Source organism: Schistocerca americana, chromosome X (assembly GCF_021461395.2).
Source record: "Schistocerca americana isolate TAMUIC-IGC-003095 chromosome X, iqSchAmer2.1, whole genome shotgun sequence".
Lineage (NCBI taxonomy): Eukaryota > Metazoa > Arthropoda > Insecta > Orthoptera > Acrididae > Schistocerca > Schistocerca americana.
In genome coordinates, this window is record NC_060130.1 from 59,935,368 (window position 1) to 60,007,456 (window position 72,089).

The following is a 72,089-nucleotide window of genomic DNA, read 5'->3' on the forward strand; positions in this document are numbered from 1 at the left end:
TTCTTCGACATTATGACTTTCACAGTACTCCTGCTAGGGGCTCCTCCAGTTTACCAAAGTATTTCGCCTGTTGAAGAGGCATTTGGCTACCTTAAGAGAGTCATAGTTACTCCTGTCAGTTGCTCCCCGTTTTACCAAAGTCACAATCTCAATCTTATTCTGGCCAGTTCACCTGAAGCGATACGCTATTATCAGTCAACCTAAAGAATATCACAGTACTCCTGTCGGGAGCTTCTCTAGTTTGCCGATGTATTTCACCTATTGACGAGGCATTTGGCTACCTTAAGAGAGTCATAGTTACTCCTGCCAGTGTCTCTCCGTTAAACCACAGTCACATCTACAATATTCCTCTGCCCCTATCACCAGACGCGATACGCCATTATTTGTCGACATTATGACCTTCACAGTACTCCTGGTAGGGGCTCCTCCAGTTTACCAAAGTATTTCGCCTGTTGAAGAGGCATTTGGCTACCCTAAGAGAGTCATAGTTACTCCTGTCAGTTGCTCCCCGTTTTACCAAAGTCACATTCTCAAATTTATTCTGGCCAGTTCACCTGAAGCGATACGCTATTATCAGTCAACCTAAAGAATATCACAGTACTCCTGCCGGGAGCTGCTCGAGTTTGCCGATGTATTTCGCCTGTTGACGAGGCATTTGGATACCTTAAGAGAGTCATAGTTACCACTTGCTGTTGCTCCCCATTTTACAACAGGCACATCTACAAGCTTTCTCTGGCCAATTCTCCTGAAGCGATACGCTAATATCTGTTGACATAAAGACTTTCTTAGTACTCCTGCCGGGAGCTTCTCGACTTTGCCGATGTATTTCGCCTATTGACGAGGCGTTTGGCTACCTTAACAGAGTCATAGTTACTCCTGCCAGTGTCTCTCCGTTAAACCACAGTCACATCTACCATTTTCCTCTGCCCCTTTCACCAGACGCGATACGATATTATTCTTCGACATTATGACTTTCACAGTTCTCCTGCTAGGGGCTCCTCCTGTTTACCAATGTATTTCGCCTGTTGACGAGGCATTTGGCTACCTTAAGAGAGTCATAGTTACTCCTGTCAGTTGCTCCCCGCTTTACCAAAGTCATATTCTCAATCTTATTCTGGCCAGTTCACCTGAAGCGATACGCTATTATCAGTCAACCTAAAGAATATCACAGTACTCCTGCCGGGAGCTTCTCGAGTTTGCCGATGTATTTCGCCTGTTGACGAGGCATTTGGATACCTTAAGAGAGTCATAGTTACCACTTGCTGTTGCTCCCCATTTTACAACAGGCACATCTACAAGCTTACTCTGGCCAATTCTCCTGAAGCGATACGCTAATATCTGTTGACATAAAGACTTTCACAGTACTCCTGCCGGGAGCTTCTCGACATTGCCGATGTATTTCGCCTATTGACGAGGCATTTGGCTACCTTAAGAGAGTCATAGTTACTCCTGCCAGTGTCTCTCCGTTAAACCACAGTCACATCTACCATTTTCCTCTGCCCCTTTCACCAGACGCGATACGATATTATTCTTCGACATTATGACTTTCACAGTACTCCTGCTAGGGGCTCCTCCAGTTTACCAAAGTATTTCGCCTGTTGAAGAGGCATTTGGCTACCTTAAGAGAGTCATAGTTACTCCTGTCAGTTGCTCCCCGTTTTACCAAAGTCACAATCTCAATCTTATTCTGGCCAGTTCACCTGAAGCGATACGCTATTATCAGTCAGCCTAAAGAATATCACAGTACTCCTGTCGGGAGCTTCTCTAGTTTGCCGATGTATTTCGCCTATTGACGAGGCATTTGGCTACCTTAAGAGAGTCATAGTTACTCCTGCCAGTGTCTCTCCGTTAAACCACAGTCACATCTACAATATTCCTCTGCCCCTATCACCAGACGCGATACGCCATTATTTGTCGACATTATGACTTTCACAGTACTCCTGCTAGGGGCTCCTCCAGTTTACCAAAGTATTTCGCCTGTTGAAGAGGCATTTGGCTACCTTAAGAGAGTCATAGTTACTCCTGTCAGTTGCTCCCCGTTTTACCAAAGTCACATTCTCAATCTTATTCTGGCCAGTTCACCTGAAGCGATACGCTATTATCAGTCAACCTAAAGAATATCACAGTACTCCTGCCGGGAGCTTCTCGAGTTTGCCGATGTATTTCGCCTGTTGACGAGGCATTTGGATACCTTAAGAGAGTCATAGTTACCACTTGCTGTTGCTCCCCATTTTACAACAGGCACATCTACAAGCTTTCTCTGGCCAATTCTCCTGAAGCGATACGCTAATATCTGTTGACATAAAGACTTTCTTAGTACTCCTGCCGGGAGCTTCTCGACTTTGCCGATGTATTTCGCCTATTGACGAGGCGTTTGGCTACCTTAACAGAGTCATAGTTGCTCCTGCCAGTGTCTCTCCGTTAAACCACAGTCACATCTACCATTTTCCTCTGCCCCTTTCACCAGACGCGATACGATATTATTCTTCGACATTATGACTTTCACAGTACTCCTACTAGGGGCTCCTCCAGTTTACCAAAGTATTTCGCCTGTTGAAGAGGCATTTGGCTACCTTAAGAGAGTCATAGTTACTCCTGTCAGTTGCTCCCCGTTTTACCAAAGTCATATTCTCAATCTTATTCTGGCCAGTTCACCTGAAGCGATACGCTATTATCAGTCAACCTAAAGAATATCACAGTACTCCTGCCGGGAGCTCCTCGAGTTTGCCGATGTATTTCGCCTGTTGACGAGGCATTTGGATACCTTAAGAGAGTCATAGTTACCACTTGCTGTTGCTCCCCATTTTACAACAGGCACATCTACAAGCTTACTCTGGCCAATTCTCCTGAAGCGATACGCTAATATCTGTTGACATAAAGACTTTCACAGTACTCCTGCCGGGAGCTTCTCGACATTGCCGATGTATTTCGCCTATTGACGAGGCATTTGGCTACCTTAAGAGAGTCATAGTTACTCCTGCCAGTGTCTCTCCGTTAAACCACAGTCACATCTACCATTTTCCTCTGCCCCTTACACCAGACGCGATACGATATTATTCTTCGACATTATGACTTTCACAGTACTCCTGCTAGGGGCTCCTCCAGTTTACCAAAGTATTTCGCCTGTTGAAGAGGCATTTGGCTACCTTAAGAGAGTCATAGTTACTCCTGTCAGTTGCTCCCCGTTTTACCAAAGTCACATTCTCAATCTTATTCTGGCCAGTTCACCTGAAGCGATACGCTATTATCAGTCAACCTAAAGAATATCACAGTACTCCTGCCGGGAGCTTCTCTAGTTTGCCGATGTATTTCGCCTATTGACGAGGCATTTGGCTACCTTAAGAGAGTCATAGTTACTCCTGCCAGTGTCTCTCCGTTAAACCACAGTCACATCTACAATATTCCTCTGCCCCTATCACCAGACGCGATACGCCATTATTTGTCGACATTATGACTTTCACAGTACTCCTGCTAGGGGCTCCTCCAGTTTACCAAAGTATTTCGCCTGTTGAAGAGGCATTTGGCTACCTTAAGAGATTCATAGTTACTCCTGTCGGTTGCTCCCCGTTTTACCAAAGTCACATTTTGAATCTTGTTCTGGCCAGTTCACCTGAAGCGATACGCTATTATCAGTCAACCTAAAGAATATCACAGTACTCCTGCCGGGAGCTTCTCGAGTTTGCCGATGTATTTCGCCTGTTGACGAGGCATTTGGATACCTTAAGAGAGTCATAGTTACCACTTGCTGTTGCTCCCCATTTTACAACAGGCACATCTACAAGCTTACTCTGGCCAATTCTCCTGAAGCGATACGCTAATATCTGTTGACATAAAGACTTTCACAGTACTCCTGCCGGGAACTTCTCGACATTGCCGATGTATTTCGCCTATTGACGAGGCATTTGGCTACCTTAAGAGAGTCATAGTTACTCCTGCCAGTGTCTCTCCGTTAAACCACAGTCACATCTACCATTTTCCTCTGCCCCTTTCACCAGACGCGATACGATATTATTCTTCGACATTATGACTTTCACAGTACTCCTGCTAGGGGCTCCTCCAGTTTACCAAAGTATTTCGCCTGTTGAAGAGGCATTTGGCTACCTTAAGAGAGTCATAGTTACTCCTGTCAGTTGCTCCCCGTTTTACCAAAGTCACAATCTCAATCTTATTCTGGCCAGTTCACCTGAAGCGATACGCTATTATCAGTCAACCTAAAGAATATCACAGTACTCCTGTCGGGAGCTTCTCTAGTTTGCCGATGTATTTCACCTATTGACGAGGCATTTGGCTACCTTAAGAGAGTCATAGTTACTCCTGCCAGTGTCTCTCCGTTAAACCACAGTCACATCTACAATATTCCTCTGCCCCTATCACCAGACGCGATACGCCATTATTTGTCGACATTATGACCTTCACAGTACTCCTGGTAGGGGCTCCTCCAGTTTACCAAAGTATTTCGCCTGTTGAAGAGGCATTTGGCTACCTTAAGAGAGTCATAGTTACTCCTGTCAGTTGCTCCCCGTTTTACCAAAGTCACATTCTCAAATTTATTCTGGCCAGTTCACCTGAAGCGATACGCTATTATCAGTCAACCTAAAGAATATCACAGTACTCCTGCCGGGAGCTGCTCGAGTTTGCCGATGTATTTCGCCTGTTGACGAGGCATTTGGATACCTTAAGAGAGTCATAGTTACCACTTGCTGTTGCTCCCCATTTTACAACAGGCACATCTACAAGCTTTCTCTGGCCAATTCTCCTGAAGCGATACGCTAATATCTGTTGACATAAAGACTTTCTTAGTACTCCTGCCGGGAGCTTCTCGACTTTGCCGATGTATTTCGCCTATTGACGAGGCGTTTGGCTACCTTAACAGAGTCATAGTTACTCCTGCCAGTGTCTCTCCGTTAAACCACAGTCACATCTACCATTTTCCTCTGCCCCTTTCACCAGACGCGATACGATATTATTCTTCGACATTATGACTTTCACAGTTCTCCTGCTAGGGGCTCCTCCTGTTTACCAATGTATTTCGCCTGTTGACGAGGCATTTGGCTACCTTAAGAGATTCATAGTTACTCCTGTCAGTTGCTCCCCGTTTTACCAAAGTCACATTTTCAATCTTATTCTGGCCAGTTCACCTGAACCGATACGCCATTATCAGTCAACCTAAAGTATATCACTGTACTCCTGCCGGGAGCTTCGCGAGTTTGCAGATGTATTTCGCCTGTTGACGAGGCATTTGCATACCTTAAGAGAGTCATAGTTACTCCTTGCTGTTGCTCCCCATTTTACAACAGGGACATCTACAAGCTTACTCTGGCCAGTTCTCCTGAAGCGATACGCTAATATCTGTTGACATAAAGACTTTCACAGTACTCCTGCCGGGAGCTTCTCGACTTTACCGATGTGTTTCGCCTATTGACGAGGCATTTGGCTACCTTAAGAGAGTCATAGTTACTCCTGCCAGTGTCTCTCCGTTAAACCACAGTCACATCTACCATTTTCCTCTGCCCCTTTCACCAGACGCGATACGATATTATTCTTCGACATTATGACTTTCACAGTACTCCTACTAGGGGCTCCTCCAGTTTACCAAAGTATTTCGCCTGTTGAAGAGGCATTTGGCTACCTTAAGAGAGTCATAGTTACTCCTGTCAGTTGCTCCCCGTTTTACCAAAGTCATATTCTCAATCTTATTCTGGCCAGTTCACCTGAAGCGATACGCTATTATCAGTCAACCTAAAGAATATCACAGTACTCCTGCCGGGAGCTTCTCGAGTTTGCCGATGTATTTCGCCTGTTGACGAGGCATTTGGATACCTTAAGAGAGTCATAGTTACCACTTGCTGTTGCTCCCCATTTTACAACAGGCACATCTACAAGCTTACTCTGGCCAATTCTCCTGAAGCGATACGCTAATATCTGTTGACATAAAGACTTTCACAGTACTCCTGCCGGGAGCTTCTCGACATTGCCGATGTATTTCGCCTATTGACGAGGCATTTGGCTACCTTAAGAGAGTCATAGTTACTCCTGCCAGTGTCTCTCCGTTAAACCACAGTCACATCTACCATTTTCCTCTGCCCCTTTCACCAGACGCGATACGATATTATTCTTCGACATTATGACTTTCACAGTACTCCTGCTAGGGGCTCCTCCAGTTTACCAAAGTATTTCGCCTGTTGAAGAGGCATTTGGCTACCTTAAGAGAGTCATAGTTACTCCTGTCAGTTGCTCCCCGTTTTACCAAAGTCACATTCTCAATCTTATTCTGGCCAGTTCACCTGAAGCGATACGCTATTATCAGTCAACCTAAAGAATATCACAGTACTCCTGCCGGGAGCTTCTCTAGTTTGCCGATGTATTTCGCCTATTGACGAGGCATTTGGCTACCTTAAGAGAGTCATAGTTACTCCTGCCAGTGTCTCTCCGTTAAACCACAGTCACATCTACAATATTCCTCTGCCCCTATCACCAGACGCGATACGCCATTATTTGTCGACATTATGACTTTCACAGTACTCCTGCTAGGGGCTCCTCCAGTTTACCAAAGTATTTCGCCTGTTGAAGAGGCATTTGGCTACCTTAAGAGAGTCATAGTTACTCCTGTCAGTTGCTCCCCGTTTTACCAAAGTCACATTCTCAATCTTATTCTGGCCAGTTCACCTGAAGCGATACGCTATTATCAGTCAACCTAAAGAATATCACAGTACTCCTGCCGGGAGCTTCTCGAGTTTGCCGATGTATTTCGCCTGTTGACGAGGCATTTGGATACCTTAAGAGAGTCATAGTTACCACTTGCTGTTGCTCCCCATTTTACAACAGGCACATCTACAAGCTTTCTCTGGCCAATTCTCCTGAAGCGATACGCTAATATCTGTTGACATAAAGACTTTCTTAGTACTCCTGCCGGGAGCTTCTCGACTTTGCCGATGTATTTCGCCTATTGACGAGGCGTTTGGCTACCTTAACAGAGTCATAGTTGCTCCTGCCAGTGTCTCTCCGTTAAACCACAGTCACATCTACCATTTTCCTCTGCCCCTTTCACCAGACGCGATACGATATTATTCTTCGACATTATGACTTTCACAGTTCTCCTGCTAGGGGCTCCTCCTGTTTACCAATGTATTTCGCCTGTTGACGAGGCATTTGGCTACCTTAAGAGATTCATAGTTACTCCTGTCAGTTGCTCCCCGTTTTACCAATGTCACATTTTGAATCTTGTTCTTTCCAGTTCACCTGAAGCGATACGCTAATATCAGTCAACCTAAAGAATATCACAGTACTCCTGCCGGGAGCTTCTCGAGTTTGCCGATGTATTTCGCCTGTTGACGAGGCATTTGGATACCTTAAGAGAGTCATAGTTACCACTTGCTGTTGCTCCCCATTTTACAACAGGCACATCTACAAGCTTACTCTGGCCAATTCTCCTGAAGCGATACGCTAATATCTGTTGACATAAAGACTTTCACAGTACTCCTGCCGGGAGCTTCTCGACATTGCCGATGTATTTCGCCTATTGACGAGGCATTTGGCTACCTTAAGAGAGTCATAGTTACTCCTGCCAGTGTCTCTCCGTTAAACCACAGTCACATCTACCATTTTCCTCTGCCCCTTTCACCAGACGCGATACGATATTATTCTTCGACATTATGACTTTCACAGTACTCCTGCTAGGGGCTATTATAGTTTACCAAAGTATTTCGCCTGTTGAAGAGGCATTTGGCTACCTTAAGAGAGTCATAGTTACTCCTGTCAGTTGCTCCCCGTTTTACCAAAGTCACAATCTCAATCTTATTCTGGCCAGTTCACCTGAAGCGATACGCTATTATCAGTCAGCCTAAAGAATATCACAGTACTCCTGTCGGGAGCTTCTCTAGTTTGCCGATGTATTTCGCCTATTGACGAGGCATTTGGCTACCTTAAGAGAGTCATAGTTACTCCTGCCAGTGTCTCTCCGTTAAACCACAGTCACATCTACAATATTCCTCTGCCCCTATCACCAGACGCGATACGCCATTATTTGTCGACATTATGACTTTCACAGTACTCCTGCTAGGGGCTCCTCCAGTTTACCAAAGTATTTCGCCTGTTGAAGAGGCATTTGGCTACCTTAAGAGAGTCATAGTTACTCCTGTCAGTTGCTCCCCGTTTTACCAAAGTCACATTCTCAATCTTATTCTGGCCAGTTCACCTGAAGCGATACGCTATTATCAGTCAACCTAAAGAATATCACAGTACTCCTGCCGGGAGCTTCTCGAGTTTGCCGATGTATTTCGCCTGTTGACGAGGCATTTGGATACCTTAAGAGAGTCATAGTTACCACTTGCTGTTGCTCCCCATTTTACAACAGGCACATCTACAAGCTTTCTCTGGCCAATTCTCCTGAAGCGATACGCTAATATCTGTTGACATAAAGACTTTCTTAGTACTCCTGCCGGGAGCTTCTCGACTTTGCCGATGTATTTCGCCTATTGACGAGGCGTTTGGCTACCTTAACAGAGTCATAGTTGCTCCTGCCAGTGTCTCTCCGTTAAACCACAGTCACATCTACCATTTTCCTCTGCCCCTTTCACCAGACGCGATACGATATTATTCTTCGACATTATGACTTTCACAGTACTCCTACTAGGGGCTCCTCCAGTTTACCAAAGTATTTCGCCTGTTGAAGAGGCATTTGGCTACCTTAAGAGAGACATAGTTACTCCTGTCAGTTGCTCCCCGTTTTACCAAAGTCATATTCTCAATCTTATTCTGGCCAGTTCACCTGAAGCGATACGCTATTATCAGTCAACCTAAAGAATATCACAGTACTCCTGCCGGGAGCTTCTCGAGTTTGCCGATGTATTTCGCCTGTTGACGAGGCATTTGGATACCTTAAGAGAGTCATAGTTACCACTTGCTGTTGCTCCCCATTTTACAACAGGCACATCTACAAGCTTACTCTGGCCAATTCTCCTGAAGCGATACGCTAATATCTGTTGACATAAAGACTTTCACAGTACTCCTGCCGGGAGCTTCTCGACATTGCCGATGTATTTCGCCTATTGACGAGGCATTTGGCTACCTTAAGAGAGTCATAGTTACTCCTGCCAGTGTCTCTCCGTTAAACCACAGTCACATCTACCATTTTCCTCTGCCCCTTTCACCAGACGCGATACGATATTATTCTTCGACATTATGACTTTCACAGTACTCCTGCTAGGGGCTCCTCCAGTTTACCAAAGTATTTCGCCTGTTGAAGAGGCATTTGGCTACCTTAAGAGAGTCATAGTTACTCCTGTCAGTTGCTCCCCGTTTTACCAAAGTCACAATCTCAATCTTATTCTGGCCAGTTCACCTGAAGCGATACGCTATTATCAGTCAGCCTAAAGAATATCACAGTACTCCTGTCGGGAGCTTCTCTAGTTTGCCGATGTATTTCGCCTATTGACGAGGCATTTGGCTACCTTAAGAGAGTCATAGTTACTCCTGCCAGTGTCTCTCCGTTAAACCACAGTCACATCTACAATATTCCTCTGCCCCTATCACCAGACGCGATACGCCATTATTTGTCGACATTATGACTTTCACAGTACTCCTGCTAGGGGCTCCTCCAGTTTACCAAAGTATTTCGCCTGTTGAAGAGGCATTTGGCTACCTTAAGAGAGTCATAGTTACTCCTGTCAGTTGCTCCCCGTTTTACCAAAGTCACATTCTCAATCTTATTCTGGCCAGTTCACCTGAAGCGATACGCTATTATCAGTCAACCTAAAGAATATCACAGTACTCCTGCCGGGAGCTTCTCGAGTTTGCCGATGTATTTCGCCTGTTGACGAGGCATTTGGATACCTTAAGAGAGTCATAGTTACCACTTGCTGTTGCTCCCCATTTTACAACAGGCACATCTACAAGCTTTCTCTGGCCAATTCTCCTGAAGCGATACGCTAATATCTGTTGACATGAAGACTTTCTTAGTACTCCTGCCGGGAGCTTCTCGACTTTGCCGATGTATTTCGCCTATTGACGAGGCGTTTGGCTACCTTAACAGAGTCATAGTTGCTCCTGCCAGTGTCTCTCCGTTAAACCACAGTCACATCTACCATTTTCCTCTGCCCCTTTCACCAGACGCGATACGATATTATTCTTCGACATTATGACTTTCACAGTTCTCCTGCTAGGGGCTCCTCCTGTTTACCAATGTATTTCGCCTGTTGACGAGGCATTTGGCTACCTTAAGAGATTCATAGTTACTCCTGTCAGTTGCTCCCCGTTTTACCAAAGTCACATTTTGAATCTTGTTCTGGCCAGTTCACCTGAAGCGATACGCTATTATCAGTCAACCTAAAGAATATCACAGTACTCCTGCCGGGAGCTTCTCGAGTTTGCCGATGTATTTCGCCTGTTGACGAGGCATTTGGATACCTTAAGAGAGTCATAGTTACCACTTGCTGTTGCTCCCCATTTTACAACAGGCACATCTACAAGCTTACTCTGGCCAATTCTCCTGAAGCGATACGCTAATATCTGTTGACATAAAGACTTTCACAGTACTCCTGCCGGGAGCTTCTCGACATTGCCGATGTATTTCGCCTATTGACGAGGCATTTGGCTACCTTAAGAGAGTCATAGTTACTCCTGCCAGTGTCTCTCCGTTAAACCACAGTCACATCTACCATTTTCCTCTGCCCCTTTCACCAGACGCGATACGATATTATTCTTCGACATTATGACTTTCACAGTACTCCTGCTAGGGGCTCCTCCAGTTTACCAAAGTATTTCGCCTGTTGAAGAGGCATTTGGCTACCTTAAGAGAGTCATAGTTACTCCTGTCAGTTGCTCCCCGTTTTACCAAAGTCACAATCTCAATCTTATTCTGGCCAGTTCACCTGAAGCGATACGCTATTATCAGTCAGCCTAAAGAATATCACAGTACTCCTGTCGGGAGCTTCTCTAGTTTGCCGATGTATTTCGCCTATTGACGAGGCATTTGGCTACCTTAAGAGAGTCATAGTTACTCCTGCCAGTGTCTCTCCGTTAAACCACAGTCACATCTACAATATTCCTCTGCCCCTATCACCAGACGCGATACGCCATTATTTGTCGACATTATGACTTTCACAGTACTCCTGCTAGGGGCTCCTCCAGTTTACCAAAGTATTTCGCCTGTTGAAGAGGCATTTGGCTACCTTAAGAGAGTCATAGTTACTCCTGTCAGTTGCTCCCCGTTTTACCAAAGTCACATTCTCAATCTTATTCTGGCCAGTTCACCTGAAGCGATACGCTATTATCAGTCAACCTAAAGAATATCACAGTACTCCTGCCGGGAGCTTCTCGAGTTTGCCGATGTATTTCGCCTGTTGACGAGGCATTTGGATACCTTAAGAGAGTCATAGTTACCACTTGCTGTTGCTCCCCATTTTACAACAGGCACATCTACAAGCTTTCTCTGGCCAATTCTCCTGAAGCGATACGCTAATATCTGTTGACATAAAGACTTTCTTAGTACTCCTGCCGGGAGCTTCTCGACTTTGCCGATGTATTTCGCCTATTGACGAGGCGTTTGGCTACCTTAACAGAGTCATAGTTGCTCCTGCCAGTGTCTCTCCGTTAAACCACAGTCACATCTACCATTTTCCTCTGCCCCTTTCACCAGACGCGATACGATATTATTCTTCGACATTATGACTTTCACAGTTCTCCTGCTAGGGGCTCCTCCTGTTTACCAATGTATTTCGCCTGTTGACGAGGCATTTGGCTACCTTAAGAGATTCATAGTTACTCCTGTCAGTTGCTCCCCGTTTTACCAAAGTCACATTTTCAATCTTGTTCTGGCCAGTTCACCTGAAGCGATACGCTATTATCAGTCAACCTAAAGAATATCACAGTACTCCTGCCGGGAGCTTCTCGAGTTTGCCGATGTATTTCGCCTGTTGACGAGGCATTTGGATACCTTAAGAGAGTCATAGTTACCACTTGCTGTTGCTCCCCATTTTACAACAGGCACATCTACAAGCTTACTCTGGCCAATTCTCCTGAAGCGATACGCTAATATCTGTTGACATAAAGACTTTCACAGTACTCCTGCCGGGAGCTTCTCGACATTGCCGATGTATTTCGCCTATTGACGAGGCATTTGGCTACCTTAAGAGAGTCATAGTTACTCCTGCCAGTGTCTCTCCGTTAAACCACAGTCACATCTACCATTTTCCTCTGCCCCTTTCACCAGACGCGATACGATATTATTCTTCGACATTATGACTTTCACAGTACTCCTGCTAGGGGCTCCTCCAGTTTACCAAAGTATTTCGCCTGTTGAAGAGGCATTTGGCTACCTTAAGAGAGTCATAGTTACTCCTGTCAGTTGCTCCCCGTTTTACCAAAGTCACAATCTCAATCTTATTCTGGCCAGTTCACCTGAAGCGATACGCTATCATCAGTCAGCCTAAAGAATATCACAGTACTCCTGCCGGGAGCTTCTCGACATTGCCGATGTATTTCGCCTATTGACGAGGCATTTGGCTACCTTAAGAGAGTCATAGTTACTCCTGCCAGTGTCTCTCCGTTAAACCACAGTCACATCTACCATTTTCCTCTGCCCCTTTCACCAGACGCGATACGATATTATTCTTCGACATTATGACTTTCACAGTACTCCTGCTAGGGGCTCCTCCAGTTTACCAAAGTATTTCGCCTGTTGAAGAGGCATTTGGCTACCTTAAGAGAGTCATAGTTACTCCTGTCAGTTGCTCCCCGTTTTACCAAAGTCACAATCTCAATCTTATTCTGGCCAGTTCACCTGAAGCGATACGCTATTATCAGTCAGCCTAAAGAATATCACAGTACTCCTGTCGGGAGCTTCTCTAGTTTGCCGATGTATTTCGCCTATTGACGAGGCATTTGGCTACCTTAAGAGAGTCATAGTTACTCCTGCCAGTGTCTCTCCGTTAAACCACAGTCACATCTACAATATTCCTCTGCCCCTATCACCAGACGCGATACGCCATTATTTGTCGACATTATGACTTTCACAGTACTCCTGCTAGGGGCTCCTCCAGTTTACCAAAGTATTTCGCCTGTTGAAGAGGCATTTGGCTACCTTAAGAGAGTCATAGTTACTCCTGTCAGTTGCTCCCCGTTTTACCAAAGTCACATTCTCAATCTTATTCTGGCCAGTTCACCTGAAGCGATACGCTATTATCAGTCAACCTAAAGAATATCACAGTACTCCTGCCGGGAGCTTCTCGAGTTTGCCGATGTATTTCGCCTGTTGACGAGGCATTTGGATACCTTAAGAGAGTCATAGTTACCACTTGCTGTTGCTCCCCATTTTACAACAGGCACATCTACAAGCTTTCTCTGGCCAATTCTCCTGAAGCGATACGCTAATATCTGTTGACATGAAGACTTTCTTAGTACTCCTGCCGGGAGCTTCTCGACTTTGCCGATGTATTTCGCCTATTGACGAGGCGTTTGGCTACCTTAACAGAGTCATAGTTGCTCCTGCCAGTGTCTCTCCGTTAAACCACAGTCACATCTACCATTTTCCTCTGCCCCTTTCACCAGACGCGATACGATATTATTCTTCGACATTATGACTTTCACAGTTCTCCTGCTAGGGGCTCCTCCTGTTTACCAATGTATTTCGCCTGTTGACGAGGCATTTGGCTACCTTAAGAGATTCATAGTTACTCCTGTCAGTTGCTCCCCGTTTTACCAAAGTCACATTTTGAATCTTGTTCTGGCCAGTTCACCTGAAGCGATACGCTATTATCAGTCAACCTAAAGAATATCACAGTACTCCTGCCGGGAGCTTCTCGAGTTTGCCGATGTATTTCGCCTGTTGACGAGGCATTTGGATACCTTAAGAGAGTCATAGTTACCACTTGCTGTTGCTCCCCATTTTACAACAGGCACATCTACAAGCTTACTCTGGCCAATTCTCCTGAAGCGATACGCTAATATCTGTTGACATAAAGACTTTCACAGTACTCCTGCCGGGAGCTTCTCGACATTGCCGATGTATTTCGCCTATTGACGAGGCATTTGGCTACCTTAAGAGAGTCATAGTTACTCCTGCCAGTGTCTCTCCGTTAAACCACAGTCACATCTACCATTTTCCTCTGCCCCTTTCACCAGACGCGATACGATATTATTCTTCGACATTATGACTTTCACAGTACTCCTGCTAGGGGCTCCTCCAGTTTACCAAAGTATTTCGCCTGTTGAAGAGGCATTTGGCTACCTTAAGAGAGTCATAGTTACTCCTGTCAGTTGCTCCCCGTTTTACCAAAGTCACAATCTCAATCTTATTCTGGCCAGTTCACCTGAAGCGATACGCTATTATCAGTCAGCCTAAAGAATATCACAGTACTCCTGTCGGGAGCTTCTCTAGTTTGCCGATGTATTTCGCCTATTGACGAGGCATTTGGCTACCTTAAGAGAGTCATAGTTACTCCTGCCAGTGTCTCTCCGTTAAACCACAGTCACATCTACAATATTCCTCTGCCCCTATCACCAGACGCGATACGCCATTATTTGTCGACATTATGACTTTCACAGTACTCCTGCTAGGGGCTCCTCCAGTTTACCAAAGTATTTCGCCTGTTGAAGAGGCATTTGGCTACCTTAAGAGAGTCATAGTTACTCCTGTCAGTTGCTCCCCGTTTTACCAAAGTCACATTCTCAATCTTATTCTGGCCAGTTCACCTGAAGCGATACGCTATTATCAGTCAACCTAAAGAATATCACAGTACTCCTGCCGGGAGCTTCTCGAGTTTGCCGATGTATTTCGCCTGTTGACGAGGCATTTGGATACCTTAAGAGAGTCATAGTTACCACTTGCTGTTGCTCCCCATTTTACAACAGGCACATCTACAAGCTTTCTCTGGCCAATTCTCCTGAAGCGATACGCTAATATCTGTTGACATAAAGACTTTCTTAGTACTCCTGCCGGGAGCTTCTCGACTTTGCCGATGTATTTCGCCTATTGACGAGGCGTTTGGCTACCTTAACAGAGTCATAGTTGCTCCTGCCAGTGTCTCTCCGTTAAACCACAGTCACATCTACCATTTTCCTCTGCCCCTTTCACCAGACGCGATACGATATTATTCTTCGACATTATGACTTTCACAGTTCTCCTGCTAGGGGCTCCTCCTGTTTACCAATGTATTTCGCCTGTTGACGAGGCATTTGGCTACCTTAAGAGATTCATAGTTACTCCTGTCAGTTGCTCCCCGTTTTACCAAAGTCACATTTTCAATCTTGTTCTGGCCAGTTCACCTGAAGCGATACGCTATTATCAGTCAACCTAAAGAATATCACAGTACTCCTGCCGGGAGCTTCTCGAGTTTGCCGATGTATTTCGCCTGTTGACGAGGCATTTGGATACCTTAAGAGAGTCATAGTTACCACTTGCTGTTGCTCCCCATTTTACAACAGGCACATCTACAAGCTTACTCTGGCCAATTCTCCTGAAGCGATACGCTAATATCTGTTGACATAAAGACTTTCACAGTACTCCTGCCGGGAGCTTCTCGACATTGCCGATGTATTTCGCCTATTGACGAGGCATTTGGCTACCTTAAGAGAGTCATAGTTACTCCTGCCAGTGTCTCTCCGTTAAACCACAGTCACATCTACCATTTTCCTCTGCCCCTTTCACCAGACGCGATACGATATTATTCTTCGACATTATGACTTTCACAGTACTCCTGCTAGGGGCTCCTCCAGTTTACCAAAGTATTTCGCCTGTTGAAGAGGCATTTGGCTACCTTAAGAGAGTCATAGTTACTCCTGTCAGTTGCTCCCCGTTTTACCAAAGTCACAATCTCAATCTTATTCTGGCCAGTTCACCTGAAGCGATACGCTATTATCAGTCAGCCTAAAGAATATCACAGTACTCCTGTCGGGAGCTTCTCTAGTTTGCCGATGTATTTCGCCTATTGACGAGGCATTTGGCTACCTTAAGAGAGTCATAGTTACTCCTGCCAGTGTCTCTCCGTTAAACCACAGTCACATCTACAATATTCCTCTGCCCCTATCACCAGACGCGATACGCCATTATTTGTCGACATTATGACTTTCACAGTACTCCTGCTAGGGGCTCCTCCAGTTTACCAAAGTATTTCGCCTGTTGAAGAGGCATTTGGCTACCTTAAGAGAGTCATAGTTACTCCTGTCAGTTGCTCCCCGTTTTACCAAAGTCACATTCTCAATCTTATTCTGGCCAGTTCACCTGAAGCGATACGCTATTATCAGTCAACCTAAAGAATATCACAGTACTCCTGCCGGGAGCTTCTCGAGTTTGCCGATGTATTTCGCCTGTTGACGAGGCATTTGGATACCTTAAGAGAGTCATAGTTACCACTTGCTGTTGCTCCCCATTTTACAACAGGCACATCTACAAGCTTTCTCTGGCCAATTCTCCTGAAGCGATACGCTAATATCTGTTGACATAAAGACTTTCTTAGTACTCCTGCCGGGAGCTTCTCGACTTTGCCGATGTATTTCGCCTATTGACGAGGCGTTTGGCTACCTTAACAGAGTCATAGTTGCTCCTGCCAGTGTCTCTCCGTTAAACCACAGTCACATCTACCATTTTCCTCTGCCCCTTTCACCAGACGCGATACGATATTATTCTTCGACATTATGACTTTCACAGTTCTCCTACTAGGGGCTCCTCCTGTTTACCAATGTATTTCGCCTGTTGACGAGGCATTTGGCTACCTTAAGAGATTCATAGTTACTCCTGTCAGTTGCTCCCCGTTTTACCAAAGTCACATTTTCAATCTTGTTCTGGCCAGTTCACCTGAAGCGATACGCTATTATCAGTCAACCTAAAGAATATCACAGTACTCCTGCCGGGAGCTTCTCGAGTTTGCCGATGTATTTCGCCTGTTGACGAGGCATTTGGATACCTTAAGAGAGTCATAGTTACCACTTGCTGTTGCTCCCCATTTTACAACAGGCACATCTACAAGCTTACTCTGGCCAATTCTCCTGAAGCGATACGCTAATATCTGTTGACATAAAGACTTTCACAGTACTCCTGCCGGGAGCTTCTCGACATTGCCGATGTATTTCGCCTATTGACGAGGCATTTGGCTACCTTAAGAGAGTCATAGTTACTCCTGCCAGTGTCTCTCCGTTAAACCACAGTCACATCTACCATTTTCCTCTGCCCCTTTCACCAGACGCGATACGATATTATTCTTCGACATTATGACTTTCACAGTACTCCTGCTAGGGGCTCCTCCAGTTTACCAAAGTATTTCGCCTGTTGAAGAGGCATTTGGCTACCTTAAGAGAGTCATAGTTACTCCTGTCAGTTGCTCCCCGTTTTACCAAAGTCACAATCTCAATCTTATTCTGGCCAGTTCACCTGAAGCGATACGCTATTATCAGTCAACCTAAAGAATATCACAGTACTCCTGTCGGGAGCTTCTCTAGTTTGCCGATGTATTTCGCCTATTGACGAGGCATTTGGCTACCTTAAGAGAGTCATAGTTACTCCTGCCAGTGTCTCTCCGTTAAACCACAGTCACATCTACAATATTCCTCTGCCCCTATCACCAGACGCGATACGCCATTATTTGTCGACATTATGACTTTCACAGTACTCCTGCTAGGGGCTCCTCCAGTTTACCAAAGTATTTCGCCTGTTGAAGAGGCATTTGGCTACCTTAAGAGAGTCATAGTTACTCCTGTCAGTTGCTCCCCGTTTTACCAAAGTCACAATCTCAATCTTATTCTGGCCAGTTCACCTGAAGCGATACGCTATTATCAGTCAACCTAAAGAATATCACAGTACTCCTGCCGGGAGCTTCTCGAGTTTGCCGATGTATTTCGCCTGTTGACGAGGCATTTGGATACCTTAAGAGAGTCATAGTTACCACTTGCTGTTGCTCCCCATTTTACAACAGGCACATCTACAAGCTTTCTCTGGCCAATTCTCCTGAAGCGATACGCTAATATCTGTTGACATAAAGACTTTCTTAGTACTCCTGCCGGGAGCTTCTCGACTTTGCCGATGTATTTCGCCTATTGACGAGGCTTTTGGCTACCTTAACAGAGTCATAGTTGCTCCTGCCAGTGTCTCTCCGTTAAACCACAGTCACATCTACCATTTTCCTCTGCCCCTTTCACCAGACGCGATACGATATTATTCTTCGACATTATGACTTTCACAGTTCTCCTGCTAGGGGCTCCTCCTGTTTACCAATGTATTTCGCCTGTTGACGAGGCATTTGGCTACCTTAAGAGATTCATAGTTACTCCTGTCAGTTGCTCCCCGTTTTACCAAAGTCACATTTTCAATCTTATTCTGGCCAGTTCACCTGAACCGATACGCCATTATCAGTCAACCTAAAGTATATCACTGTACTCCTGCCGGGAGCTTCGCGAGTTTGCCGATGTATTTCGCCTGTTGACGAGGCATTTGCATACCTTAAGAGAGTCATAGTTACTCCTTGCTGTTGCTCCCCATTTTACAACAGGGACATCTACAAGCTTACTCTGGCCAGTTCTCCTGAAGCGATACGCTAATATCTGTTGACATAAAGACTTTCACAGTACTCCTGCCGGGAGCTTCTCGACTTTACCGATGTATTTCGCCTATTGACGAGGCATTTGGCTACCTTAAGAGAGTCATAGTTACTCCTGCCAGTGTCTCTCCGTTAAACCACAGTCACATCTACCATTGTCCTCTGCCCCTTTCACCAGACGCGATACGATATTATTCTTCGACATTATGACTTTCACAGTACTCCTACTAGGGGCTCCTCCAGTTTACCAAAGTATTTCGCCTGTTGAAGAGGCATTTGGCTACCTTAAGAGAGTCATAGTTACTCCTGTCAGTTGCTCCCCGTTTTACCAAAGTCATATTCTCAATCTTATTCTGGCCAGTTCACCTGAAGCGATACGCAATTATCAGTCAACCTAAAGAATATCACAGTACTCCTGCCGGGAGCTTCTCGAGTTTGCCGATGTATTTCGCCTGTTGACGAGGCATTTGGATACCTTAAGAGAGTCATAGTTACCACTTGCTGTTGCTCCCCATTTTACAACAGGCACATCTACAAGCTTACTCTGGCCAATTCTCCTGAAGCGATACGCTAATATCTGTTGACATAAAGACTTTCACAGTACTCCTGCCGGGAGCTTCTCGACATTGCCGATGTATTTCGCCTATTGACGAGGCATTTGGCTACCTTAAGAGAGTCATAGTTACTCCTGCCAGTGTCTCTCCGTTAAACCACAGTCACATCTACCATTTTCCTCTGCCCCTTTCACCAGACGCGATACGATATTATTCTTCGACATTATGACTTTCACAGTACTCCTGCTAGGGGCTCCTCCAGTTTACCAAAGTATTTCGCCTGTTGAAGAGGCATTTGGCTACCTTAAGAGAGTCATAGTTACTCCTGTCAGTTGCTCCCCGTTTTACCAAAGTCACAATCTCAATCTTATTCTGGCCAGTTCACCTGAAGCGATACGCTATTATCAGTCAACCTAAAGAATATCACAGTACTCCTGTCGGGAGCTTCTCTAGTTTGCCGATGTATTTCGCCTATTGACGAGGCATTTGGCTACCTTAAGAGAGTCATAGTTACTCCTGCCAGTGTCTCTCCGTTAAACCACAGTCACATCTACAATATTCCTCTGCCCCTATCACCAGACGCGATACGCCATTATTTGTCGACATTATGACTTTCACAGTACTCCTGCTAGGGGCTCCTCCAGTTTACCAAAGTATTTCGCCTGTTGAAGAGGCATTTGGCTACCTTAAGAGAGTCATAGTTACTCCTGTCAGTTGCTCCCCGTTTTACCAAAGTCACATTCTCAATCTTATTCTGGCCAGTTCACCTGAAGCGATACGCTATTATCAGTCAACCTAAAGAATATCACAGTACTCCTGCCGGGAGCTTCTCGAGTTTGCCGATGTATTTCGCCTGTTGACGAGGCATTTGGATACCTTAAGAGAGTCATAGTTACCACTTGCTGTTGCTCCCCATTTTACAACAGGCACATCTACAAGCTTTCTCTGGCCAATTCTCCTGAAGCGATACGCTAATATCTGTTGACATAAAGACTTTCTTAGTACTCCTGCCGGGAGCTTCTCGACTTTGCCGATGTATTTCGCCTATTGACGAGGCTTTTGGCTACCTTAACAGAGTCATAGTTGCTCCTGCCAGTGTCTCTCCGTTAAACCACAGTCACATCTACCATTTTCCTCTGCCCCTTTCACCAGACGCGATACGATATTATTCTTCGATATTATGACTTTCACAGTTCTCCTGCTAGGGGCTCCTCCTGTTTACCAATGTATTTCGCCTGTTGACGAGGCATTTGGCTACCTTAAGAGATTCATAGTTACTCCTGTCAGTTGCTCCCCGTTTTACCAAAGTCACATTTTCAATCTTATTCTGGCCAGTTCACCTGAACCGATACGCCATTATCAGTCAACCTAAAGTATATCACTGTACTCCTGCCGGGAGCTTCGCGAGTTTGCCGATGTATTTCGCCTGTTGACGAGGCATTTGCATACCTTAAGAGAGTCATAGTTACTCCTTGCTGTTGCTCCCCATTTTACAACAGGGACATCTACAAGCTTACTCTGGCCAGTTCTCCTGAAGCGATACGCTAATATCTGTTGACATAAAGACTTTCACAGTACTCCTGCCGGGAGCTTCTCGACTTTACCGATGTATTTCGCCTATTGACGAGGCATTTGGCTACCTTAAGAGAGTCATAGTTACTCCTGCCAGTGTCTCTCCGTTAAACCACAGTCACATCTACCATTGTCCTCTGCCCCTTTCACCAGACGCGATACGATATTATTCTTCGACATTATGACTTTCACAGTACTCCTACTAGGGGCTCCTCCAGTTTACCAAAGTATTTCGCCTGTTGAAGAGGCATTTGGCTACCTTAAGAGAGTCATAGTTACTCCTGTCAGTTGCTCCCCGTTTTACCAAAGTCATATTCTCAATCTTATTCTGGCCAGTTCACCTGAAGCGATACGCTATTATCAGTCAACCTAAAGAATATCACAGTACTCCTGCCGGGAGCTTCTCGAGTTTGCCGATGTATTTCGCCTGTTGACGAGGCATTTGGATACCTTAAGAGAGTCATAGTTACCACTTGCTGTTGCTCCCCATTTTACAACAGGCACATCTACAAGCTTACTCTGGCCAATTCTCCTGAAGCGATACGCTAATATCTGTTGACATAAAGACTTTCACAGTACTCCTGCCGGGAGCTTCTCGACATTGCCGATGTATTTCGCCTATTGACGAGGCATTTGGCTACCTTAAGAGAGTCATAGTTACTCCTGCCAGTGTCTCTCCGTTAAACCACAGTCACATCTACCATTTTCCTCTGCCCCTTTCACCAGACGCGATACGATATTATTCTTCGACATTATGACTTTCACAGTACTCCTGCTAGGGGCTCCTCCAGTTTACCAAAGTATTTCGCCTGTTGAAGAGGCATTTGGCTACCTTAAGAGAGTCATAGTTACTCCTGTCAGTTGCTCCCCGTTTTACCAAAGTCACATTCTCAATCTTATTCTGGCCAGTTCACCTGAAGCGATACGCTATTATCAGTCAACCTAAAGAATATCACAGTACTCCTGCCGGGAGCTTCTCTAGTTTGCTGATGTATTTCGCCTATTGACGAGGCATTTGGCTACCTTAAGAGAGTCATAGTTACTCCTGCCAGTGTCTCTCCGTTAAACCACAGTCACATCTACAATATTCCTCTGCCCCTATCGCCAGACGCGATACGCCATTATTTGTCGACATTATGACTTTCACAGTACTCCTGCTAGGGGCTCCTCCAGTTTACCAAAGTATTTCGCCTGTTGAAGAGGCATTTGGCTACCTTAAGAGAGTCATAGTTACTCCTGTCAGTTGCTCCCCGTTTTACCAAAGTCACATTCTCAATCTTATTCTGGCCAGTTCACCTGAAGCGATACGCTATTATCAGTCAACCTAAAGAATATCACAGTACTCCTGCCGGGAGCTTCTCGAGTTTGCCGATGTATTTCGCCTGTTGACGAGGCATTTGGATACCTTAAGAGAGTCATAGTTACCACTTGCTGTTGCTCCCCATTTTACAACAGGCACATCTACAAGCTTTCTCTGGCCAATTCTCCTGAAGCGATACGCTAATATCTGTTGACATAAAGACTTTCTTAGTACTCCTGCCGGGAGCTTCTCGACTTTGCCGATGTATTTCGCCTATTGACGAGGCGTTTGGCTACCTTAACAGAGTCATAGTTGCTCCTGCCAGTGTCTCTCCGTTAAACCACAGTCACATCTACCATTTTCCTCTGCCCCTTTCACCAGACGCGATACGATATTATTCTTCGACATTATGACTTTCACAGTTCTCCTGCTAGGGGCTCCTCCTGTTTACCAATGTATTTCGCCTGTTGACGAGGCATTTGGCTACCTTAAGAGATTCATAGTTACTCCTGTCAGTTGCTCCCCGTTTTACCAAAGTCACATTTTCAATCTTATTCTGGCCAGTTCACCTGAACCGATACGCCATTATCAGTCAACCTAAAGTATATCACTGTACTCCTGCCGGGAGCTTCGCGAGTTTGCCGATGTATTTCGCCTGTTGACGAGGCATTTGCATACCCTAAGAGAGTCATAGTTACTCCTTGCTGTTGCTCCCCATTTTACAACAGGCACATCTACAAGCTTTCTCTGGCCAATTCTCCTGAAGCGATACGCTAATATCTGTTGACATAAAGACTTTCTTAGTACTCCTGCCGGGAGCTTCTCGACTTTGCCGATGTATTTCGCCTATTGACGAGGCGTTTGGCTACCTTAACAGAGTCATAGTTACTCCTGCCAGTGTCTCTCCGTTAAACCACAGTCACATCTACCATTTTCCTCTGCCCCTTTCACCAGACGCGATACGATATTATTCTTCGACATTATGACTTTCACAGTTCTCCTGCTAGGGGCTCCTCCTGTTTACCAATGTATTTCGCCTGTTGACGAGGCATTTGGCTACCTTAAGAGATTCATAGTTACTCCTGTCAGTTGCTCCCCGTTTTACCAAAGTCACATTTTCAATCTTATTCTGGCCAGTTCACCTGAACCGATACGCCATTATCAGTCAACCTAAAGTATATCACTGTACTCCTGCCGGGAGCTTCGCGAGTTTGCCGATGTATTTCGCCTGTTGACGAGGCATTTGCATACCTTAAGAGAGTCATAGTTACTCCTTGCTGTTGCTCCCCATTTTACAACAGGGACATCTACAAGCTTACTCTGGCCAGTTCTCCTGAAGCGATACGCTAATATCTGTTGACATAAAGACTTTCACAGTACTCCTGCCGGGAGCTTCTCGAGTTTACCGATGTATTTCGCCTATTGACGAGGCATTTGGCTACCTTAAGAGAGTCATAGTTACTCCTGCCAGTGTCTCTCCGTTATACCACAGTCACATCTACCATTTTCCTCTGCCCCTTTCACCAGACGCGATACGATATTATTCTTCGACATTATGACTTTCACAGTACTCCTACTAGGGGCTCCTCCAGTTTACCAAAGTATTTCGCCTGTTGAAGAGTCATTTGGCTACCTTAAGAGAGTCATAGTTACTCCTGTCAGTTGCTCCCCGTTTTACCAAAGTCATATTCTCAATCTTATTCTGGCCAGTTCACCTGAAGCGATACGCTATTATCAGTCAACCTAAAGAATATCACAGTACTCCTGCCGGGAGCTTCTCGAGTTTGCCGATGTATTTCGCCTGTTGACGAGGCATTTGGATACCTTAAGAGAGTCATAGTTACCACTTGCTGTTGCTCCCCATTTTACAACAGGCACATCTACAAGCTTACTCTGGCCAATTCTCCTGAAGCGATACGCTAATATCTGTTGACATAAAGACTTTCACAGTACTCCTGCCGGGAGCTTCTCGACATTGCCGATGTATTTCGCCTATTGACGAGGCATTTGGCTACCTTAAGAGAGTCATAGTTACTCCTGCCAGTGTCTCTCCGTTAAACCACAGTCACATCTACCATTTTCCTCTGCCCCTTTCACCAGACGCGATACGATATTATTCTTCGACATTATGACTTTCACAGTACTCCTGCTAGGGGCTCCTCCAGTTTACCAAAGTATTTCGCCTGTTGAAGAGGCATTTGGCTACCTTAAGAGAGTCATAGTTACTCCTGTCAGTTGCTCCCCGTTTTACCAAAGTCACATTCTCAATCTTATTCTGGCCAGTTCACCTGAAGCGATACGCTATTATCAGTCAACCTAAAGAATATCACAGTACTCCTGCCGGGAGCTTCTCTAGTTTGCCGATGTATTTCGCCTATTGACGAGGCATTTGGCTACCTTAAGAGAGTCATAATTACTCCTGCCAGTGTCTCTCCGTTAAACCACAGTCACATCTACAATATTCCTCTGCCCCTATCACCAGACGCGTTACGCCATTATTTGTAGACATTATGACTTTCACAGTACTCCTGCTAGGGGCTCCTCCAGTTTACCAAAGTATTTCGCCTGTTGAAGAGGCATTTGGCTACCTTAAGAGAGTCATAGTTACTCCTGTCAGTTGCTCCCCGTTTTACCAAAGTCACATTCTCCATCTTATTCTGGCCAGTTCACCTGAAGCGATACGCTATTATCAGTCAACCTAAAGAATATCACAGTACTCCTGCCGGGAGCTTCTCGAGTTTGCCGATGTATTTCGCCTGTTGACGAGGCATTTGGATACCTTAAGAGAGTCATAGTTACCACTTGCTGTTGCTCCCCATTTTACAACAGGCACATCTACAAGCTTTCTCTGGCCAATTCTCCTGAAGCGATACGCTAATATCTGTTGACATAAAGACTTTCTTAGTACTCCTGCCGGGAGCTTCTCGACTTTGCCGATGTATTTCGCCTATTGACGAGGCGTTTGGCTACCTTAACAGAGTCATAGTTGCTCCTGCCAGTGTCTCTCCGTTAAACCACAGTCACATCTACCATTTTCCTCTGCCCCTTTCACCAGACGCGATACGATATTATTCTTCGACATTATGACTTTCACAGTTCTCCTGCTAGGGGCTCCTCCTGTTTACCAATGTATTTCGCCTGTTGACGAGGCATTTGGCTACCTTAAGAGATTCATAGTTACTCCTGTCAGTTGCTCCCCGTTTTACCAAAGTCACATTTTCAATCTTATTCTGGCCAGTTCACCTGAACCGATACGCCATTATCAGTCAACCTAAAGTATATCACTGTACTCCTGCCGGGAGCTTCGCGAGTTTGCCGATGTATTTCGCCTGTTGACGAGGCATTTGCATACCTTAAGAGAGTCATAGTTACTCCTTGCTGTTGCTCCCCATTTTACAACAGGGACATCTACAAGCTTACTCTGGCCAGTTCTCCTGAAGCGATACGCTAATATCTGTTGACATAAAGACTTTCACAGTACTCCTGCCGGGAGCTTCTCGACTTTATCGATGTATTTCGCCTATTGACGAGGCATTTGGCTACCTTAAGAGAGTCATAGTTACTCCTGCCAGTGTCTCTCCGTTAAACCACAGTCACATCTACCATTGTCCTCTGCCCCTTTCACCAGACGCGATACGATATTATTCTTCGACATTATGACTTTCACAGTACTCCTACTAGGGGCTCCTCCAGTTTCCCAAAGTATTTCGCCTGTTGAAGAGGCATTTGGCTACCTTAAGAGAGTCATAGTTACTCCTGTCAGTTGCTCCCCGTTTTACTAAAGTCATATTCTCAATCTTATTCTGGCCAGTTCACCTGAAGCGATACGCTATTATCAGTCAACCTAAAGAATATCACAGTACTCCTGCCGGGAGCTTCTCGAGTTTGCCGATGTATTTCGCCTGTTGACGAGGCATTTGGATACCTTAAGAGAGTCATAGTTACCACTTGCTGTTGCTCCCCATTTTACAACAGGCACATCTACAAGCTTTCTCTGGCCAATTCTCCTGAAGCGATACGCTAATATCTGTTGACATAAAGACTTTCTTAGTACTCCTGCCGGGAGCTTCTCGACTTTGCCGATGTATTTCGCCTATTGACGAGGCGTTTGGCTACCTTAACAGAGTCATAGTTGCTCCTGCCAGTGTCTCTCCGTTAAACCACAGTCACATCTACCATTTTCCTCTGCCCCTTTCACCAGACGCGATACGATATTATTCTTCGACATTATGACTTTCACAGTTCTCCTGCTAGGGGCTCCTCCTGTTTACCAATGTATTTCGCCTGTTGACGAGGCATTTGGCTACCTTAAGAGATTCATAGTTACTCCTGTCAGTTGCTCCCCGTTTTACCAAAGTCACATTTTCAATCTTATTCTGGCCAGTTCACCTGAACCGATACGCCATTATCAGTCAACCTAAAGTATATCACTGTACTCCTGCCGGGAGCTTCGCGAGTTTGCCGATGTATTTCGCCTGTTGACGAGGCATTTGCATACCTTAAGAGAGTCATAGTTACTCCTTGCTGTTGCTCCCCATTTTACAACAGGGACATCTACAAGCTTACTCTGGCCAGTTCTCCTGAAGCGATACGCTAATATCTGTTGACATAAAGACTTTCACAGTACTCCTGCCGGGAGCTTCTCGACTTTATCGATGTATTTCGCCTATTGACGAGGCATTTGGCTACCTTAAGAGAGTCATAGTTACTCCTGCCAGTGTCTCTCCGTTAAACCACAGTCACATCTACCATTGTCCTCTGCCCCTTTCACCAGACGCGATACGATATTATTCTTCGACATTATGACTTTCACAGTACTCCTACTAGGGGCTCCTCCAGTTTCCCAAAGTATTTCGCCTGTTGAAGAGGCATTTGGCTACCTTAAGAGAGTCATAGTTACTCCTGTCAGTTGCTCCCCGTTTTACCAAAGTCATATTCTCAATCTTATTCTGGCCAGTTCACCTGAAGCGATACGCTATTATCAGTCAACCTAAAGAATATCACAGTACTCCTGCCGGGAGCTTCTCGAGTTTGCCGATGTATTTCGCCTGTTGACGAGGCATTTGGATACCTTAAGAGAGTCATAGTTACCACTTGCTGTTGCTCCCCATTTTACAACAGGCACATCTACAAGCTTTCTCTGGCCAATTCTCCTGAAGCGATACGCTAATATCTGTTGACATAAAGACTTTCTTAGTACTCCTGCCGGGAGCTTCTCGACTTTGCCGATGTATTTCGCCTATTGACGAGGCGTTTGGCTACCTTAACAGAGTCATAGTTGCTCCTGCCAGTGTCTCTCCGTTAAACCACAGTCACATCTACCATTTTCCTCTGCCCCTTTCACCAGACGCGATACGATATTATTCTTCGACATTATGACTTTCACAGTTCTCCTGCTAGGGGCTCCTCCTGTTTACCAATGTATTTCGCCTGTTGACGAGGCATTTGGCTACCTTAAGAGATTCATAGTTACTCCTGTCAGTTGCTCCCCGTTTTACCAAAGTCACATTTTCAATCTTATTCTGGCCAGTTCACCTGAACCGATACGCCATTATCAGTCAACCTAAAGTATATCACTGTACTCCTGCCGGGAGCTTCGCGAGTTTGCCGATGTATTTCGCCTGTTGACGAGGCATTTGCATACCTTAAGAGAGTCATAGTTACTCCTTGCTGTTGCTCCCCATTTTACAACAGGGACATCTACAAGCTTACTCTGGCCAGTTCTCCTGAAGCGATACGCTAATATCTGTTGACATAAAGACTTTCACAGTACTCCTGCCGGGAGCTTCTCGACTTTATCGATGTATTTCGCCTATTGACGAGGCATTTGGCTACCTTAAGAGAGTCATAGTTACTCCTGCCAGTGTCTCTCCGTTAAACCACAGTCACATCTACCATTGTCCTCTGCCCCTTTCACCAGACGCGATACGATATTATTCTTCGACATTATGACTTTCACAGTACTCCTACTAGGGGCTCCTCCAGTTTCCCAAAGTATTTCGCCTGTTGAAGAGGCATTTGGCTACCTTAAGAGAGTCATAGTTACTCCTGTCAGTTGCTCCCCGTTTTACCAAAGTCATATTCTCAATCTTATTCTGGCCAGTTCACCTGAAGCGATACGCTATTATCAGTCAACCTAAAGAATATCACAGTACTCCTGCCGGGAGCTTCTCGAGTTTGCCGATGTATTTCGCCTGTTGACGAGGCATTTGGATACCTTAAGAGAGTCATAGTTACCACTTGCTGTTGCTCCCCATTTTACAACAGGCACATCTACAAGCTTACTCTGGCCAATTCTCCTGAAGCGATACGCTAATATCTGTTGACATAAAGACTTTCACAGTTCTCCTGCCGGGAGCTTCTCGACATTGCCGATGTATTTCGCCTATTGACGAGGCATTTGGCTACCTTAAGAGAGTCATAGTTACTCCTGCCAGTGTCTCTCCGTTAAACCACAGTCACATCTACCATTTTCCTCTGCCCCTTTCACCAGACGCGATACGATATTATTCTTCGACATTATGACTTTCACAGTACTCCTGCTAGGGGCTCCTCCAGTTTACCAAAGTATTTCGCCTGTTGAAGAGGCATTTGGCTACCTTAAGAGAGTCATAGTTACTCCTGTCAGTTGCTCCCCGTTTTACCAAAGTCACATTCTCAATCTTATTCTGGCCAGTTCACCTGAAGCGATACGCTATTATCAGTCAACCTAAAGAATATCACAGTACTCCTGCCGGGAGCTTCTCTAGTTTGCCGATGTATTTCGCCTATTGACGAGGCATTGGCTACCTTAAGAGAGTCAGAGTTTCCTGCCAGTGTCTCTCCGTTAAACCACAGTCACATTTACAATATTCCTCTGCCCCTATCACCAGACGCGATACGCCATTATTTGTCGACATTATGACTTTCACAGTACTCCTGCTAGGGGCTCCTCCAGTTTACCAAAGTATTTCGCCTGTTGAAGAGGCATTTGGCTACCTTAAGAGAGTCATAGTTACTCCTGTCAGTTGCTCCCCGTTTTACCAAAGTCACATTCTCAATCTTATTCTGGCCAGTTCACCTGAAGCGATACGCTATTATCAGTCAACCTAAAGAATATCACAGTACTCCTGCCGGGAGCTTCTCGAGTTTGCCGATGTATTTCGCCTGTTGACGAGGCATTTGGATACCTTAAGAGAGTCATAGTTACCACTTGCTGCTGCTCCCCATTTTACAACAGGCACATCTACAAGCTTTCTCTGGCCAATTCTCCTGAAGCGATACGCTAATATCTGTTGACATAAAGACTTTCTTAGTACTCCTGCCGGGAGCTTCTCGACTTTGCCGATGTATTTCGCCTATTGACGAGGCGTTTGGCTACCTTAACAGAGTCATAGTTACTCCTGCCAGTGTCGCTCCGTTAAACCACAGTCACATCTACCATTTTCCTCTGCCCCTTTCACCAGACGCGATACGATATTATTCTTCGACATTATGACTTTCACAGTTCTCCTGCTAGGGGCTCCTCCTGTTTACCAATGTATTTCGCCTGTTGACGAGGCATTTGGCTACCTTAAGAGATTCATAGTTACTCCTGTCAGTTGCTCCCCGTTTTACCAAAGTCATATTCTCAATCTTATTCTGGCCAGTTCACCTGAAGCGATACGCTATTATCAGTCAACCTAAAGAATATCACAGTACTCCTGCCGGGAGCTTCTCGAGTTTGCCGATGTATTTCGCCTGTTGACGAGGCATTTGGATACCTTAAGAGAGTCATAGTTACCACTTGCTGTTGCTCCCCATTTTACAACAGGCACATCTACAAGCTTACTCTGGCCAATTCTCCTGAAGCGATACGCTAATATCTGTTGACATAAAGACTTTCACAGTACTCCTGCCGGGAGCTTCTCGACATTGCCGATGTATTTCGCCTATTGACGAGGCATTTGGCTACCTTAAGAGAGTCATAGTTACTCCTGCCAGTGTCTCTCCGTTAAACCACAGTCACATCTACCATTTTCCTCTGCCCCTTTCACCAGACGCGATACGATATTATTCTTCGACATTATGACTTTCACAGTACTCCTGCTAGGGGCTCCTCCAGTTTACCAAAGTATTTCGCCTGTTGAAGAGGCATTTGGCTACCTTAAGAGAGTCATAGTTACTCCTGTCAGTTGCTCCCCGTTTTACCAAAGTCACATTCTCAATCTTATTCTGGCCAGTTCACCTGAAGCGATACGCTATTATCAGTCAACCTAAAGAATATCACAGTACTCCTGCCGGGAGCTTCTCTAGTTTGCCGATGTATTTCGCCTATTGACGAGGCATTTGGCTACCTTAAGAGAGTCATAGTTACTCCTGCCAGTGTCTCTCCGTTAAACCACAGTCACATCTACAATATTCCTCTGCCCCTATCACCAGACGCGATACGCCATTATTTGTCGACATTATGACTTTCACAGTACTCCTGCTAGGGGCTCCTCCAGTTTACAAATGTATTTCGCCTGTTGACAAGGCATTTGGCTACCTTAAGAGAGTCATAGTTACTCCTGTCAGTTGCTCCCCGTTTTACCAAAGTCACATTTTCAATCTTATTCTGGCCAGTTCACCTGAACCGATACGCCATTATCAGTCAACCTAAAGTATATCACTGTACTCCTGCCGGGAGCTTCGCGAGTTTGCCGATGTATTTCGCCTGTTGACGAGGCATTTGGATACCTTAAGAGAGTCATAGTTACTCCTTGCTGTTGCTCCCCATTTTACAACAGGGACATCTACAAGCTTACTCTGGCCAGTTCTCCTGAAGCGATACGCTAATATCTGTTGACATAAAGACTTTCACAGTACTCCTGCCGGGAGCTTCTCGACATTGCCGATGTATTTCGCCTATTGACGAGGCATTTGGCTACCTTAAGAGAGTCATAGTTACTCCTGCCAGTGTCTCTCCGTTAAACCACAGTCACATCTACCATTTTCCTCTGCCCCTTTCACCAGACGCGATACGATATTATTCTTCGACATTATGACTTTCACAGTACTCCTGCTAGGGGCTCCTCCAGTTTACCAAAGTATTTCGCCTGTTGAAGAGGCATTTGGCTACCTTAAGAGAGTCATAGTTACTCCTGTCAGTTGCTCCCCGTTTTACCAAAGTCACATTCTCAATCTTATTCTGGCCAGTTCACCTGAAGCGATACGCTATTATCAGTCAACCTAAAGAATATCACAGTACTCCTGCCGGGAGCTTCTCTAGTTTGCCGATGTATTTCGCCTATTGACGAGGCATTTGGCTACCTTAAGAGAGTCATAGTTACTCCTGCCAGTGTCTCTCCGTTAAACCACAGTCACATCTACAATATTCCTCTGCCCCTATCACCAGACGCGATACGCCATTATTTGTCGACATTATGACTTTCACAGTACTCCTGCTAGGGGCTCCTCCAGTTTACAAATGTATTTCGCCTGTTGACAAGGCATTTGGCTACCTTAAGAGAGTCATAGTTACTCCTGTCAGTTGCTCCCCGTTTTACCAAAGTCACATTTTCAATCTTATTCTGGCCAGTTCACCTGAACCGATACGCCATTATCAGTCAACCTAAAGTATATCACTGTACTCCTGCCGGGAGCTTCGCGAGTTTGCCGATGTATTTCGCCTGTTGACGAGGCATTTGGATACCTTAAGAGAGTCATAGTTACTCCTTGCTGTTGCTCCCCATTTTACAACAGGGACATCTACAAGCTTACTCTGGCCAGTTCTCCTGAAGCGATACGCTAATATCTGTTGACATAAAGACTTTCACAGTACTCCTGCCGGGAGCTTCTCGACTTTACCGATGTATTTCGCCTATTGATGAGGCGTTTGGCTACCTTAAGAGAGTCATAGTTACTCCTGCCAGTGTCTCTCCGTTAAACCACAGTCACATCTACCATTTTCCTCTGCCCCTTTCACCAGACGCGATACGATACTATTCTTCGACATTATGACTTTCACAGTTCTCCTGCTAGGGGCTCCTCCTGTTTACCAATGTATTTCGCCTGTTGACGAGGCATTTGGCTACCTTAAGAGATTCATAGTTACTCCTGTCAGTTGCTCCCCGTTTTACCAAAGTCACATTTTCAATCTTATTCTGGCCAGTTCACCTGAACCGATACGCCATTATCAGTCAGCCTAAAGTATTTCACTGTACTCCTGCCGGGAGCTTCGCGAGTTTGCCGATGTATTTCGCCTGTTGACGAGGCATTTGGATACCTTAAGAGAGTCATAGTTACTCCTTGCTGTTGCTCCCCATTTTACAACAGGGACATCTACAAGCTTACTCTGGCCAGTTCTCCTGAAGCGATACGCTAATATCTGTTGACATAAAGACTTTCACAGTACTCCTGCCGGGAGCTTCTCGACTTTACCGATGTATTTCGCCTATTGACGAGGCATTTGGCTACCTTAAGAGAGTCATAGTTACTCCTGCCAGTGTCTCTCCGTTAAACCACATTCACATCTACAATATTCCTCTGCCCCTATCACCAGACGCGATACGCCATTATTTGTCGACATTATGACTTTCACAGTACTCCTGCTAGGGGCTCCTCCAGTTTACAAATGTATTTCGCCTGTTGACAAGGCATTTGGCTACCTTAAGAGAGTCATAGTTACTCCTGTCAGTTGCTCCCCGATTTACCAAAGTCACATTCTCAATCTTATTCTGGCCAGTTCACCTGAAGCGATACGCTATTATCAGTCAACCTAAAGAATATCACAGTACTCCTGCCGGGAGCTTCGCGAGTTTGCCGATGTATTTCGCCTGTTGACGAGGCATTTGGATACCTTAAGAGAGTCATAGTTACTCCTTGCTGTTGCTCCCCATTTTACAACAGGGACATCTACAAGCTTACTCTGGCCAGTTCTCCTGAAGCGATACGCTAATATCTGTTGACATAAAGACTTTCACAGTACTCCTGCCGGGAGCTTCTCGACTTTACCGATGTATTTCGCCTATTGATGAGGCGTTTGGCTACCTTAAGAGAGTCATAGTTACTCCTGCCAGTGTCTCTCCGTTAAACCACAGTCACATCTACCATTTTCCTCTGCCCCTTTCACCAGACGCGATACGATACTATTCTTCGACATTATGACTTTCACAGTTCTCCTGCTAGGGGCCCCTCCTGTTTACCAATGTATTTCGCCTGTTGACGAGGCATTTGGCTACCTTAAGAGATTCTTAGTTACTCCTGTCAGTTGCTCCCCGTTTTACCAAAGTCACATTTTCAATCTTATTCTGGCCAGTTCACCTGAACCGATACGCCATTATCAGTCAACCTAAAGTATATCACTGTACTCCTGCCGGGAGCTTCGCGAGTTTGCCGATGTATTTCGCCTGTTGACGAGGCATTTGGATACCTTAAGAGAGTCATAGTTACTCCTTGCTGTTGCTCCCCATTTTACAACAGGGACATCTACAAGCTTACTCTGGCCAGTTCTCCTGAAGCGATACGCTAATATCTGTTGACATAAAGACTTTCACAGTACTCCTCCCGGGAGCTTCTCGACTTTACCGATGTATTTCGCCTATTGACGAGGCATTTGGCTACCTTAAGAGAGTCATAGTTACTCCTGCCAGTGTCTCTCCGTTAAACCACAGTCACATCTACCATTTTCCTCTGCCCCTTTCACCAGACGCGATACGATATTATTCTTCGACATTATGACTTTCACAGTATTCCTGCTAGGGGCTCCTCCAGTTTACCAAAGTATTTCGCCTGTTGAAGAGGCATTTGGCTACCTTAAGAGAGTCATAGTTACTCCTGTCAGTTGCTCCCCGTTTTACCAAAGTCACATTCTCAATCTTATTCTGGCCAGTTCACCTGAAGCGATACGCTATTATCAGTCAACCTAAAGAATATCACAGTACTCCTGCCGGGAGCTTCTCTAGTTTGCCGATGTATTTCGCCTATTGACGAGGCATTTGGCTACCTTAAGAGAGTCATAGTTACTCCTGCCAGTGTCTCTCCGTTAAACCACAGTCACATCTACAATATTCCTCTGCCCCTATCACCAGACGCGATACGCCATTATTTGTCGACATTATGACTTTCACAGTACTCCTGCTAGGGGCTCCTCCAGTTTACAAATGTATTTCGCCTGTTGACAAGGCATTTGGCTACCTTAAGAGAGTCATAGTTACTCCTGCCAGTTGCTCCCCGTTTTACCAAAGTCACATTCTCAATCTTATTCTGGCCAGTTCACCTGAAGCGATACGCTATTATCAGTCAACCTAAAGAATATCACAGTACTCCTGCCGGGAGCTTCTCTAGTTTGCCGATGTATTTCGCCTGTTGACGAGGCATTAGGATACCTTAAGAGAGTCATAGTTACCACTTGCTGTTGCTCCCCATTTTACAACAGGCACATCAACAAGCTTACTCTGGCCAATTCTCCTGAAGCGATACGCTAATATCTGTTGACATAAAGACTTTCACAGTACTCCTGCCGGGAGCTTCTCGACTTTGCTGATGTATTTCGCCTATTGATGAGGCGTTTGGCTACCTTAAGAGAGTCATAGTTACTCCTGCCAGTGTCTCTCCGTTAAACCACAGTCACATCTACCATTTTCCTCTGCCCCTTTCACCAGACGCGATACGATATTATTCTTCGACATTATGACTTTCACAGTACTCCTGCTAGGGGCTCCTACAGTTTACCAAAGTATTTCGCCTGTTGAAGAGGCATTTGGCTACCTTAAGAGATTCATAGTTACTCCTGTCAGTTGCTCCCCGTTTTACCAAAGTCACATTCTCAATCTTATTCTGGCCAGTTCACCTGAAGCGATACGCTATTATCAGTCAACCTAAAGAATATCACAGTACTCCTGCCGGGAGCCTCTCGAATTTGCCGATGTATTTCGCCTGTTGACGAGGCATTTGGATACCTTAAGAGAGTCATAGTTACCACTTGCTGTTGCTCCCCATTTTACAACAGGCACATCTACAAGCTTACTCTGGCCAATTCTCCTGAAGCGATACGCTAATATCTGTTGACATAAAGACTTTCACAGTACTCCTGCCGGGAGCTTCTCGACTTTACCGATGTATTTCGCCTATTGATGAGGCGTTTGGCTACCTTAACAGAGTCATAGTTACTCCTGCCAGTGTCTCTCCGTTAAACCACAGTCACATCTACCATTTTCCTCTGCCCCTTTCACCAGACGCGATACGATACTATTCTTCGACATTATGACTTTCACAGTTCTCCTGCTAGGGGCTCCTCCTGTTTACCAATGTATTTCGCCTGTTGACGAGGCATTTGGCTACCTTAAGAGATTCATAGTTACTCCTGTCAGTTGCTCCCCGTTTTACCAAAGTCACATTTTCAATCTTATTCTGGCCAGTTCACCTGAACCTATACGCCATTATCAGTCAGCCTAAAGTATTTCACTGTACTCCTGCCGGGAGCTTCGCGAGTTTGCCGATGTATTTCGCCTGTTGACGAGGCATTTGGATACCTTAAGAGAGTCATAGTTACTCCTTGCTGTTGCTCCCCATTTTACAACAGGGACATCTACAAGCTTACTCTGGCCAGTTCTCCTGAAGCGATACGCTAATATCTGTTGACATAAAGACTTTCACAGTACTCCTGCCGGGAGCTTCTCGACTTTACCGATGTATTTCGCCTATTGACGAGGCATTTGGCTACCTTAAGAGAGTCATAGTTACTCCTGCCAGTGTCTCTCCGTTAAACCACATTCACATCTACAATATTCCTCTGCCCCTATCACCAGACGCGATACGCCATTATTTGTCGACATTATGACTTTCACAGTACTCCTGCTAGGGGCTCCTCCAGTTTACAAATGTATTTCGCCTGTTGACAAGGCATTTGGCTACCTTAAGAGAGTCATAGTTACTCCTGTCAGTTGCTCCCCGTTTTACCAAAGTCACATTCTCAATCTTATTCTGGCCAGTTCACCTGAAGCGATACGCTATTATCAGTCAACCTAAAGAATATCACAGTACCCCTGCCGGGAGCTTCTCGAGTTTGCCGATGTATTTCGCCTGTTGACGAGGCATTTGGATACCTTAAGAGAGTCATAGTTACCACTTGCTGTTGCTCCCCATTTTACAACAGGCACATCTACAAGCTTTCTCTGGCCAATTCTCCTGAGGCGATACGCTAATATCTGTTGACATAAAGACTTTCTTAGTACTCCTGCCGGGAGCTTCTCGACTTTGCCGATGTATTTCGCCTATTGACGAGGCGTTTGGCTACCTTAACAGAGTCATAGTTACTCCTGCCAGTGTCTCTCCGTTAAACCACAGTCACATCTACCATTTTCCTCTGCCCCTTTCACCAGACGCGATACGATATTATTCTTCGACATTATGACTTTCACAGTTCTCCTGCTAGGGGCTCCTCCTGTTTACCAATGTATTTCGCCTGTTGACGAGGCATTTGGCTACCTTAAGAGATTCATAGTTACTCCTGTCAGTTGCTCCCCGTTTTACCAAAGTCACATTTTCAATCTTATTCTGGCCAGTTCACCTGAACCGATACGCCATTATCAGTCAACCTAAAGTATATCACTGTACTCCTGCCGGGAGCTTCGCGAGTTTGCCGATGTATTTCGCCTGTTGACGAGGCATTTGGATACCTTAAGAGAGTCATAGTTACTCCTTGCTGTTGCTCCCCATTTTACAACAGGGACATCTACAAGCTTACTCTGGCCAGTTCTCCTGAAGCGATACGCTAATATCTGTTGACATAAAGACTTTCACAGTACTCCTGCCGGGAGCTTCTCGACTTTACCGATGTATTTCGCCTATTGATGAGGCGTTTGGCTACCTTAAGAGAGTCATAGTTACTCCTGCCAGTGTCTCTCCGTTAAACCACAGTCACATCTACCATTTTCCTCTGCCCCTTTCACCAGACGCGATACGATACTATTCTTCGACATTATGACTTTCACAGTTCTCCTGCTAGGGGCTCCTCCTGTTTACCAATGTATTTCGCCTGTTGACGAGGCATTTGGCTACCTTAAGAGATTCATAGTTACTCCTGTCAGTTGCTCCCCGTTTTACCAAAGTCACATTTTCAATCTTATTCTGGCCAGTTCACCTGAACCGATACGCCATTATCAGTCAACCTAAAGTATATCACTGTACTCCTGCCGGGAGCTTCGCGAGTTTGCCGATGTATTTCGCCTGTTGACGAGGCATTTGGATACCTTAAGAGAGTCATAGTTACTCCTTGCTGTTGCTCCCCATTTTACAACAGGGACATCTACAAGCTTACTCTGGCCAGTTCTCCTGAAGCGATACGCTAATATCTGTTGACATAAAGACTTTCACAGTACTCCTGCCGGGAGCTTCTCGACTTTACCGATGTATTTCGCCTATTGACGAGGCATTTGGCTACCTTAAGAGAGTCATAGTTACTCCTGCCAGTGTCTCTCCGTTAAACCACAGTCACATCTACCATTTTCCTCTGCCCCTTTCACCAGACGCGATACGATATTATTCTTCGACATTATGACTTTCACAGTACTCCTGCTAGGGGCTCCTCCAGTTTACCAAAGTATTTCGCCTGTTGAAGAGGCATTTGGCTACCTTAAGAGAGTCATAGTTACTCCTGTCAGTTGCTCCCCGTTTTACCAAAGTCACATTCTCAATCTTATTCTGGCCAGTTCACCTGAAGCGATACGCTATTATCAGTCAACCTAAAGAATATCACAGTACTCCTGCCGGGAGCCTCTCGAATTTGCCGATGTATTTCGCCTGTTGACGAGGCATTTGGATACCTTAAGAGAGTCATAGTTACCACTTGCTGTTGCTCCCCATTTTACAACAGGCACATCTACAAGCTTACTCTGGCCAATTCTCCTGAAGCGATACGCTAATATCTGTTGACATAAAGACTTTCACAGTACTCCTGCCGGGAGCTTCTCGACTTTACCGATGTATTTCGCCTATTGATGAGGCGTTTGGCTACCTTAACAGAGTCATAGTTACTCCTGCCAGTGTCTCTCCGTTAAACCACAGTCACATCTACCATTTTCCTCTGCCCCTTTCACCAGACGCGATACGATACTATTCTTCGACATTATGACTTTCACAGTTCTCCTGCTAGGGGCTCCTCCTGTTTACCAATGTATTTCGCCTGTTGACGAGGCATTTGGCTACCTTAAGAGATTCATAGTTACTCCTGTCAGTTGCTCCCCGTTTTACCAAAGTCACATTTTCAATCTTATTCTGGCCAGTTCACCTGAACCTATACGCCATTATCAGTCAGCCTAAAGTATTTCACTGTACTCCTGCCGGGAGCTTCGCGAGTTTGCCGATGTATTTCGCCTGTTGACGAGGCATTTGGATACCTTAAGAGAGTCATAGTTACTCCTTGCTGTTGCTCCCCATTTTACAACAGGGACATCTACAAGCTTACTCTGGCCAGTTCTCCTGAAGCGATACGCTAATATCTGTTGACATAAAGACTTTCACAGTACTCCTGCCGGGAGCTTCTCGACTTTACCGATGTATTTCGCCTATTGACGAGGCATTTGGCTACCTTAAGAGAGTCATAGTTACTCCTGCCAGTGTCTCTCCGTTAAACCACATTCACATCTACAATATTCCTCTGCCCCTATCACCAGACGCGATACGCCATTATTTGTCGACATTATGACTTTCACAGTACTCCTGCTAGGGGCTCCTCCAGTTTACAAATGTATTTCGCCTGTTGACAAGGCATTTGGCTACCTTAAGAGAGTCATAGTTACTCCTGTCAGTTGCTCCCCGTTTTACCAAAGTCACATTCTCAATCTTATTCTGGCCAGTTCACCTGAAGCGATACGCTATTATCAGTCAACCTAAAGAATATCACAGTACTCCTGCCGGGAGCTTCTCGAGTTTGCCGATGTATTTCGCCTGTTGACGAGGCATTTGGATACCTTAAGAGAGTCATAGTTACCACTTGCTGTTGCTCCCCATTTTACAACAGGCACATCTACAAGCTTTCTCTGGCCAATTCTCCTGAGGCGATACGCTAATATCTGTTGACATAAAGACTTTCTTAGTACTCCTGCCGGGAGCTTCTCGACTTTGCCGATGTATTTCGCCTATTGACGAGGCGTTTGGCTACCTTAACAGAGTCATAGTTACTCCTGCCAGTGTCTCTCCGTTAAACCACAGTCACATCTACCATTTTCCTCTGCCCCTTTCACCAGACGCGATACGATATTATTCTTCGACATTATGACTTTCACAGTTCTCCTGCTAGGGGCTCCTCCTGTTTACCAATGTATTTCGCCTGTTGACGAGGCATTTGGCTACCTTAAGAGATTCATAGTTACTCCTGTCAGTTGCTCCCCGTTTTACCAAAGTCACATTTTCAATCTTATTCTGGCCAGTTCACCTGAACCGATACGCCATTATCAGTCAACCTAAAGTATATCACTGTACTCCTGCCGGGAGCTTCGCGAGTTTGCCGATGTATTTCGCCTGTTGACGAGGCATTTGGATACCTTAAGAGAGTCATAGTTACTCCTTGCTGTTGCTCCCCATTTTACAACAGGGACATCTACAAGCTTACTCTGGCCAGTTCTCCTGAAGCGATACGCTAATATCTGTTGACATAAAGACTTTCACAGTACTCCTGCCGGGAGCTTCTCGACTTTACCGATGTATTTCGCCTATTGATGAGGCGTTTGGCTACCTTAAGAGAGTCATAGTTACTCCTGCCAGTGTCTCTCCGTTAAACCACAGTCACATCTACCATTTTCCTCTGCCCCTTTCACCAGACGCGATACGATACTATTCTTCGACATTATGACTTTCACAGTTCTCCTGCTAGGGGCTCCTCCTGTTTACCAATGTATTTCGCCTGTTGACGAGGCATTTGGCTACCTTAAGAGATTCATAGTTACTCCTGTCAGTTGCTCCCCGTTTTACCAAAGTCACATTTTCAATCTTATTCTGGCCAGTTCACCTGAACCGATACGCCATTATCAGTCAACCTAAAGTATATCACTGTACTCCTGCCGGGAGCTTCGCGAGTTTGCCGATGTATTTCGCCTGTTGACGAGGCATTTGGATACCTTAAGAGAGTCATAGTTACTCCTTGCTGTTGCTCCCCATTTTACAACAGGGACATCTACAAGCTTACTCTGGCCAGTTCTCCTGAAGCGATACGCTAATATCTGTTGACATAAAGACTTTCACAGTACTCCTGCCGGGAGCTTCTCGACTTTACCGATGTATTTCGCCTATTGACGAGGCATTTGGCTACCTTAAGAGAGTCATAGTTACTCCTGCCAGTGTCTCTCCGTTAAACCACAGTCACATCTACCATTTTCCTCTGCCCCTTTCACCAGACGCGATACGATATTATTCTTCGACATTATGACTTTCACAGTACTCCTGCTAGGGGCTCCTCCAGTTTACCAAAGTATTTCGCCTGTTGAAGAGGCATTTGGCTACCTTAAGAGAGTCATAGTTACTCCTGTCAGTTGCTCCCCGTTTTACCAAAGTCACATTCTCAATCTTATTCTGGCCAGTTCACCTGAAGCGATACGCTATTATCAGTCAACCTAAAGAATATCACAGTACTCCTGCCGGGAGCTTCTCTAGTTTGCCGATGTATTTCGCCTATTGACGAGGCATTTGGCTACCTTAAGAGAGTCATAGTTACTCCTGCCAGTGTCTCTCCGTTAAACCACAGTCACATCTACAATATTCCTCTGCCCCTATCACCAGACGCGATACGCCATTATTTGTCGACATTATGACTTTCACAGTACTCCTGCTAGGGGCTCCTCCAGTTTACAAATGTATTTCGCCTGTTGACAAGGCATTTGGCTACCTTAAGAGAGTCATAGTTACTCCTGTCAGTTGCTCCCCGTTTTACCAAAGTCACATTCTCAATCTTATTCTGGCCAGTTCACCTGAAGCGATACGCTATTATCAGTCAACCTAAAGAATATCACAGTACTCCTGCCGGGAGCTTCTCTAGTTTGCCGATGTATTTCGCCTGTTGACGAGGCATTAGGATACCTTAAGAGAGTCATAGTTACCACTTGCTGTTGCTCCCCATTTTACAACAGGCACATCAACAAGCTTACTCTGGCCAATTCTCCTGAAGCGATACGCTAATATCTGTTGACATAAAGACTTTCACAGTACTCCTGCCGGGAGCTTCTCGACTTTGCCGATGTATTTCGCCTATTGACGAGGCGTTTGGCTACCTTAACAGAGTCATAGTTACTCCTGCCAGTGTCTCTCCGTTAAACCACAGTCACATCTACCATTTTCCTCTGCCCCTTTCACCAGACGCGATACGATATTATTCTTCGACATTATGACTTTCACAGTTCTCCTGCTAGGGGCTCCTCCTGTTTACCAATGTATTTCGCCTGTTGACGAGGCATTTGGCTACCTTAAGAGATTCATAGTTACTCCTGTCAGTTGCTCCCCGTTTTACCAAAGTCACATTTTCAATCTTATTCTGGCCAGTTCACCTGAACCGATACGCCATTATCAGTCAACCTAAAGTATATCACTGTACTCCTGCCGGGAGCTTCGCGAGTTTGCCGATGTATTTCGCCTGTTGACGAGGCATTTGGATACCTTAAGAGAGTCATAGTTACTCCTTGCTGTTGCTCCCCATTTTACAACAGGGACATCTACAAGCTTACTCTGGCCAGTTCTCCTGAAGCGATACGCTAATATCTGTTGACATAAAGACTTTCACAGTACTCCTGCCGGGAGCTTCTCGACTTTACCGATGTATTTCGCCTATTGATGAGGCGTTTGGCTACCTTAAGAGAGTCATAGTTACTCCTGCCAGTGTCTCTCCGTTAAACCACAGTCACATCTACCATTTTCCTCTGCCCCTTTCACCAGACGCGATACGATACTATTCTTCGACATTATGACTTTCACAGTTCTCCTGCTAGGGGCTCCTCCTGTTTACCAATGTATTTCGCCTGTTGACGAGGCATTTGGCTACCTTAAGAGATTCATAGTTACTCCTGTCAGTTGCTCCCCGTTTTACCAAAGTCACATTTTCAATCTTATTCTGGCCAGTTCACCTGAACCGATACGCCATTATCAGTCAACCTAAAGTATATCACTGTACTCCTGCCGGGAGCTTCGCGAGTTTGCCGATGTATTTCGCCTGTTGACGAGGCATTTGGATACCTTAAGAGAGTCATAGTTACTCCTTGCTGTTGCTCCCCATTTTACAACAGGGACATCTACAAGCTTACTCTGGCCAGTTCTCCTGAAGCGATACGCTAATATCTGTTGACATAAAGACTTTCACAGTACTCCTGCCGGGAGCTTCTCGACTTTACCGATGTATTTCGCCTATTGACGAGGCATTTGGCTACCTTAAGAGAGTCATAGTTACTCCTGCCAGTGTCTCTCCGTTAAACCACAGTCACATCTACCATTTTCCTCTGCCCCTTTCACCAGACGCGATACGATATTATTCTTCGACATTATGACTTTCACAGTACTCCTGCTAGGGGCTCCTCCAGTTTACCAAAGTATTTCGACTGTTGAAGAGGCATTTGGCTACCTTAAGAGAGTCATAGTTACTCCTGTCAGTTGCTCCCCGTTTTACCAAAGTCACATTCTCAATCTTATTCTGGCCAGTTCACCTGAAGCGATACGCTATTATCAGTCAACCTAAAGAATATCACAGTACTCCTGCCGGGAGCCTCTCGAATTTGCCGATGTATTTCGCCTGTTGACGAGGCATTTGGATACCTTAAGAGAGTCATAGTTACCACTTGCTGTTGCTCCCCATTTTACAACAGGCACATCTACAAGCTTACTCTGGCCAATTCTCCTGAAGCGATACGCTAATATCTGTTGACATAAAGACTTTCACAGTACTCCTGCCGGGAGCTTCTCGACTTTACCGATGTATTTCGCCTATTGATGAGGCGTTTGGCTACCTTAACAGAGTCATAGTTACTCCTGCCAGTGTCTCTCCGTTAAACCACAGTCACATCTACCATTTTCCTCTGCCCCTTTCACCAGACGCGATACGATACTATTCTTCGACATTATGACTTTCACAGTTCTCCTGCTAGGGGCTCCTCCTGTTTACCAATGTATTTCGCCTGTTGACGAGGCATTTGGCTACCTTAAGAGATTCATAGTTACTCCTGTCAGTTGCTCCCCGTTTTACCAAAGTCACATTTTCAATCTTATTCTGGCCAGTTCACCTGAACCTATACGCCATTATCAGTCAGCCTAAAGTATTTCACTGTACTCCTGCCGGGAGCTTCGCGAGTTTGCCGATGTATTTCGCCTGTTGACGAGGCATTTGGATACCTTAAGAGAGTCATAGTTACTCCTTGCTGTTGCTCCCCATTTTACAACAGGGACATCTACAAGCTTACTCTGGCCAGTTCTCCTGAAGCGATACGCTAATATCTGTTGACATAAAGACTTTCACAGTACTCCTGCCGGGAGCTTCTCGACTTTACCGATGTATTTCGCCTATTGACGAGGCATTTGGCTACCTTAAGAGAGTCATAGTTACTCCTGCCAGTGTCTCTCCGTTAAACCACATTCACATCTACAATATTCCTCTGCCCCTATCACCAGACGCGATACGCCATTATTTGTCGACATTATGACTTTCACAGTACTCCTGCTAGGGGCTCCTCCAGTTTACAAATGTATTTCGCCTGTTGACAAGGCATTTGGCTACCTTAAGAGAGTCATAGTTACTCCTGTCAGTTGCTCCCCGTTTTACCAAAGTCACATTCTCAATCTTATTCTGGCCAGTTCACCTGAAGCGATACGCTATTATCAGTCAACCTAAAGAATATCACAGTACTCCTGCCGGGAGCTTCTCGAGTTTGCCGATGTATTTCGCCTGTTGACGAGGCATTTGGATACCTTAAGAGAGTCATAGTTACCACTTGCTGTTGCTCCCCATTTTACAACAGGCACATCTACAAGCTTTCTCTGGCCAATTCTCCTGAGGCGATACGCTAATATCTGTTGACATAAAGACTTTCTTAGTACTCCTGCCGGGAGCTTCTCGACTTTGCCGATGTATTTCGCCTATTGACGAGGCGTTTGGCTACCTTAACAGAGTCATAGTTACTCCTGCCAGTGTCTCTCCGTTAAACCACAGTCACATCTACCATTTTCCTCTGCCCCTTTCACCAGACGCGATACGATATTATTCTTCGACATTATGACTTTCACAGTTCTCCTGCTAGGGGCTCCTCCTGTTTACCAATGTATTTCGCCTGTTGACGAGGCATTTGGCTACCTTAAGAGATTCATAGTTACTCCTGTCAGTTGCTCCCCGTTTTACCAAAGTCACATTTTCAATCTTATTCTGGCCAGTTCACCTGAACCGATACGCCATTATCAGTCAACCTAAAGTATATCACTGTACTCCTGCCGGGAGCTTCGCGAGTTTGCCGATGTATTTCGCCTGTTGACGAGGCATTTGGATACCTTAAGAGAGTCATAGTTACTCCTTGCTGTTGCTCCCCATTTTACAACAGGGACATCTACAAGCTTACTCTGGCCAGTTCTCCTGAAGCGATACGCTAATATCTGTTGACATAAAGACTTTCACAGTACTCCTGCCGGGAGCTTCTCGACTTTACCGATGTATTTCGCCTATTGATGAGGCGTTTGGCTACCTTAAGAGAGTCATAGTTACTCCTGCCAGTGTCTCTCCGTTAAACCACAGTCACATCTACCATTTTCCTCTGCCCCTTTCACCAGACGCGATACGATACTATTCTTCGACATTATGACTTTCACAGTTCTCCTGCTAGGGGCTCCTCCTGTTTACCAATGTATTTCGCCTGTTGACGAGGCATTTGGCTACCTTAAGAGATTCATAGTTACTCCTGTCAGTTGCTCCCCGTTTTACCAAAGTCACATTTTCAATCTTATTCTGGCCAGTTCACCTGAACCGATACGCCATTATCAGTCAACCTAAAGTATATCACTGTACTCCTGCCGGGAGCTTCGCGAGTTTGCCGATGTATTTCGCCTGTTGACGAGGCATTTGGATACCTTAAGAGAGTCATAGTTACTCCTTGCTGTTGCTCCCCATTTTACAACAGGGACATCTACAAGCTTACTCTGGCCAGTTCTCCTGAAGCGATACGCTAATATCTGTTGACATAAAGACTTTCACAGTACTCCTGCCGGGAGCTTCTCGACTTTACCGATGTATTTCGCCTATTGACGAGGCATTTGGCTACCTTAAGAGAGTCATAGTTACTCCTGCCAGTGTCTCTCCGTTAAACCACAGTCACATCTACCATTTTCCTCTGCCCCTTTCACCAGACGCGATACGATATTATTCTTCGACATTATGACTTTCACAGTACTCCTGCTAGGGGCTCCTCCAGTTTACCAAAGTATTTCGCCTGTTGAAGAGGCATTTGGCTACCTTAAGAGAGTCATAGTTACTCCTGTCAGTTGCTCCCCGTTTTACCAAAGTCACATTCTCAATCTTATTCTGGCCAGTTCACCTGAAGCGATACGCTATTATCAGTCAACCTAAAGAATATCACAGTACTCCTGCCGGGAGCTTCTCTAGTTTGCCGATGTATTTCGCCTATTGACGAGGCATTTGGCTACCTTAAGAGAGTCATAGTTACTCCTGCCAGTGTCTCTCCGTTAAACCACAGTCACATCTACAATATTCCTCTGCCCCTATCACCAGACGCGATACGCCATTATTTGTCGACATTATGACTTTCACAGTACTCCTGCTAGGGGCTCCTCCAGTTTACAAATGTATTTCGCCTGTTGACAAGGCATTTGGCTACCTTAAGAGAGTCATAGTTACTCCTGTCAGTTGCTCCCCGTTTTACCAAAGTCACATTCTCAATCTTATTCTGGCCAGTTCACCTGAAGCGATACGCTATTATCAGTCAACCTAAAGAATATCACAGTACTCCTGCCGGGAGCTTCTCTAGTTTGCCGATGTATTTCGCCTGTTGACGAGGCATTAGGATACCTTAAGAGAGTCATAGTTACCACTTGCTGTTGCTCCCCATTTTACAACAGGCACATCAACAAGCTTACTCTGGCCAATTCTCCTGAAGCGATACGCTAATATCTGTTGACATAAAGACTTTCACAGTACTCCTGCCGGGAGCTTCTCGACTTTGCTGATGTATTTCGCCTATTGATGAGGCGTTTGGCTACCTTAAGAGAGTCATAGTTACTCCTGCCAGTGTCTCTCCGTTAAACCACAGTCACATCTACCATTTTCCTCTGCCCCTTTCACCAGACGCGATACGATATTATTCTTCGACATTATGACTTTCACAGTACTCCTGCTAGGGGCTCCTACAGTTTACCAAAGTATTTCGCCTGTTGAAGAGGCATTTGGCTACCTTAAGAGAGTCATAGTTACTCCTGTCAGTTGCTCCCCGTTTTACCAAAGTCACATTCTCAATCTTATTCTGGCCAGTTCACCTGAAGCGATACGCTATTATCAGTCAACCTAAAGAATATCACAGTACTCCTGCCGGGAGCTTCTCTAGTTTGCCGATGTATTTCGCCTATTGACGAGGCATTTGGCTACCTTAAGAGAGTCATAGTTACTCCTGCCAGTGTCTCTCCGTTAAACCACAGTCACATCTACAATATTCCTCTGCCCCTATCACCAGACGCGATACGCCATTATTTGTCGACATTATGACTTTCACAGTACTCCTGCTAGGGGCTCCTCCAGTTTACAAATGTATTTCGCCTGTTGACAAGGCATTTGGCTACCTTAAGAGAGTCATAGTTACTCCTGTCAGTTGCTCCCCGTTTTACCAAAGTCACATTCTCAATCTTATTCTGGCCAGTTCACCTGAAGCGATACGCTATTATCAGTCAACCTAAAGAATATCACAGTACTCCTGCCGGGAGCTTCTCTAGTTTGCCGATGTATTTCGCCTGTTGACGAGGCATTAGGATACCTTAAGAGAGTCATAGTTACCACTTGCTGTTGCTCCCCATTTTACAACAGGCACATCAACAAGCTTACTCTGGCCAGTTCTCCTGAAGCGATACGCTAATATCTGTTGACATAAAGACTTTCACAGTTCTCCTGCCGGGAGCTTCTCGACTTTACCGATGTATTTCGCCTATTGACGAGGCATTTGGCTACCTTAAGAGAGTCATAGTTACTCCTGCCAGTGTCTCTCCGTTAAACCACATTCACATCTACAATATTCCTCTGCCCCTATCACCAGACGCGATACGCCATTATTTGTCGACATTATGACTTTCACAGTACTCCTGCTAGGGGCTCCTCCAGTTTACAAATGTATTTCGCCTGTTGACAAGGCATTTGGCTACCTTAAGAGAGTCATAGTTACTCCTGTCAGTTGCTCCCCGTTTTACCAAAGTCACATTCTCAATCTTATTCTGGCCAGTTCACCTGAAGCGATACGCTATTATCAGTCAACCTAAAGAATATCACAGTACTCCTGCCGGGAGCTTCTCTAGTTTGCCGATGTATTTCGCCTGTTGACGAGGCATTAGGATACCTTAAGAGAGTCATAGTTACCACTTGCTGTTGCTCCCCATTTTACAACAGGCACATCAACAAGCTTACTCTGGCCAATTCTCCTGAAGCGATACGCTAATATCTGTTGACATAAAGACTTTCACAGTACTCCTGCCGGGAGCTTCTCGACTTTGCTGATGTATTTCGCCTATTGATGAGGCGTTTGGCTACCTTAAGAGAGTCATAGTTACTCCTGCCAGTGTCTCTCCGTTAAACCACAGTCACATCTACCATTTTCCTCTGCCCCTTTCACCAGACGCGATACGATATTATTCTTCGACATTATGACTTTCACAGTACTCCTGCTAGGGGCTCCTCCAGTTTACCAAAGTATTTCGCCTGTTGAAGAGGCATTTGGCTACCTTAAGAGAGTCATAGTTACTCCTGTCAGTTGCTCCCCGTTTTACCAAAGTCACATTCTCAATCTTATTCTGGCCAGTTCACCTGAAGCGATACGCTATTATCAGTCAACCTAAAGAATATCACAGTACTCCTGCCGGGAGCTTCTCTAGTTTGCCGATGTATTTCGCCTATTGACGAGGCATTTGGCTACCTTAAGAGAGTCATAGTTACTCCTGCCAGTGTCTCTCCGTTAAACCACAGTCACATCTACAATATTCCTCTGCCCCTATCACCAGACGCGATACGCCATTATTTGTCGACATTATGACTTTCACAGTACTCCTGCTAGGGGCTCCTCCAGTTTACAAATGTATTTCGCCTGTTGACAAGGCATTTGGCTACCTTAAGAGAGTCATAGTTACTCCTGTCAGTTGCTCCCCGTTTTACCAAAGTCACATTCTCAATCTTATTCTGGCCAGTTCACCTGAAGCCATACGCTATTATCAGTCAACCTAAAGAATATCACAGTACTCCTGCCGGGAGCTTCTCTAGTTTGCCGATGTATTTCGCCTGTTGACGAGGCATTAGGATACCTTAAGAGAGTCATAGTTACCACTTGCTGTTGCTCCCCATTTTACAACAGGCACATCAACAAGCTTACTCTGGCCAGTTCTCCTGAAGCGATACGCTAATATCTGTTGACATAAAGACTTTCACAGTACTCCTGCCGGGAGCTTCTCGACTTTACCGATGTATTTCGCCTATTGACGAGGCATTTGGCTACCTTAAGAGAGTCATAGTTACTCCTGCCAGTGTCTCTCCGTTAAACCACATTCACATCTACAATATTCCTCTGCCCCTATCACCAGACGCGATACGCCATTATTTGTCGACATTATGACTTTCACAGTACTCCTGCTAGGGGCTCCTCCAGTTTACAAATGTATTTCGCCTGTTGACAAGGCATTTGGCTACCTTAAGAGAGTCATAGTTACTCCTGTCAGTTGCTCCCCGTTTTACCAAAGTCACATTCTCAATCTTATTCTGGCCAGTTCACCTGAAGCGATACGCTATTATCAGTCAACCTAAAGAATATCACAGTACTCCTGCCGGGAGCTTCTCTAGTTTGCCGATGTATTTCGCCTGTTGACGAGGCATTAGGATACCTTAAGAGAGTCATAGTTACCACTTGCTGTTGCTCCCCATTTTACAACAGGCACATCAACAAGCTTACTCTGGCCAATTCTCCTGAAGCGATACGCTAATATCTGTTGACATAAAGACTTTCACAGTACTCCTGCCGGGAGCTTCTCGACTTTCCTGATGTATTTCGCCTATTGATGAGGCGTTTGGCTACCTTAAGAGAGTCATAGTTACTCCTGCCAGTGTCTCTCCGTTAAACCACAGTCACATCTACCATTTTCCTCTGCCCCTTTCACCAGACGCGATACGATATTATTCTTCGACATTATGACTTTCACAGTACTCCTGCTAGGGGCTCCTACAGTTTTGCCAAAGTATTTCGCCTGTTGAAGAGGCATTTGGCTACCTTAAGAGAGTCATAGTTACTCCTGTCAGTTGCTCCCCGTTTTACCAAAGTCACATTCTCAATCTTATTCTGGCCAGTTCACCTGAAGCGATACGCTATTATCAGTCAACCTAAAGAATATCACAGTACTCCTGCCGGGAGCTTCTCGAATTTGCCGATGTATTTCGCCTGTTGACGAGGCATTTGGATACCTTAAGAGAGTCATAGTTACCACTTGCTGTTGCTCCCCATTTTACAACAGGCACATCTACAAGCTTACTCTGGCCAATTCTCCTGAAGCGATACGCTAATATCTGTTGACATAAAGACTTTCACAGTACTCCTGCCGGGAGCTTCTCGACTTTGCCGATGTATTTCGCCTATTGATGAGGCGTTTGGCTACCTTAAGAGAGTCATAGTTACTCCTGCCAGTGTCTCTCCGTTAAACCACAGTCACATCTACCATTTTCCTCTGCCCCTTTCACCAGACGCGATACGATATTATTCTTCGACATTATGACTTTCACAGTACTCCTGCTAGGGGCTCCTACAGTTTACCAAAGTATTTCGCCTGTTGAAGAGGCATTTGGCTACCTTAAGAGAGTCATAGTTACTCCTGTCAGTTGCTCCCCGTTTTACCAAAGTCACATTCTCAATCTTATTCTGGCCAGTTCACCTGAAGCGATACGCTATTATCAGTCAACCTAAAGAATATCACAGTACTCCTGCCGGGAGCTTCTCTAGTTTGCCGATGTATTTCGCCTATTGACGAGGCATTTGGCTACCTTAAGAGAGTCATAGTTACTCCTGCCAGTGTCTCTCCGTTAAACCACAGTCACATCTACAATATTCCTCTGCCCCTATCACCAGACGCGATACGCCATTATTTGTCGACATTATGACTTTCACAGTACTCCTGCTAGGGGCTCCTCCAGTTTACAAATGTATTTCGCCTGTTGACAAGGCATTTGGCTACCTTAAGAGAGTCATAGTTACTCCTGTCAGTTGCTCCCCGTTTTACCAAAGTCACATTCTCAATCTTATTCTGGCCAGTTCACCTGAAGCGATACGCTATTATCAGTCAACCTAAAGAATATCACAGTACTCCTGCCGGGAGCTTCTCTAGTTTGCCGATGTATTTCGCCTGTTGACGAGGCATTAGGATACCTTAAGAGAGTCATAGTTACCACTTGCTGTTGCTCCCCATTTTACAACAGGCACATCAACAAGCTTACTCTGGCCAGTTCTCCTGAAGCGATACGCTAATATCTGTTGACATAAAGACTTTCACAGTACTCCTGCCGGGAGCTTCTCGACTTTACCGATGTATTTCGCCTATTGACGAGGCATTTGGCTACCTTAAGAGAGTCATAGTTACTCCTGCCAGTGTCTCTCCGTTAAACCACATTCACATCTACAATATTCCTCTGCCCCTATCACCAGACGCGATACGCCATTATTTGTCGACATTATGACTTTCACAGTACTCCTGCTAGGGGCTCCTCCAGTTTACAAATGTATTTCGCCTGTTGACAAGGCATTTGGCTACCTTAAGAGAGTCATAGTTACTCCTGTCAGTTGCTCCCCGTTTTACCAAAGTCACATTCTCAATCTTATTCTGGCCAGTTCACCTGAAGCGATACGCTATTATCAGTCAACCTAAAGAATATCACAGTACTCCTGCCGGGAGCTTCTCTAGTTTGCCGATGTATTTCGCCTGTTGACGAGGCATTAGGATACCTTAAGAGAGTCATAGTTACCACTTGCTGTTGCTCCCCATTTTACAACAGGCACATCAACAAGCTTACTCTGGCCAATTCTCCTGAAGCGATACGCTAATATCTGTTGACATAAAGACTTTCACAGTACTCCTGCCGGGAGCTTCTCGACTTTGCTGATGTATTTCGCCTATTGATGAGGCGTTTGGCTACCTTAAGAGAGTCATAGTTACTCCTGCCAGTGTCTCTCCGTTAAACCACAGTCACATCTACCATTTTCCTCTGCCCCTTTCACCAGACGCGATACGATATTATTCTTCGACATTATGACTTTCACAGTACTCCTGCTAGGGGCTCCTACAGTTTTGCCAAAGTATTTCGCCTGTTGAAGAGGCATTTGGCTACCTTAAGAGAGTCATAGTTACTCCTGTCAGTTGCTCCCCGTTTTACCAAAGTCACATTCTCAATCTTATTCTGGCCAGTTCACCTGAAGCGATACGCTATTATCAGTCAACCTAAAGAATATCACAGTACTCCTGCCGGGAGCTTCTCGAATTTGCCGATGTATTTCGCCTGTTGACGAGGCATTTGGATACCTTAAGAGAGTCATAGTTACCACTTGCTGTTGCTCCCCATTTTACAACAGGCACATCTACAAGCTTACTCTGGCCAATTCTCCTGAAGCGATACGCTAATATCTGTTGACATAAAGACTTTCACAGTACTCCTGCCGGGAGCTTCTCGACTTTGCCGATGTATTTCGCCTATTGATGAGGCGTTTGGCTACCTTAAGAGAGTCATAGTTACTCCTGCCAGTGTCTCTCCGTTAAACCACAGTCACATCTACCATTTTCCTCTGCCCCTTTCACCAGACGCGATACGATATTATTCTTCGACATTATGACTTTCACAGTACTCCTACTAGGGGCTCCTCCAGTTTACCAAAGTATTTCGCCTGTTGAAGAGGCATTTGGCTACCTTAAGAGAGTCATAGTTACTCCTGTCAGTTGCTCCCCGTTTTACCAAAGTCAAATTCTCAATCTTATTCTGGCCAGTTCACCTGAAGCGATACGCTATTATCAGTCAACCTAAAGAATATCACAGTACTCCTGCCGGGAGCTTCTCTAGTTTGCCGATGTATTTCGCCTATTGACGAGGCATTTGGCTACCTTAAGAGAGTCATAGTTACTCCTGCCAGTGTCTCTCCGTTAAACCACAGTCACATCTACAATATTCCTCGGCCCCTATCACCAGACGCGATACGCCATTATTTGTCGACATTATGACTTTCACAGTACTCCTGCTAGGGGCTCCTCCAGTTTACAAATGTATTTCGCCTGTTGACAAGGCATTTGGCTACCTTAAGAGAGTCATAGGTACTCCTGTCAGTTGCTCCCCGTTTTACCAAAGTCACATTTTCAATCTTATTCTGGCCAGTTCACCTGAACCGATACGCCATTATCAGTCAACCTAAAGTATATCACTGTACTCCTGCCGGGAGCTTCGCGAGTTTGCCGATGTATTTCGCCTGTTGACGAGGCATTTGGATACCTTAAGAGAGTCATAGTTACTCCTTGCTGTTGCTCCCCATTTTACAACAGGGACATCTACAAGCTTACTCTGGCCAGTTCTCCTGAAGCGATACGCTAATATCTGTTGACATAAAGACTTTCACAGTACTCCTGCCGGGAGCTTCTCGACTTTACCGATGTATTTCGCCTATTGATGAGGCGTTTGGCTACCTTAAGAGAGTCATAGTTACTCCTGCCAGTGTCTCTCCGTTAAACCACAGTCACATCTACCATTTTCCTCTGCCCCTTTCACCAGACGCGATACGATACTATTCTTCGACATTATGACTTTCACAGTTCTCCTGCTAGGGGCTCCTCCTGTTTACCAATGTATTTCGCCTGTTGACGAGGCATTTGGCTACCTTAAGAGATTCATAGTTACTCCTGTCAGTTGCTCCCCGTTTTACCAAAGTCACATTTTCAATCTTATTCTGGCCAGTTCACCTGAACCGATACGCCATTATCAGTCAACCTAAAGTATATCACTGTACTCCTGCCGGGAGCTTCGCGAGTTTGCCGATGTATTTCGCCTGTTGACGAGGCATTTGGATACCTTAAGAGAGTCATAGTTACTCCTTGCTGTTGCTCCCCATTTTACAACAGGGACATCTACAAGCTTACTCTGGCCAGTTCTCCTGAAGCGATACGCTAATATCTGTTGACATAAAGACTTTCACAGTACTCCTGCCGGGAGCTTCTCGACTTTACCGATGTATTTCGCCTATTGACGAGGCATTTGGCTACCTTAAGAGAGTCATAGTTACTCCTGCCAGTGTCTCTCCGTTAAACCACATTCACATCTACAATATTCCTCTGCCCCTATCACCAGACGCGATACGCCATTATTTGTCGACATTATGACTTTCACAGTACTCCTGCTAGGGGCTCCTCCAGTTTACAAATGTATTTCACCTGTTGACAAGGCATTTGGCTACCTTAAGAGAGTCATAGTTACTCCTGTCAGTTGCTCCCCGTTTTACCAAAGTCACATTCTCAATCTTATTCTGGCCAGTTCACCTGAAGCCATACGCTATTATCAGTCAACCTAAAGAATATCACAGTACTCCTGCCGGGAGCTTCTCTAGTTTGCCGATGTATTTCGCCTGTTGACGAGGCATTAGGATACCTTAAGAGAGTCATAGTTACCACTTGCTGTTGCTCCCCATTTTACAACAGGCACATCAACAAGCTTACTCTGGCCGATTCTCCTGAAGCGATACGCTAATATCTGTTGACATAAAGACTTTCACAGTACTCCTGCCGGGAGCTTCTCGACTTTGCCGATGTATTTCGCCTATTGATGAGGCGTTTGGCTACCTTAAGAGAGTCATAGTTACTCCTGCCAGTGTCTCTCCGTTAAACCACAGTCACATCTACCATTTTCCTCTGCCCCTTTCACCAGACGCGATACGATATTATTCTTCGACATTATGACTTTCACAGTACTCCTGCTAGGGGCTCCTCCAGTTTACCAAAGTATTTCGCCTGTTGAAGAGGCATTTGGCTACCTTAAGAGAGTCATAGTTACTCCTGTCAGTTGCTCCCCGTTTTACCAAAGTCACATTCTCAATCTTATTCTGGCCAGTTCACCTGAAGCGATACGCTATTATCAGTCAACCTAAAGAATATCACAGTACTCCTGCCGGGAGCTTCTCTAGTTTGCCGATGTATTTCGCCTATTGACGAGGCATTTGGCTACCTTAAGAGAGTCATAGTTACTCCTGCCAGTGTCTCTCCGTTAAACCACAGTCACATCTACAATATTCCTCGGCCCCTATCACCAGACGCGATACGCCATTATTTGTCGACATTATGACTTTCACAGTACTCCTGCTAGGGGCTCCTCCAGTTTACAAATGTATTTCGCCTGTTGACAAGGCATTTGGCTACCTTAAGAGAGTCATAGTTACTCCTGTCAGTTGCTCCCCGTTTTACCAAAGTCACATTTTCAATCTTATTCCGGCCAGTTCACCTGAACCGATACGCCATTATCAGTCAACCTAAAGTATATCACTGTACTCCTGCCGGGAGCTTCGCGAGTTTGCCGATGTATTTCGCCTGTTGACGAGGCATTTGGATACCTTAAGAGAGTCATAGTTACTCCTTGCTGTTGCTCCCCATTTTACAACAGGGACATCTACAAGCTTACTCTGGCCAGTTCTCCTGAAGCGATACGCTAATATCTGTTGACATAAAGACTTTCACAGTACTCCTGCCGGGAGCTTCTCGACTTTACCGATGTATTTCGCCTATTGATGAGGCGTTTGGCTACCTTAAGAGAGTCATAGTTACTCCTGCCAGTGTCTCTCCGTTAAACCACAGTCACATCTACCATTTTCCTCTGCCCCTTTCACCAGACGCGATACGATACTATTCTTCGACATTATGACTTTCACAGTTCTCCTGCTAGGGGCTCCTCCTGTTTACCAATGTATTTCGCCTGTTGACGAGGCATTTGGCTACCTTAAGAGATTCATAGTTACTCCTGTCAGTTGCTCCCCGTTTTACCAAAGTCACATTTTCAATGTTATTCTGGCCAGTTCACCTGAACCGATACGCCATTATCAGTCAACCTAAAGTATATCACTGTACTCCTGCCGGGAGCTTCGCGAGTTTGCCGATGTATTTCGCCTGTTGACGAGGCATTTGGATAAATTAAGAGAGTCATAGTTACTCCTTGCTGTTGCTCCCCATTTTACAACAGGGACATCTACAAGCTTACTCTGGCCAGTTCTCCTGAAGCGATACGCTAATATCTGTTGACATAAAGACTTTCACAGTACTCCTGCCGGGAGCTTCTCGACTTTACCGATGTATTTCGCCTATTGACGAGGCATTTGGCTACCTTAAGAGAGTCATAGTTACTCCTGCCAGTGTCTCTCCGTTAAACCACATTCACATCTACAATATTCCTCTGCCCCTATCACCAGACGCGATACGCCATTATTTGTCGACATTATGACTTTCACAGTACTCCTGCTAGGGGCTCCTCCAGTTTACAAATGTATTTCGCCTGTTGACAAGGCATTTGGCTACCTTAAGAGAGTGATAGTTATTCCTGTCAGTTGCTCCCCGTTTTACCAAAGTCACATTCTCAATCTTATTCTGGCCAGTTCACCTGAAGCGATACGCTATTATCAGTCAACCTAAAGAATATCACAGTACTCCTGCCGGGAGCTTCTCTAGTTTGCCGATGTATTTCGCCTGTTGACGAGGCATTAGGATACCTTAAGAGAGTCATAGTTACCACTTGCTGTTGCTCCCCATTTTACAACAGGCACATCAACAAGCTTACTCTGGCCAATTCTCCTGAAGCGATACGCTAATATCTGTTGACATAAAGACTTTCACAGTACTCCTGCCGGGAGCTTCTCGACTTTGCTGATGTATTTCGCCTATTGATGAGGCGTTTGGCTACCTTAAGAGAGTCATAGTTACTCCTGCCAGTGTCTCTCCGTTAAACCACAGTCACATCTACCATTTTCCTCTGCCCCTTTCACCAGACGCGATACGATATTATTCTTCGACATTATGACTTTCACAGTACTCCTGCTAGGGGCTCCTACAGTTTACCAAAGTATTTCGCCTGTTGAAGAGGCATTTGGCTACCTTAAGAGAGTCATAGTTACTCCTGTCAGTTGCTCCCCGTTTTACCAAAGTCACATTCTCAATCTTATTCTGGCCAGTTCACCTGAAGCGATACGCTATTATCAGTCAACCTAAAGAATATCACAGTACTCCTGCCGGGAGCTTCTCGAATTTGCCGATGTATTTCGCCTGTTGACGAGGCATTTGGATACCTTAAGAGAGTCATAGTTACCACTTGCTGTTGCTCCCCATTTTACAACAGGCACATCTACAAGCTTACTCTGGCCAATTCTCCTGAAGCGATACGCTAATATCTGTTGACATAAAGACTTTCACAGTACTCCTGCCGGGAGCTTCTCGACTTTGCCGATGTATTTCGCCTATTGATGAGGCGTTTGGCTACCTTAAGAGAGTCATAGTTACTCCTGCCAGTGTCTCTCCGTTAAACCACAGTCACATCTACCATTTTCCTCTGCCCCTTTCACCAGACGCGATACGATATTATTCTTCGACATTATGACTTTCACAGTACTCCTGCTAGGGGCTCCTCCAGTTTACCAAAGTATTTCGCCTGTTGAAGAGGCATTTGGCTACCTTAAGAGAGTCATAGTTACTCCTGTCAGTTGCTCCCCGTTTTACCATAGTCACATTCTCAATCTTATTCTGGCCAGTTCACCTGAAGCGATACGCTATTATCAGTCAACCTAAAGAATATCACAGTACTCCTGCCGGGAGCTTCTCTAGTTTGCCGATGTATTTCGCCTATTGACGAGGCATTTGGCTACCTTAAGAGAGTCAGAGTTACTCCTGCCAGTGTCTCTCCGTTAAACCACAGTCACATCTACAATATTCCTCTGCCCCTATCACCAGACGCGATACGCCATTATTTGTCGACATTATGACTTTCACACTACTCCTGCTAGGGGCTCCTCCAGTTTACAAATGTATTTCGCCTGTTGACAAGGCATTTGGCTACCTTAAGAGAGTCATAGTTACTCCTGTCAGTTGCTCCCCGTTTTACCAAAGTCACATTTTCAATCTTATTCTGGCCAGTTCACCTGAACCGATACGCCATTATCAGTCAACCTAAAGTATATCACTGTACTCCTGCCGGGAGCTTCGCGAGTTTGCCGATGTATTTCGCCTGTTGACGAGGCATTTGGATACCTTAAGAGAGTCATAGTTACTCCTTGCTGTTGCTCCCCATTTTACAACAGGGACATCTACAAGCTTACTCTGGCCAGTTCTCCTGAAGCCATACGCTAAAATCAGTTGACATAAAGACTTTCACAGTACTCCTGCCGGGAGCTTCTCTACTTTACCGATGTATTTCGCCTATTGATGAGGCGTTTGGCTACCTTAAGAGAGTCATAGTTACTCCTGCCAGTGTCTCTCCGTTAAACCACAGTCACATCTACCATTTTCCTCTGCCCCTTTCACCAGACGCGATACGATACTATTCTTCGACATTATGACTTTCACAGTTCTCCTGCTAGGGGCTCCTCCTGTTTACCAATGTATTTCGCCTGTTGACGAGGCATTTGGCTACCTTAAGAGATTCATAGTTACTCCTGTCAGTTGCTCCCCGTTTTACCCAAGTCACATTTTCAATCTTATTCTGGCCAGTTCACCTGAACCGATACGCCATTATCAGTCAACCTAAAGTATATCACTGTACTCCTGCCGGGAGCTTCGCGAGTTTGCCGATGTATTTCGCCTGTTGACGAGGCATTTGGATACCTTAAGAGAGTCATAGTTACTCCTTGCTGTTGCTCCCCATTTTACAACAGGGACATCTACAAGCTTACTCTGGCCAGTTCTCCTGAAGCGATACGCTAATATCTGTTGACATAAAGACTTTCACAGTACTCCTGCCGGGAGCTTCTCGACTTTACCGATGTATTTCGCCTATTGACGAGGCATTTGGCTACCTTAAGAGAGTCATAGTTACTCCTGCCAGTGTCTCTCCGTTAAACCACATTCACATCTACAATATTCCTCTGCCCCTATCACCAGACGCGATACGCCATTATTTGTCGACATTATGACTTTCACAGTACTCCTGCTAGGGGCTCCTCCAGTTTACAAATGTATTTCGCCTGTTGACAAGGCATTTGGCTACCTTAAGAGAGTCATAGTTACTCCTGTCAGTTGCTCCCCGTTTTACCAAAGTCACATTCTCAATCTTATTCTGGCCAGTTCACCTGAAGCGATACGCTATTATCAGTCAACCTAAAGAATATCACAGTACTCCTGCCGGGAGCTTCTCGAGTTTGCCGATGTATTTCGCCTGTTGACGAGGCATCTGGATACCTTAAGAGAGTCATAGTTACCACTTGCTGTTGCTCCCCATTTTACAACAGGCACATCTACAAGCTTACTCTGGCCAATTCTCCTGAAGCGATACGCTAATATCTGTTGACATAAAGACTTTCACAGTACTCCTGCCGGGAGCTTCTCGACATTGCCGATGTATTTCGCCTATTGACGAGGCATTTGGCTACCTTAAGAGAGTCATAGTTACTCCTGCCAGTGTCTCTCCGTTAAACCACAGTCACATCTACCATTTTCCTCTGCCCCTTTCACCAGACGCGATACGATATTATTCTTCGACATTATGACTTTCACAGTACTCCTGCTAGGGGCTCCTCCAGTTTACCAAAGTATTTCGCCTGTTGAAGAGGCATTTGGCTACCTTAAGAGAGTCATAGTTACTCCTGTCAGTTGCTCCCCGTTTTACCAAAGTCACATTCTCAATCTTATTCTGGCCAGTTCACCTGAAGCGATACGCTATTATCAGTCAACCTAAAGAATATCACAGTACTCCTGCCGGGAGCTTCTCTAGTTTGCCGATGTATTTCGCCTATTGACGAGGCATTTGGCTACCTTAAGAGAGTCATAGTTACTCCTGCCAGTGTCTCTCCGTTAAACCACAGTCACATCTACAATATTCCTCTGCCCCTATCACCAGACGCGATACGCCATTATTTGTCGACATTATGACATTCACAGTACTCCTGCTAGGGGCTCCTCCAGTTTACCAAAGTATTTCGCCTGTTGAAGAGGCATTTGGCTACCTTAAGAGAGTCATAGTTACTCCTGTCAGTTGCTCCCCGTTTTACCAAAGTCACATTCTCAATCTTATTCTGGCCAGTTCACCTGAAGCGATACGCTATTATCAGTCAACCTAAAGAATATCACAGTACTCCTGCCGGGAGCTTCTCGAGTTTGCCGATGTATTTCGCCTGTTGACGAGGCATTTGGATACCTGAAGAGAGTCATAGTTACCACTTGCTGTTGCTCCCCATTTTACAACAGGCACATCTACAAGCTTTCTCTGGCCTATTCTCCTGAAGCGATACGCTAATATCTGTTGACATAAAGACTTTCTTAGTACTCCTGCCGGGAGCTTCTCGACTTTGCCGATGTATTTCGCCTATTGACGAGGCGTTTGGCTACCTTAACAGAGTCATAGTTACTCCTGCCAGTGTCTCTCCGTTAAACCACAGTCACATCTACCATTTTCCTCTGCCCCTTTCACCAGACGCGATACGATATTATTCTTCGACATTATGACTTTCACAGTTCTCCTGCTAGGGGCTCCTCCTGTTTACCAATGTATTTCGCCTGTTGACGAGGCATTTGGCTACCTTAAGAGATTCATAGTTACTCCTGTCAGTTGCTCCCCGTTTTACCAAAGTCATATTCTCAATCTTATTCTGGCCAGTTCACCTGAAGCGATACGCTATTATCAGTCAACCTAAAGAATATCACAGTACTCCTGCCGGGAGCTTCTCGAGTTTGCCGATGTATTTCGCCTGTTGACGAGGCATTTGGATACCTTAAGAGAGTCATAGTTACCACTTGCTGTTGCTCCCCATTTTACAACAGGCACATCTACAAGCTTACTCTGGCCAATTCTCCTGAAGCGATACGCTAATATCTGTTGACATAAAGACTTTCACAGTACTCCTGCCGGGAGCTTCTCGACATTGCCGATGTATTTCGCCTATTGACGAGGCATTTGGCTACCTTAAGAGAGTCATAGTTACTCCTGCCAGTGTCTCTCCGTTAAACCACAGTCACATCTACCATTTTCCTCTGCCCCTTTCACCAGACGCGATACGATATTATTCTTCGACATTATGACTTTCACAGTACTCCTGCTAGGGGCTCCTCCAGTTTACCAAAGTATTTCGCCTGTTGAAGAGGCATTTGGCTACCTTAAGAGAGTCATAGTTACTCCTGTCAGTTGCTCCCCGTTTTACCAAAGTCACATTCTCAATCTTATTCTGGCCAGTTCACCTGAAGCGATACGCTATTATCAGTCAACCTAAAGAATATCACAGTACTCCTGCCGGGAGCTTCTCTAGTTTGCCGATGTATTTCGCCTATTGACGAGGCATTTGGCTACCTTAAGAGAGTCATAGTTACTCCTGCCAGTGTCTCTCCGTTAAACCACAGTCACATCTACAATATTCCTCTGCCCCTATCACCAGACGCGATACGCCATTATTTGTCGACATTATGACTTTCACAGTACTCCTGCTAGGGGCTCCTCCAGTTTACAAATGTATTTCGCCTGTTGACAAGGCATTTGGCTACCTTAAGAGAGTCATAGTTACTCCTGTCAGTTGCTCCCCGTTTTACCAAAGTCACATTTTCAATCTTATTCTGGCCAGTTCACCTGAACCGATACGCCATTATCAGTCAACCTAAAGTATATCACTGTACTCCTGCCGGGAGCTTCGCGAGTTTGCCGATGTATTTCGCCTGTTGACGAGGCATTTGGATACCTTAAGAGAGTCATAGTTACTCCTTGCTGTTGCTCCCCATTTTACAACAGGGACATCTACAAGCTTACTCTGGCCAGTTCTCCTGAAGCGATACGCTAATATCTGTTGACATAAAGACTTTCACAGTACTCCTGCCGGGAGCTTCTCGACTTTACCGATGTATTAAGCCTATTGATGAGGCGTTTGGCTACCTTAAGAGAGTCATAGTTACTCCTGCCAGTGTCTCTCCGTTAAACCACAGTCACATCTACCATTTTCCTCTGCCCCTTTCACCAGACGCGATACGATACTATTCTTCGACATTATGACTTTCACAGTTCTCCTGCTAGGGGCTCCTCCTGTTTACCAATGTATTTCGCCTGTTGACGAGGCATTTGGCTACCTTAAGAGATTCATAGTTACTCCTGTCAGTTGCTCCCCGTTTTACCAAAGTCACATTTTCAATCTTATTCTGGCCAGTTCACCTGAACCGATACGCCATTATCAGTCAACCTAAAGTATTTCACTGTACTCCTGCCGGGAGCTTCGCGAGTTTGCCGATGTATTTCGCCTGTTGACGAGGCATTTGGATACCTTAAGAGAGTCATAGTTACTCCTTGCTGTTGCTCCCCATTTTACAACAGGGACATCTACAAGCTTACTCTGGCCAGTTCTCCTGAAGCGATACGCTAATATCTGTTGACATAAAGACTTTCACAGTACTCCTGCCGGGAGCTTCTCGACTTTACCGATATATTTCGCCTATTGACGAGGCATTTGGCTACCTTAAGAGAGTCATAGTTACTCCTGCCAGTGTCTCTCCGTTAAACCACATTCACATCTACAATATTCCTCTGCCCCTATCACCAGACGCGATACGCCATTATTTGTCGACATTATGACTTTCACAGTACTCCTGCTAGGGGCTCCTCCAGTTTACAAATGTATTTCGCCTGTTGACAAGGCATTTGGATACCTTAAGAGAGTCACAGTTACTCCTTGCTGTTGCTCCCCATTTTACAACAGGGACACCTACAAGCTTACTCTGGCCAGTTCTCCTGAAGCGATACGCTAATATCTGTTGACATAAAGACTTTCACAGTACTCCTGCCGGGAGCTTCTCGACTTTACCGATGTATTTCGCCTATTGATGAGGCGTTTGGCTACCTTAAGAGAGTCATAGTTACTCCTGCCAGTGTCTCTCCGTTAAACCACAGTCACATCTACCATTTTCCTCTGCCCCTTTCACCAGACGCGATACGATACTATTCTTCGACATTATGACTTTCACAGTTCTCCTGCTAGGGGCTCCTCCTGTTTACCAATGTATTTCGCCTGTTGACGAGGCATTTGGCTACCTTAAGAGATTCATAGTTACTCCTGTCAGTTGCTCCCCGTTTTACCAAAGTCACATTTTCAATCTTATTCTGGCCAGTTCACCTGAACCGATACGCCATTATCAGTCAACCTAAAGTATATCACTGTACTCCTGCCGGGAGCTTCGCGAGTTTGCCGATGTATTTCGCCTGTTGACGAGGCATTTGGATACCTTAAGAGAGTCATAGTTACTCCTAGCTGTTGCTCCCCATTTTACAACAGGGACATCTACAAGCTTACTCTGGCCAGTTCTCCTGAAGCGATACGCTAATATCTGTTGACATAAAGACTTTCACAGTACTCCTGCCGGGAGCTTCTCGACATTACCGATGTATTTCGCCTATTGACGAGGCATTTGGCTACCTTAAGAGAGTCATACTTACTCCTGCCAGTGTCTCTCCGTTAAACCACAGTCACATCTACCATTTTCCTCTGCCCCTTTCACCAGACGCGATACGATATTATTCTTCGACATTATGACTTTCACAGTACTCCTGCTAGGGGCTCCTCCAGTTTACCAAAGTATTTCGCCTGTTGAAGAGGCATTTGGCTACCTTAAGAGAGTCATAGTTACTCCTGTCAGTTGCTCCCCGTTTTACCAAAGTCACATTCTCAATCTTATTCTGGCCAGTTCACCTGAAGCGATACGCTATTATCAGTCAACCTAAAGAATATCACAGTACTCCTGCCGGGAGCTTCTCTAGTTTGCCGATGTATTTCGCCTATTGACGAGGCATTTGGCTACCTTAAGAGAGTCATAGTTACTCCTGCCAGTGTCTCTCCGTTAAACCACAGTCACATCTACAATATTCCTCAGCCCCTATCACCAGACGCGATACGCCATTATTTGTCGACATTATGACTTTCACAGTACTCCTGCTAGGGGCTCCTCCAGTTTACAAATGTATTTCGCCTGTTGACAAGGCATTTGGCTACCTTAAGAGAGTCATAGTTACTCCTGTCAGTTGCTCCCCGTTTTACCAAAGTCACATTTTCAATCTTATTCTGGCCAGTTCACCTGAACCGATACGCCATTATCAGTCAACCTAAAGTATATCACTGTACTCCTGCCGGGAGCTTCTCGAGTTTGCCGATGTATTTCGCCTGTTGACGAGGCATTTGGATACTTTAAGAGAGTCATAGTTACTCCTTGCTGTTGCTCCCCATTTTACAACAGGGACATCTACAAGCTTACTCTGGCCAGTTCTCCTGAAGCGATACGCTAATATCTGTTGACATAAAGACTTTCACAGTACTCCTGCCGGGAGCTTCTCGACTTTACCGATGTATTTCGCCTATTGATGAGGCGTTTGGCTACCTTAAGAGAGTCATAGTTACTCCTGCCAGTGTCTCTCCGTTAAACCACAGTCACATCTACCATTTTCCTCTGCCCCTTTCACCAGACGCGATACGATACTATTCTTCGACATTATGACTTTCACAGTTCTCCTGCTAGGGGCTCCTCCTGTTTACCAATGTATTTCGCCTGTTGACGAGGCATTTGGCTACCTTAAGAGATTCATAGTTACTCCTGTCAGTTGCTCCCCGTTTTACCAAAGTCACATTTTCAATCTTATTCTGGCCAGTTCACCTGAACCGATACGCCATTATCAGTCAACGTAAAGTATATCACTGTACTCCTGCCGGGAGCTTCGCGAGTTTGCCGATGTATTTCGCCTGTTGACGAGGCATTTGGATACCTTAAGAGAGTCATAGTTACTCCTTGCTGTTGCTCCCCATTTTACAACAGGGACATCTACAAGCTTACTCTGGCCAGTACTCCTGAAGCGATACGCTAATATCTGTTGACATAAAGACTTTCACAGTACTCCTGCCGGGAGCTTCTCGACTTTACCGATGTATTTCGCCTATTGACGAGGCATTTGGCTACCTTAAGAGAGTCATAGTTACTCCTGCCAGTGTCTCTCCGTTAAACCACATTCACATCTACAATATTCCTCTGCCCCTATCACCAGACGCGATACGCCATTATTTGTCGACATTATGACTTTCACAGTACTCCTGCTAGGGGCTCCTCCAGTTTACAAATGTATTTCGCCTGTTGACAAGGCATTTGGCTACCTTAAGAGAGTCATAGTTACTCCTGTCAGTTGCTCCCCGTTTTACCAAAGTCACATTCTCAATCTTATTCTGGCCAGTTCACCTGAAGCGATACGCTATTATCAGTCAACCTAAAGAATATCACAGTACTCCTGCCGGGAGCTTCTCTAGTTTGCCGATGTATTTCGCCTGTTGACGAGGCATTAGGATACCTTAAGAGAGTCATAGTTACCACTTGCTGTTGCTCCCCATTTTACAACAGGCACATCAACAAGCTTACTCTGGCCAATTCTCCTGAAGCGATACGCTAATATCTGTGACATAAAGACTTTCACAGTACTCCTGCCGGGAGCTTCTCGACTTTGCTGATGTATTTCGCCTATTGATGAGGCGTTTGGCTACCTTAAGAGAGTCATAGTTACTCCTGCCAGTGTCTCTCCGTTAAACCACAGTCACATCTACCATTTTCCTCTGCCCCTTTCACCAGACGCGATACGATATTATTCTTCGACATTATGACTTTCACAGTACTCCTGCTAGGGGCTCCTACAGATTACCAAAGTATTTCGCCTGTTGAAGAGGCATTTGGACACCTTAAGAGAGTCATAGTTACTCCTGTCAGTTGCTCCCCGTTTTACCAAAGTCACATTCTCAATCTTATTCTGGCCAGTTCACCTGAAGCGATACGCTATTATCAGTCAACCTAAAGAATATCACAGTACTCCTGCCGGGAGCTTCTCGAATTTGCCGATGTATTTCGCCTGTTGACGAGGCATTTGGATACCTTAAGAGAGTCATAGTTACCACTTGCTGTTGCTCCCCATTTTACAACAGGCACATCTACAAGCTTACTCTGGCCAATTCTCCTGAAGCGATACGCTAATATCTGTTGACATAAAGACTTTCACAGTACTCCTGCCGGGAGCTTCTCGACTTAGCCGATGTATTTCGCCTATTGATGAGGCGTTTGGCTACCTTAAGAGAGTCATAGTTACTCCTGCCAGTGTCTCTCCGTTAAACCACAGTCACATCTACCATTTTCCTCTGCCCCTTTCGCCAGACGCGATACGATATTATTCTTCGACATTATGACTTTCACAGTACTCCTGCTAGGGGCTCCTCCAGTTTACCAAAGTATTTCGCCTGTTGAAGAGGCATTTGGCTACCTTAAGAGAGTCATAGTTACTCCTGTCAGTTGCTCCCCGTTTTACCAAAGTCACATTCTCAATCTTATTCTGGCCAGTTCACCTGAAGCGATACGCTTTTATCAGTCAACCTAAAGAATATCACAGTACTCCTGCCGGGAGCTTCTCTAGTTTGCCGATGTATTTCGCCTATTGACGAGGCATTTGGCTACCTTAAGAGAGTCATAGTTACTCCTGCCAGTGTCTCTCCGTTAAACCACAGTCACATCTACAATATTCCTCGGCCCCTATCACCAGACGCGATACGCCATTATTTGTCGACATTATGACTTTCACAGTACTCCTGCTAGGGGCTCCTCCAGTTTACAAATGTATTTCGCCTGTTGACAAGGCATTTGGATACCTTAAGAGAGTCATAGTTACTCCTGTCAGTTGCTCCCCGTTTTACCAAAGTCACATTTTCAATCTTATTCTGGCCAGTTCACCTGAACCGGTACGCCATTATCAGTCAACCTAAAGTATATCACTGTACTCCTGCCGGGAGCTTCGCGAGTTTGCCGATGTATTTCGCCTGTTGACGAGGCATTTGGATACCTTAAGAGAGTCATAGTTACTCCTTGCTGTTGCTCCCCATTTTACAACAGGGACATCTACAAGCTTACTCTGGCCAGTTCTCCTGAAGCGATACGCTAATATCTGTTGACATAAAGACTTTCACAGTACTCCTGCCGGGAGCTTCTCGACTTTACCGATCTATTTCGCCTATTGATGAGGCGTTTGGCTACCTTAAGAGAGTCATAGTTACTCCTGCCAGTGTCTCTCCGTTAAACCACAGTCACATCTACCATTTTCCTCTGCCCCTTTCACCAGACGCGATACGATACTATTCTTCGACATTATGACTTTCACAGTTCTCCTGCTAGGGGCTCCTCCTGTTTACCAATGTATTTCGCCTGTTGACGAGGCATTTGGCTACCTTAAGAGATTCATAGTTACTCCTGTCAGTTGCTCCCCGTTTTACCAAAGTCACATTTTCAATCTTATTCTGGCCAGTTCACCTGAACCGATACGCCATTATCAGTCAACCTAAAGTATATCACTGTACTCCTGCCGGGAGCTTCGCGAGTTTGCCGATGTATTTCGCCTGTTGACGAGGCATTTGGATACCTTAAGAGAGTCATAGTTACTCCTTGCTGTTGCTCCCCATTTTACAACAGGGACATCTACAAGCTTACTCTGGCCAGTACTCCTGAAGCGATACGCTAATATCTGTTGACATAAAGACTTTCACAGTACTCCTGCCGGGAGCTTCTCGACTTTACCGATGTATTTCGCCTATTGACGAGGCATTTGGCTACCTTAAGAGAGTCATAGTTACTCCTGCCAGTGTCTCTCCGTTAAACCACATTCACATCTACAATATTCCTCTGCCCCTATCACCAGACGCGATACGCCATTATTTGTCGACATTATGACTTTCACAGTACTCCTGCTAGGGGCTCCTCCAGTTTACAAATGTATTTCGCCTGTTGACAAGGCATTTGGCTACCTTAAGAGAGTCATAGTTACTCCTGTCAGTTGCTCCCCGTTTTACCAAAGTCACATTCTCAATCTTATTCTGGCCAGTTCACCTGAAGCGATACGCTATTATCAGTCAACCTAAAGAATATCACAGTACTCCTGCCGGGAGCTTCTCTAGTTTGCCGATGTATTTCGCCTGTTGACGAGGCATTAGGATACCTTAAGAGAGTCATAGTTACCACTTGCTGTTGCTCCCCATTTTACAACAGGCACATCAACAAGCTTACTCTGGCCAATTCTCCTGAAGCGATACGCTAATATCTGTGACATAAAGACTTTCACAGTACTCCTGCCGGGAGCTTCTCGACTTTGCTGATGTATTTCGCCTATTGATGAGGCGTTTGGCTACCTTAAGAGAGTCATAGTTACTCCTGCCAGTGTCTCTCCGTTAAACCACAGTCACATCTACCATTTTCCTCTGCCCCTTTCACCAGACGCGATACGATATTATTCTTCGACATTATGACTTTCACAGTACTCCTGCTAGGGGCTCCTACAGTTTACCAAAGTATTTCGCCTGTTGAAGAGGCATTTGGACACCTTAAGAGAGTCATAGTTACTCCTGTCAGTTGCTCCCCGTTTTACCAAAGTCACATTCTCAATCTTATTCTGGCCAGTTCACCTGAAGCGATACGCTATTATCAGTCAACCTAAAGAATATCACAGTACTCCTGCCGGGAGCTTCTCGAATTTGCCGATGTATTTCGCCTGTTGACGAGGCATTTGGATACCTTAAGAGAGTCATAGTTACCACTTGCTGTTGCTCCCCATTTTACAACAGGGACATCTACAAGCTTACTCTGGCCAGTTCTCCTGAAGCGATACGCTAATATCTGTTGACATAAAGACTTTCACAGTACTCCTGCCGGGAGCTTCTCGACTTTACCGATGTATTTCGCCTATAGATGAGGCGTTTGGCTACCTTAAGAGAGTCATAGTTACTCCTGCCAGTGTCTCTCCGTTAAACCACAGTCACATCTACCAGTTTCCTCTGCCCCTTTCACCAGACGCGATACGATACTATTCTTCGACATTATGACTTTCACAGTTCTCCTGCTAGGGGCTCCTCCTGTTTACCAATGTATTTCGCCTGTTGACGAGGCATTTGGCTACCTTAAGAGATTCATAGTTACTCCTGTCAGTTGCTCCCCGTTTTACCAAAGTCACATTTTCAATCTTATTCTGGCCAGTTCACCTGAACCGATACGCCATTATCAGTCAACCTAAAGTATATCACTGTACTCCTGCCGGGAGCTTCGCGAGTTTGCCGATGTATTTCGCCTGTTGACGAGGCATTTGGATACCTTAAGAGAGTCATAGTTACTCCTTGCTGTTGCTCCCCATTTTACAACAGGGACATCTACAAGCTTACTCTGGCCAGTACTCCTGAAGCGATACGCTAATATCTGTTGACATAAAGACTTTCACAGTACTCCTGCCGGGAGCTTCTCGACTTTACCGATGTATTTCGCCTATTGACGAGGCATTTGGCTACCTTAAGAGAGTCATAGTTACTCCTGCCAGTGTCTCTCCGTTAAACCACATTCACATCTACAATATTCCTCTGCCCCTATCACCAGACGCGATACGCCATTATTTGTCGACATTATGACTTTCACAGTACTCCTGCTAGGGGCTCCTCCAGTTTACAAATGTATTTCGCCTGTTGACAAGGCATTTGGCTACCTTAAGAGAGTCATAGTTACTCCTGTCAGTTGCTCCCCGTTTTACCAAAGTCACATTCTCAATCTTATTCTGGCCAGTTCACCTGAAGCGATACGCTATTATCAGTCAACCTAAAGAATATCACAGTACTCCTGCCGGGAGCTTCTCTAGTTTGCCGATGTATTTCGCCTGTTGACGAGGCATTAGGATACCTTAAGAGAGTCATAGTTACCACTTGCTGTTGCTCCCCATTTTACAACAGGCACATCAACAAGCTTACTCTGGCCAATTCTCCTGAAGCGATACGCTAATATCTGTTGACATAAAGACTTTCACAGTACTCCTGCCGGGAGCTTCTCGACTTTGCCGATGTATTTCGCCTGTTGACGAGGCATTAGGATACCTTAAGAGAGTCATAGTTACCACTTGCTGTTGCTCCCCATTTTACAACAGGCACATCAACAAGCTTACTCTGGCCAATTCTCCTGAAGCGATACGCTAATATCTGTGACATAAAGACTTTCACAGTACTCCTGCCGGGAGCTTCTCGACTTTGCTGATGTATTTCGCCTATTGATGAGGCGTTTGGCTACCTTAAGAGAGTCATAGTTACTCCTGCCAGTGTCTCTCCGTTAAACCACAGTCACATCTACCATTTTCCTCTGCCCCTTTCACCAGACGCGATACGATATTATTCTTCGACATTATGACTTTCACAGTACTCCTGCTAGGGGCTCCTACAGATTACCAAAGTATTTCGCCTGTTGAAGAGGCATTTGGACACCTTAAGAGAGTCATAGTTACTGCTGCCAGTGTCTCTCCGTTAAACCACAGTCACATCTACCATTTTCCTCTGCCCCTTTCACCAGACGCGATACGATATTATTCTTCGACATTATGACTTTCACAGTACTCCTGCTAGGGGCTCCTACAGTTTACCAAAGTATTTCGCCTGTTGAAGAGGCATTTGGACACCTTAAGAGAGTCATAGTTACTCATGTCAGTTGCTCCCCGTTTTACCAAAGTCACATTCTCAATCTTATTCTGGCCAGTTCACCTGAAGCGATACGCTATTATCAGTCAACCTAAAGAATATCACAGTACTCCTGCCGGGAGCTTCTCGAATTTGCCGATGTATTTCGCCTGTTGACGAGGCATTTGGATACCTTAAGAGAGTCATAGTTACCACTTGCTGTTGCTCCCCATTTTACAACAGGCACATCTACAAGCTTACTCTGGCCAATTCTCCTGAAGCGATACGCTAATATCTGTTGACATAAAGACTTTCACAGTACTCCTGCCGGGAGCTTCTCGACTTTGCCGATGTATTTCGCCTATTGATGAGGCGTTTGGCTACCTTAAGAGAGTCATAGTTACTCCTGCCAGTGTCTCTCCGTTAAACCACAGTCACATCTACCATTTTAATCTGCCCCTTTCACCAGACGCGATACGATATTATTCTTCGACATTATGACTTTCACAGTACTCCTGCTAGGGGCTCCTCCAGTTTACCAAAGTATTTCGCCTGTTGAAGAGGCATTTGGCTACCTTAAGAGAGTCATAGTTACTCCTGTCAGTTGCTCCCCGTTTTACCAAAGTCACATTCTCAATCTTATTCTGGCCAGTTCACCTGAAGCGATACGCTTTTATCAGTCAACCTAAAGAATATCACAGTACTCCTGCCGGGAGCTTCTCTAGTTTGCCGATGTATTTCGCCTATTGACGAGGCATTTGGCTACCTTAAGAGAGTCATAGTTACTGCTGCCAGTGTCTCTCCGTTAAACCACAGTCACATCTACAATATTCCTCGGCCCCTATCACCAGACGCGATACGCCATTATTTGTCGACATTATGACTTTCAGAGTACTCCTGCTAGGGGCTCCTCCAGTTTACAAATGTATTTCGCCTGTTGACAAGGCATTTGGCTACCTTAAGAGAGTCATAGTTACTCCTGTCAGTTGCTCCCCGTTTTACCAAAGTCACATTTTCAATCTTATTCTGGCCAGTTCACCTGAACCGGTACGCCATTATCAGTCAACCTAAAGTATATCACTGTACTCCTGCCGGGAGCTTCGCGAGTTTGCCGATGTATTTCGCCTGTTGACGAGGCATTTGGATACCTTAAGAGAGTCATAGTTACTCCTTGCTGTTGCTCCCCATTTTACAACAGGGACATCTACAAGCTTACTCTGGCCAGTTCTCCTGAAGCGATACGCTAATATCTGTTGACATAAAGACTTTCACAGTACTCCTGCCGGGAGCTTCTCGACTTTACCGATGTATTTCGCCTATTGATGAGGCGTTTGGCTACCTTAAGAGAGTCATAGTTACTCCTGCCAGTGTCTCTCCGTTAAACCACAGTCACATCTACCATTTTCCTCTGCCCCTTTCACCAGACGCGATACGATACTATTCTTCGACATTATGACTTTCACAGTTCTCCTGCTAGGGGCTCCTCCTGTTTACCAATGTATTTCGCCTGTTGACGAGGCATTTGGCTACCTTAAGAGATTCATAGTTACTCCTGTCAGTTGCTCCCCGTGTTACCAAAGTCACATTTTTAATCTTATTCTGGCCAGTTCACCTGAACCGATACGCCATTATCAGTCAACCTAAAGTATATCACTGTACTCCTGCCGGGAGCTTCGCGAGTTTGCCGATGTATTTCGCCTGTTGACGAGGCATTTGGATACCTTAAGAGAGTCATAGTTACTCCTTGCTGTTGCTCCCCATTTTACAACAGGGACATCTACAAGCTTACTCTGGCCAGTTCTCCTGAAGCGATACGCTAATATCTGTTGACATAAAGACTTTCACAGTACTCCTGCCGGGAGCTTCTCGACTTTACCGATGTATTTCGCCTATTGACGAGGCATTTGGCTACCTTAAGAGAGTCATAGTTACTCCTGCCAGTGTCTCTCCGTTAAACCACATTCACATCTACAATATTCCTCTGCCCCTATCACCAGACGCGATACGCCATTATTTGTCGACATTATGACTTTCACAGTACTCCTGCTAGGGGCTCCTCCAGTTTACAAATGTATTTCGCCTGTTGACAAGGCATTTGGCTACCTTAAGAGAGTCATAGTTACTCCTGTCAGTTGCTCCCCGTTTTACCAAAGCCACATTCTCAATCTTATTCTGGCCAGTTCACCTGAAGCGATATGCTATTATCAGTCAACCTAAAGAATATCACAGTACTCCTGCCGGGAGCTTCTCTAGTTTGCCGATGTATTTCGCCTGTTGACGAGGCATTAGG